At 60.3% G+C, this 68,398-nt stretch overlaps 3 protein-coding genes across 3 annotated transcripts; all 3 read left to right on the top strand.

Annotated features, from left to right (window-relative positions):
- Positions 1-1,094: 1,094 nt before the first annotated feature.
- Positions 1,095-2,903, top strand: LOC131822462 (testis-specific Y-encoded protein 3-like; the record flags this gene model as incomplete). The annotated part of the gene is made up of 3 exons (XM_059158780.1): positions 1,095-1,172; positions 2,564-2,641; positions 2,802-2,903. Coding segments are annotated over exons 1-3 (258 nt in total), but the record flags the coding sequence as incomplete, so codon positions are not given.
- An 8,019-nt stretch (positions 2,904-10,922) lies between these two features.
- LOC131822472 (testis-specific Y-encoded protein 3-like) lies at positions 10,923-12,770 on the top strand (the record flags this gene model as incomplete). Its single annotated transcript, XM_059158788.1, has 3 exons — positions 10,923-11,039; positions 12,431-12,508; positions 12,669-12,770. Coding segments are annotated over 3 exons (297 nt in total), but the record flags the coding sequence as incomplete, so codon positions are not given.
- An 8,029-nt stretch (positions 12,771-20,799) lies between these two features.
- On the top strand, positions 20,800-22,647 carry LOC131822473 (testis-specific Y-encoded protein 3-like; the record flags this gene model as incomplete). The annotated part of the gene is made up of 3 exons (XM_059158789.1): positions 20,800-20,916; positions 22,308-22,385; positions 22,546-22,647. Coding segments are annotated over 3 exons (297 nt in total), but the record flags the coding sequence as incomplete, so codon positions are not given.
- Positions 22,648-68,398: the final 45,751 nt, after the last annotated feature.

The following is a 68,398-nucleotide window of genomic DNA, read 5'->3' on the forward strand; positions in this document are numbered from 1 at the left end:
GCTGGGGAGCGTCGCGGGCGGCCTTCCTGGCTAGCTCTGGCGCCTGCAAGGGCCCAGGAGGGTGGTGGCCACGCCCACGGCCCTATCCTGGGCGAGACCCCGGAGCACCCCCATCCTCTTGGGATCCGAGTCTCTATCGCTCCCAGGACGCATGTGTGACTCCTCCCGGCACGCCGCGCCGCTCGCCGCTTGGTGGCGTCAGCCACCGCCCCCGGTCCCTGTGCGCATGCGTGCCCAGGCCCGCGCACTCAGACAGGCGGCTGCTGCCCACCGCCGACGCCGGGCGCGGACCTGAGCCTGCGGTTCCCGCCTCTATCGCCTGCCCTCCGCAGCTGCCTGGTTGAGGGGCAGGGCCACATGGAGAGGGAGTCTGGGTCCGGGGAAGGCGGAGCTGCCCCAGAATCCGGGACCACCTTGGTCCCACACGGGGGCGGTGAGGAGGCGGCTGCCCTCAGGGAGACCGGCTCCTGCGGGCACGCGGGGGCGCTTCTGGCCCTTGAGGCTGCCGGTTTGGTGGCAGCGGCTGTGCGGGAAGCTGAGGCCCCGCGTGGCCCAGAGGAGGCCGGCGCTGGGCAGGTGTTGGTGCTTGTGGTGCTGGATATCGTGGGGGAGGTGGAGGTGGTGGCAGTGGAAGACGAGGAGGTGCTGGCCTTGGAAGACGAGGAGGGGGTGGAGGTGGAATGCGAGGAGGTGGAGCTGGAATGCGAGGAGGTGCGGGCGGTGGAAGACGTGGAGGTGCTGGCAGTTGAAGACGAGCAGGTGCTGGCCGTGGAAGACGAGGAGGTGCTGGATGTGGAATGCGAGGAGCTGGTGGTGGTGGAAGACGAGGAGGTGCTGGCCGTGGAAACGAGGAGGTGGTGGCGGCGGAAGACGAGGAGGTGCTGGCGGCGGAAGACGAGGAGGTGGTGGCGGTGGAAGACGAGGAGGTGGCGCAAGCAGAGCGGGTCGAGAAGCCGAAGGAGCTGTCGCAGGCAGAGCCGGTGCCGCGGCCCGACACAGCCGGGGCCGCCCTTGCCGCGCTGCAGGTGGTTCAGGAAGCGCTCCGCTCTGTGGATGTCCAAGCCACCAGGGCCTACCTGCGGCTCAAGCGCAGGATGAATCAGAAGCGGAGTGGTCACCTGGCTCGAAGGAGGGCCATCATCCAGGGCATCCCTGGCTTCTGGGCACGCGCCGTATCCTTCCTTCATCGCGCCCGCTCAGTTTTGGCCCCTGGGGAGGACAGTGGGAGCAGGGCAGCAGGGAGCAGAGCCTGAGCCTGAGCCAGGGGCTAGAGAAGTGCGAAGCTGGGCCGGGCTCCCCCAACCATGGCACCCACCCCTCCAGCAATGGGCACCTGCCAGCAGTAGGCTGCTGGGCCAGCAGGGAGCGCAAAGCCCTGAGCCCTGGGTCTACCCTTCTACTGCACTGCCTAGGGGGCCGGGGTCCAGCAGTGGGTGGTCCGGGAGGAGGTGGGTGCGGGTGTGCGCGTTGGCGGGAAAGCCAGAGCCTGAGACCTGTGGAGTCCTCTGTGAGTGGAAGCTCCGCGCCAGTGCTTTGGGGCTGCAGCACCCCCACACGCCTCTGCGGTCCCGGAACCCGTGTCAACACTCTGGACCCCTAGTGAAGCCCAGCCCACTTGGCTCAGAGCACATGTTGGAAGGAAAGGATTTGGGGTAAATGGGGCAGATGGAGAGGCTGCCCGCCTCGTTCCGTGTCCTTCAAACCGTGTATCGTTGCCGAGTTCCCGGAGACCTCCGGTTCTGTGGTGCGCTTGCACTCATTGAGAGTCAGTCAGCAGGCTGCCTGATTTCAGCGGGCCCCGGGACCCTGGACACGGTGCCCCGGGTGCTACCAACTCTGTCTCCACAGGCCCTCCTGAAGCCGGCCGAGGCCCCTGGCCCAGGTGTTCCCAGACACGTTTCCTCCCTCCCTGCCTCTCCCTCTCCATGTCCCCCACCCGCGCTCGCTCGCTGGCTCGCTCTCTCTCTGTCTCTCTCTCTCAACCCTCCCAGCCCTCCGTCTACGTCTGTCGTCAGGGTTTGGGTGTCTCTGTCTCTCTGTCTCCTTCCTCCCGCCGTACCCCTTTCCTCCCTTTGTGGCTGACTCTGCCAGGCCCTTGCTCGAGACCCTGGGTGTGCAGCCATGCTGCAAGCGAGCGGAGCAGCCCCCTTGTGGGCACAGAAGGTCCCTCAAGGGCCCAGGGCCTCGGGTGAGCACACAAGCAAACGGGGCCGTGAGGGGGACCGAGACCATCCAAACATCCAGAGTGGTGACTGACTGCCTCCTGGCCCAGCCGAGCACGGGCACAGGCCAGAGAGGACGTAGGCAGGGAGAGCGGACGGGCTCTTGACCTTGCCCTCCTGGGCCCCGGGAGCCTCAGCCCTGTTGATCCTCCAAGCCCTGCGATGCCCCAGGGCAGAGCATGGGTGACGAAAGGGCAAGCGCTGGGGAGGTTGGGACGGGGAAGTGCCTGCTGTTTCTGCACAGGCCGCCTTCCGTCCCTGGCTCTCAGTCGGGAAGGGCCGGGGCGTTCCTGGTTCTCTTCCCGGCGCCCTTGACGTCGAGGCTCCTTGACCCAAGGCAGATCCTGAATCACCCCCAGTTATCAGCTGTGATAGGTGACCAGGACACAGACATGCTCAGCTACATGACCAATTTAGAGGTTAGCCCTGGAGCCTGAGGCCAGCGGTGGTGCCTTGGGAGTGGGGGTGGAGCTGGAGTGGGTGCGTTTGAGTTGCTGAGAGTTGCGGTCAGTCAGTCACGCAGAACACCTAGGGTCAACGACCCCTCCCCCTCCCCCTTCTCTTGCTTTCCTGCGGCAGGTGGAGGAACTGGGTCGTCCCAAGTACCGCTGCAGGTTGATGTTTTACTTTGGGAGCAACCCCTACTTCCAGAACGACGTGATCGTTAAGGAGTATCACCTTAGCATCGGCGGTAGGTGTGGGCTTGAGGTGCAGAGGAGCTGGCGGAGGGCTTCCCGGCATGAGGGCCCGGGGGTGGAAAGGGAAGAGTGTGGGGTCCTCGGGCAGTGCAGGGATTTGGCACAGGAAGGGGGACAGGTCGTCGGTTGAGAGCGAGAGCTGGCGTGGGTCCTAGGCCTCGGAGAGCCTCCCTTAAGTTTCCTCGTCCCGCAGGATATCGGGAGACTCGTTGCACTCCAGTCCAGTGGTTCTGGGATTATGAACGTGGTGCTGCCAGCCGCAGGCGAGACCCCAGCGGCCTGAACTTCTTCAACTGGTTGTGTGACCCCAGCTGCCCAGGGTCCAACAGGATCGCCGGGGTGAGGCCCCTGCGCCTTCGTCAGCAGCGCAGATGCTGGAGTCCCGACTGCTGGGCAACGGGGTCGGGGGCCCCGTGCTCAGCTCACCTTTTGTCCCCTACCAGATCATCATCGAGGACCTGTGGCCCAATCCGTTGCAGTACTACCCGAGGCTGGAAGGCGGCGCCTGGGAATGAGCTGAGAGGACGACCTGTCGGTGAGGAGCCAGGAGGGCTGGGTCCAGAGCCCTGTGGGCAGGGGTGCCAGGGGACAGTCAATTTAGTGGCGGGGAAACTGAGGCTCAGAGGAGCTTGGACCCATGGAGCAGGGGGCAGGGTGGGAAGTGAGCCTGCGGGAACTCAGAGCGCACACACAGGGCCGAGGATGGGTCTAGTCCGGCAGGTTCATGCCTGCCATGCTGTCCTTCGGAAAACCCCTGGCCAATCCGGACAAGCAAGGCTCCCCCAGCCCATTTTCCTGAAGTGTCTCCCATGGCTGTCGGCCTCTCTCTCGGTCCTCCTGCCGCTCGTTCGGTTGGCGATGGCCTGCCTGTCTTTGGGAGTCGGGCTCCTTGTCCCAGCCCACTCTTGGACCACGACTCCCTGACGGCCGTCCACATGCCTGAGCACCGCGTGTCCTCCCACATCGTTCACATGTCCTTGGGAATGGTCCCAGGCCATCCCAAGCAGGGTCACGGTGCCCTGGCTGTGGAGGAACTGGGATCCCACGAGTACAAGGCATGCTCACAACATCACGTTCACTATCCCTGGCATCATACATTTTCACAAATAGCTAAGACTTTTGTGTGTATTTTCATGTTTCTCTGTGTGTGTGTGTGTGTGTCTGTGTGTCTGTGTGTGTGTGTCAAGGCATGGCAGCCGTGTGGATGTGGACATCACAGAGCATCCGCGTTGCACCACCAAGAAGAATCTGATGAGGCCTCCACCGTTGAGAGACCTGCATGGGCTCTTCTCCGTGGTGCTCAGCCTGCACGGGACAGCAAAAGGGACAAGGAGCAGCAGGGGCAGCGCTAGAGAGGATCCTGCCCCTAGCTGCAGGGTCAGGGAGAAGGGCCATAAACAAGTTACAAAGCACCTTGTGTCCATGTGTGGTTTTATATTGGGGGCACAGGAAATGGCAAGGAGGCAAGAAGCCTGGTGGGACCCTCCAACCCCCATCCTGTTGGATTCCATGGGTGGGGTGATGGAGAGCAAGGGGCCAGGGCACAGCCGTTCTTGGCCTGCGGACAGAACCCCACCCTTCCAAGCAGGATCTGGCAGAGGAAGGGAAGAGGCGGGGCTCTCTTGGGAAGTCTTGTTCTGTAGAGCGGGGCACACAGGAGGGGTAAGGTGCTCCCGAGTGGGGCCCTGGGGTCCCCTGGGCTCCTCGTACCACCGTATTCACATGGCTCGGAGAGCTTTTTCTGTTGCCCTTCAACCTGGAACTGTGCCCTGCATTGCTGAGTTGCAATGCCATGCATCTTCTTGGTCAGCACCAGCGCAAAACCAAGTGTCGTGGGAGGAGCAAAGATGAGGCGGTCGCTCACGGTCCCTCCCTGTGGCAACAGATCCTCCTGCAGTGCAGGGGACAGTTCCACGGATGTGTGAGGGAACGCAGGTGTGCTCCATGGGATGGCGGACATCCTGAGTGTTTATGTGTGAGGGAGCCGCTGAGGGCAGGTCCGCGCCTGCACACGGACGTGTGTGTGTGTGTGTGTGTGTGTGTGTGTGTGTGTGAGTGTGTGTGTGAAGGGGCAATGGGGAATGGCCCTATGCCCTCGACCATGTGTATGCATTGTGTGCCTCCCCTCAGTAAACAATCTGTAGTGCATGTGTGTGTGTCTGTGTCTCTCTGGGGCCTCCTTTGTACAAGGGCTGGACAGCTATGCTGTGTGTTTTGGGTGTATGTTTCCATGCGCAGTTCTGTGTCCAGTGTTTGGGCTGAGGGTACATGAGTCCGTGACAGAGATAGGATGTGTGCTGGGAATGAGTGTGGGTTTGCATGGGCTTTTGTGTGCGTGCGTGCACGTGTGGGTGTGCTTGAGCGGTTGAGTGTGCATTTCTATGTCAGGGAGGTCGTGTGTTTTCCTCGCATGTGTCTGCATCCTCAGGGAGTGTGCGTTGGAGTATGTGTTTTAGACAGGTGAGAATGTCTGTGTGTCCACTTCTGTGGATGTTTATGGATTGCAGGGCACCAGGGGCAGACTTCTTTTTTGAGCAGGGTCAACTGTGTACGCCTATGCCGGAGACCTTGGATGTGTTGTCGTGTGTGCGTGTGCTTGCAAGCATAGCTGTGTGTGGGGGAGGGCAGGGATGCATGCCTGCGTGTGCTCCGTGTGTGTGTTTTGTGTATGAGCGTAGAGCTCGTTGTGATTGTATAATTGTGTCAGTGTGTGTGTGTGTGTGTGTGTGTGTGTATGAGAGATTGAGAGAGTGGCTACGTGTGTGTTCTTTATGACACAGATGATGGGTTTTGTTTACATGCTTCTGTACCCTTAGGGCTATGAGCGTTTGTGCATGCGCCGATGTGTCACGTTATTATGCCTGTGGGCTCGAGGCCATAGAGGTGGTGGGGAATGCATGTTAGTGTTTTTGGGCACACACGTGTATGATTTTTATGGTGAGGCCAAATGCGTATGCCTGTGCCAGAGACCTTGTGGCAACTGGGTGTGTCCCGAGTGTTTTTGCAAGCGCCTATGTGTCTCCATGCAAGGGATGGTGTGCAGGCCTCAGATCCATATGCACGAGTGTGTATGTAGTGTGTACAGTGGGTTCGCAAACCGCTCGCCTGTCTGCGTGTGTGTGTGTGTGTGTGTGTGTGTGTGTGTGCAGGCTTGTATACACGTGCGTTCTTTGAGGATGCAGAACAAGGGATTTGCTTACATTCTGCCCTTTCCTCAAGGGTAAGTTTGTGTGAGTGTGCATGCTCCGATGTGCTGGGGTCAGTTGTGTATGCCTGTCTGCCAGAGGCTTTGGATGTGGTCTCTTGTGTGTGTGTGACTACGAGTGTCCCAGGTCACACCTGGGAACGTCCTTTTGAGTTGGGAACAAATGTCTATGCCTGTGCCAGAGACGTTCTGTGAGAGCTCTATGGTGTGTGTGTGTGTGTGTGTGTGTGTGTGCTTACGAGCACCTCTGTGCCTGCATGCATGTCTGGTGTACATGCCAGAGTTGCAGAGATACATGTGTGTATTTAGTGTGTTCGGTGTTTTTGCGTGAGCACGTGTGTATGTGTGTGTCTGTGTATTTGAAAGGAGCCCGATGGGGTGTGTTTGTATTTTCACTCCGTGTGTGTGTGTGTGTGTGTGTGTGTGTGCGCGCGCGTATGTGTGCAGCCGTGTGTGTGTCTGTGTGTACATGTGCCATCTGCTTTCTTTTGTTTCAGGGGCCAGGTGTGGGAATGCAGAGCCCCCTTCTGAGTGCCTGAGTGCCCGTGTGTCCGTGTGTGTGTGTCTGCATATCTGTCCCACCCAGGGAGGTTCACGCTGCTGAGATGCATATGAGGAAGCATCGCCCTTGACCAGAAGCCGTGAAAACTTCCCACGGAGCCTGGTGCCGGGGTGAAAGACAAGGTCGACTGAGGCCCCCGAGGAAAACCACTGAAATGTAGAAGACCGATGTCACCCGTGTTCCTGTATGTTCCTGTGTGGAGGCTCACGAATGAGCTCCTTCTCAGAAAGGAGCAGGTGGTGTGCCTGAGCTCCTGGTGTAAGGTTGGTGCTTACGATGCTGCCTTGGAATCCCCATTCCGAGGAAGGGATGGGCCCTCATGCTTGCCCAGAGGTCTAGGACACATAAGCTCTGGGACGGCATCCCAGCGGGGGGAGGTCCTTCCCGTGCCGATGGTGGTGCTGGGCAGCGGGAGTTGATGAACAAAGGCCAGCTATCAGGTCTCATGTCTTCCCTGGGGTAAAGACAGAGTGCAAGGCTAGGAAAGGATGAGCCAGCGCCAAACATGGTCAGTGTCTGGGTTTGGGGGATGGCGATGCCAGTCCTCCAGAGGGCTCCCTGGGGATGTCCTCAAGCACATCCACTGCACACAGCAGGGCTGGGCCTGTAGTTCATTGTCCCTTGGACCCCAGTGCCCGTGCTCTCTACCAGTCTGGCAAGGGGCCTGCCTCTTGCTGACATGGTCATCCTCTCCGGCACAGAAACAATGCTGTGGAGGGAGTGGAGGCCAGGCCTGTGCCGTCACGTCTCTGATGTCGCATCCCTGCCTGGCCCATATCAGCGTAGCTGGGGCTGCATAATGACCTTTGGCCCTGGTGAGTCTCTGCTTTGCCACAGATGCGGGGCCGTTGGCCCGACTTGGATTTGTATGAATTTCTATCGCGGAGACAATCTGCCTGGGCCCTGGGCCCCGTGTTCTTCAACGTGGAGTGAGATGAGGCCGGGGCTGTCTCAGTAGTCTTCGAGGAGTCCTTGGCTGCCTGCGCCGTAAGCCATGTGTTGACGCATCCTTGGGAACAGAGGAACAGCCCCGCTCTTACAGCCGGCCAGCGAGGGGGAGGGATCTCCGGGGCCACGCCTAGGTCTTCAGGTCACTCATCACTCTCACTCGTCCCACTTTCAAATGCTCTGTGGCTACGGGACGAAAAGGTCAGTCTCTCGCACGGAGCGTAGCCAGGGGAAGCTTTTTAAAAGCTGCCCGTTGTGCCGTCGTCTACATGTCCTAGATGGCTGTGAAGACTCCTTACTGACCGGGGCCGCCTCGCGCCCACGATTGCTAGACCCGGTTCCTGTGTAAGCCCCTGTCTGTTTCCACCCTCTCCTCCGCCGCCGTGACTTCCTCTGTGGCTGTCTGACCGGTGTTTTCAGGGAACACGATTGCTGACCTCTTTGACACCACTGGATGGAGCTCTGCTCAGCGGACCGTTGGCTTCCGCAATCGGGTGTGTGTTGGGGGGGTCCCTTCTGCATAGGCGGTATGTCTTTCGGGCCAGTACGCCTTGCACCCTCTGTACGACCAAAGCCTCCCTCTGTGCCTCCGGCCTTCCTCGCTCCGTCGCTGTGTTTCCATCCCCACACCTGCACACTCGTGTCTGTCCTGAACTCTGTCCGTCAATCCCATCGCCCCCCTCGCTCCCCAGCTCTTCTTCTCCCCCTGGGCTATGGTGCTCTCCTCCCAGGCTCCCTGGCTTCCCCCTCTCTCTGTCACCACCGCAGCCTCCCCCATCTGCAAGGCTGTGCTGTTTCGAGGGCACTTCTGCCTCTGGACCCTCAGGACCCTCCTCTAGGTCAGTTTGGATTGCACCAGTCACACCAACGCCGGGACCTTTTCAGGGACAGTCTCAGATAATTTGCCTGCTCGCCACAGGCGGCCATGCCTTTTGCTCACTGCAGGCGTCCCTCTCTGCACTGAGAGCTAACGTGGGCAACGGAGACACTTGGGCCCACCAAGCAGCCTGCCCTTCATCTCAAGGAAGCTCCTCCTGCTTCTTTCGGCTCCAAAACACCCAGGACACACCCACCCATCCTTGGTATGTGAGGCCCTCCCATGAGACAAGGGCAAGGCTGGCAGCCTTGCCATGCCCCGCGGGGACTTCCTCACACCTCCGGTGGCCGGCGTCCTATGTGGCCCATGATCCCCCCCTGGCGTGCACCTGCATGAGGGGTGGTTCGGACACGAAGGACGTGCTGAGAAAGGACACATGTGCTGTCAATGCGCACCTGGTGGGTGCGCCATGCCCTCCCCGGCTGGTACTCCACTCAGCGACGGACCCAGACAAAGGGAGCACTCGGAGCAAAGTTGCAAGGAAGACCCCGAGTGCCCTTGGATGAAGGTCTGGCGGCGACGGAAGAGAACGCAAAGAGGAAAAGAGACACAGACGGGAAAGGGAAAGAGGTCGGGCAGAGGAAAGTCCAGCGGGAAAGGGTTTTCGAAGCGGCAGGCTCCCAGAAAGATGCAGTTGGTCCTCGGACTTAAAGTCTGGCCCGTTAGCATGCCTCCCAGTGCCAGTGGGGGATCTGGCTGGGGCCGGCTTAGAAGCTCTGTGTGCACCCTGGTGGCCAGGGACTGTGGCTCTTGGGGCCAGGGTCCTCCTGGCCCTCTTGATCCCAGCGTCCTGGGATGGAGTCCCACATCGGGCTCCTTGCTCAGCAGGGAGCCTGCTTCTCCCTCTGCCTCTGCCTGCCTCTCTGCCTGCCTGTGCTCTCTCCCCCCCTCTCTCTCTGATAAATAAATAAAATCTTAAAAAAAAAAATTAAGGGCCAGGACATTGTGTGCAGATTCCTTCTCTGAAGGAAAGCTGGGTGGAACGGGGTGGTGCTGGGGTGTGGAGGGGGGTGGTCCCTGCACGCAGCAGCTTGGTGGTAGGCTCCTGGCTCCCTCCACCGCTGGATTGTTCCAGGGCAAAAGCCCGACAACAGTGACGCGGCACCGTTGGAGCACCAGCCGATGCCCCCAGGGCTTTCCCCGGGTTCCGCTAAGAAGCAGCGTGGGAGGCTTTCGGGCTGCGGGGAGACACTGGATTCAGCCGCTGGATTTCAAATGCTAGCGAGAGGCGAGGGGTCCCAGAGGGACGGATGTGAAAGGGACGAGCGGGACTGTGACACGAGGGCACCGCGGGAAGGCCTACGAGGTGTCTGTGTAGAAACGTTAGGGGTTGGGAGGCACGGAGGGCACCGCTGGGGAGCGTCGCGGGCGGCCTTCCTGGCTAGCTCTGGCGCCTGCAAGGGCCCAGGAGGGTGGTGGCCACGCCCACGGCCCTATCCTGGGCGAGACCCCGGAGCACCCCCATCCTCTTGGGGCTCCGAGTCTCTATCGCTCCCAGGACGCATGTGTGACTCCTCCCGGCACGCCGCGCCGCGCGCCGCTTGGTGGCGTCAGCCACCGCCCCGGGTCCCTGTGCGCATGCGTGCCCCAGGCCCGCGCACTCAGACAGGCGGCTGCTGCCCACCGCCGACGCCGGGCGCGGACCTGAGCCTGCGGTTACCGCCTCTATCGCCTGCCCTCCGCAGCTGCCTGGTTGAGGGGCAGGGCCACATGGAGAGGGAGTCTGGGTCCGGGGAAGGCGGAGCTGCCCCAGAATCCGGGACCACCTTGGTCCCACACGGGGGCGGTGAGGAGGCGGCTGCCCTCAGGGAGACCGGCTCCTGCGGGCACGCGGGGGCGCTTCTGGCCCTGGAGGCTGCCGGTTTGGTGGCAGCGGCTGTTCGGGAAGCTGAGGCCCCGGCGTGGCCCAGAGGAGGCCGGCGCTGGGCAGGTGTTGGTGCTTGTGGTGCTGGATATCGTGGGGGAGGTGGAGGTGGTGGCAGTGGAAGACGAGGAGGTGCTGGCCGTGGAAGACGAGGAGGGGGTGGAGGTGGAATGCGAGGAGGTGGAGCTGGAATGCGAGGAGGTGCGGGCGGTGGAAGACGTGGAGGTGCTGGCAGTTGAAGACGAGCAGGTGCTGGCCGTGGAAGACGAGGAGGTGCTGGATGTGGAATGCGAGGAGCTGGTGGTGGTGGAAGAGGAGGAGGTGCTGGCGGTGGAAGACGAGGAGGTGGTGGCGGCGGAAGACGAGGAGGTGCTGGCGGCGGAAGACGAGGAGGTGGTGGCGGTGGAAGACGAGGAGGTGGCGCAAGCAGAGCGGGTCGAGAAGCCGAAGGAGCTGTCGCAGGCAGAGCCGGTGCCGCGGCCCGACACAGCCGGGGCCGCCCTTGCCGCGCTGCAGGTGGTTCAGGAAGCGCTCCGCTCTGTGGATGTCCAAGCCACCAGGGCCTACCTGCGGCTCAAGCGCAGGATGAATCAGAAGCGGAGTGGTCACCTGGCTCGAAGGAGGGCCATCATCCAGGGCATCCCTGGCTTCTGGGCACGCGCCGTATCCTTCCTTCATCGCGCCCGCTCGGTTTTGGCCCCTGGGGAGGACAGTGGGAGCAGGGCAGCAGGGAGCAGAGCCTGAGCCTGAGCCAGGGGCTAGAGAAGTGCGAAGCTGGGCCGGGCTCCCCCAACCATGGCACCCACCCCTCCAGCAATGGGCACCTGCCAGCAGTAGGCTGCTGGGCCAGCAGGGAGCGCAAAGCCCTGAGCCCTGGGTCTACCCTTCTACTGCACTGCCTAGGGGGCCGGGGTCCAGCAGTGGGTGGTCCGGGAGGAGGTGGGTGCGGGTGTGCGCGTTGGCGGGAAAGCCAGAGCCTGAGACCTGTGGAGTCCTCTGTGAGTGGAAGCTCCGCGCCAGTGCTTTGGGGCTGCAGCACCCCCACACGCCTCTGCGGTCCCGGAACCCGTGTCAACACTCTGGACCCCTAGTGAAGCCCAGCCCACTTGGCTCAGAGCACATGTTGGAAGGAAAGGATTTGGGGTAAATGGGGCAGATGGAGAGGCTGCCCGCCTCATTCCGTGTCCTTCAAACCGTGTATCGTTGCCGAGTTCCCGGAGACCTCCGGTTCTGTGGTGCGCTTGCACTCATTGAGAGTCAGTCAGCAGGCTGCCTGATTTCAGCGGGCCCCGGGACCCTGGACACGGTGCCCCGGGTGCTACCAACTCTGTCTCCACAGGCCCTCCTGAAGCCGGCCGAGGCCCCTGGCCCAGGTGTTCCCAGACACGTTTCCTCCCTCCCTGCCTCTCCCTCTCCATGTCCCCCACCCGCGCTCGCTCGCTCGCTCGCTCTCTCTCTGTCTCTCTCTCTCAACCCTCCCAGCCCTCCGTCTACGTCTGTCGTCAGGGTTTGGGTGTCTCTGTCTCTCTGTCTCCTTCCTCCCGCCGTACCCCTTTCCTCCCTTTGTGGCTGACTCTGCCAGGCCCTTGCTCGAGACCCTGGGTGTGCAGCCATGCTGCAAGCGAGCGGAGCAGCCCCCTTGTGGGCACAGAAGGTCCCTCAAGGGCCCAGGGCCTCGGGTGAGCACACAAGCAAACGGGGCCGTGAGGGGGACCGAGACCATCCAAACATCCAGAGTGGTGACTGACTGCCTCCTGGCCCAGCCGAGCACGGGCACAGGCCAGAGAGGACGTAGGCAGGGAGAGCGGACGGGCTCTTGACCTTGCCCTCCTGGGCCCCGGGAGCCTCAGCCCTGTTGATCCTCCAAGCCCTGCGATGCCCCAGGGCAGAGCATGGGTGACGAAAGGGCAAGCGCTGGGGAGGTTGGGACGGGGAAGTGCCTGCTGTTTCTGCACAGGCCGCCTTCCGTCCCTGGCTCTCAGTCGGGAAGGGCCGGGGCGTTCCTGGTTCTCTTCCCGGCGCCCTTGACGTCGAGGCTCCTTGACCCAAGGCAGATCCTGAATCACCCCCAGTTATCAGCTGTGATAGGTGACCAGGACACAGACATGCTCAGCTACATGACCAATTTAGAGGTTAGCCCTGGAGCCTGAGGCCAGCGGTGGTGCCTTGGGAGTGGGGGTGGAGCTGGAGTGGGTGCGTTTGAGTTGCTGAGAGTTGCGGTCAGTCAGTCACGCAGAACACCTAGGGTCAACGACCCCTCCCCCTCCCCCTTCTCTTGCTTTCCTGCGGCAGGTGGAGGAACTGGGTCGTCCCAAGTACCGCTGCAGGTTGATGTTTTACTTTGGGAGCAACCCCTACTTCCAGAACGACGTGATCGTTAAGGAGTATCACCTTAGCATCGGCGGTAGGTGTGGGCTTGAGGTGCAGAGGAGCTGGCGGAGGGCTTCCCGGCATGAGGGCCCGGGGGTGGAAAGGGAAGAGTGTGGGGTCCTCGGGCAGTGCAGGGATTTGGCACAGGAAGGGGGACAGGTCGTCGGTTGAGAGCGAGAGCTGGCGTGGGTCCTAGGCCTCGGAGAGCCTCCCTTAAGTTTCCTCGTCCCGCAGGATATCGGGAGACTCGTTGCACTCCAGTCCAGTGGTTCTGGGATTATGAACGTGGTGCTGCCAGCCGCAGGCGAGACCCCAGCGGCCTGAACTTCTTCAACTGGTTGTGTGACCCCAGCTGCCCAGGGTCCAACAGGATCGCCGGGGTGAGGCCCCTGCGCCTTCGTCAGCAGCGCAGATGCTGGAGTCCCGACTGCTGGGCAACGGGGTCGGGGGCCCCGTGCTCAGCTCACCTTTTGTCCCCTACCAGATCATCATCGAGGACCTGTGGCCCAATCCGTTGCAGTACTACCCGAGGCTGGAAGGCGGCGCCTGGGAATGAGCTGAGAGGACGACCTGTCGGTGAGGAGCCAGGAGGGCTGGGTCCAGAGCCCTGTGGGCAGGGGTGCCAGGGGACAGTCAATTTAGTGGCGGGGAAACTGAGGCTCAGAGGAGCTTGGACCCATGGAGCAGGGGGCAGGGTGGGAAGTGAGCGTGCGGGAACTCAGAGCGCACACACAGGGCCGAGGATGGGTCTAGTCCGGCAGGTTCATGCCTGCCATGCTGTCCTTCGGAAAACCCCTGGCCAATCCGGACAAGCAAGGCTCCCCCAGCCCATTTTCCTGAAGTGTCTCCCATGGCTGTCGGCCTCTCTCTCGGTCCTCCTGCCGCTCGTTCGGTTGGCGATGGCCTGCCTGTGTTTGGGAGTCGGGCTCCTTGTCCCAGCCCACTCTTGGACCACGACTCCCTGACGGCCGTCCACATGCCTGAGCACCGCGTGTCCTCCCACATCGTTCACATGTCCTTGGGAATGGTCCCAGGCCATCCCAAGCAGGGTCACGGTGCCCTGGCTGTGGAGGAACTGGGATCCCACGAGTACAAGGCATGCTCACAACATCACGTTCACTATCCCTGGCATCATACATTTTCACAAATAGCTAAGACTTTTGTGTGTATTTTCATGTTTCTCTGTGTGTGTGTGTATGTGTCTGTGTGTGCGTGCGTGTGTGTCTGTGTGTCTGTGTGTGTGTGTTCAGGCATGGCAGCCGTGAGGAAGTGGACATCACAGAGCATCCGCGTTGCACCACCAAGAAGAATCTGATGAGGCCTCCACCGTTGAGAGACCTGCATGGGCTCTTCTCCGTGGTGCTCAGCCTGCACGGGACAGCAAAAGGGACAAGGAGCAGCAGGGGCAGCGCTAGAGAGGATCCTGCCCCTAGCTGCAGGGTCAGGGAGAAGGGCCATAAACAAGTTACAAAGCACCTTGTGTCCATGTGTGGTTTTATATTGGGGGCACAGGAAATGGCAAGGAGGCAAGAAGCCTGGTGGGACCCTCCAACCCCCATCCTGTTGGATTCCATGGGTGGGGTGATGGAGAGCAAGGGGCCAGGGCACAGCCGTTCTTGGCCTGCGGACAGAACCCCACCCTTCCAAGCAGGATCTGGCAGAGGAAGGGAAGAGGCGGGGCTCTCTTGGGAAGTCTTGCTCTGTAGAGCGGGGCACACAGGAGGGGTAAGGTGCTACCGAGTGGGGCCCTGGGGTCCCCTGGTCTCCTCGTACCACCGTATTCACATGGCTCGGAGAGCTTATTCTGTTGCCCTTCAACCTGGAACTGTGCCCTGCATTGCTGAGTTGCAATGCCATGCATCTTCTTGGTCAGCTCCAGCGCAAAACCAAGGGTCGTGGGAGGAGCAAAGATGAGGCGGTCGCTCACGGTCCCTCCCTGTGGCAACAGATCCTCCTGCAGTGCAGGGGACAGTTCCACGGATGTGTGAGGGAACGCAGGTGTGCTCCATGGGATGGCGGACATCCTGAGTGTTTATGTGTGAGGGAGCCGCTGAGGGCAGGTCCGCGCCTGCACACGGACGTGTGTGTGTGTGTGTGTGTGTGTGTGTGTGTGAGTGTGTGTGTGAAGGGGCAATGGGGAATGGCCCTATGCCCTCGACCATGTGTATGCATTGTGTGCCTCCCCTCAGTAAACAATCTGTAGTGCATGTGTGTGTGTCTGTGTCTCTCTGGGGCCTCCTTTGTACAAGGGCTGGACAGCTATGGTGTGTGTTTTGGGTGTATGTTTCCATGCGCAGTTCTGTGTCCAGTGTTTGGGCTGAGGGTACATGAGTCCGTGACAGAGATAGGATGTGTGCTGGGAATGAGTGTGGGTTTGCATGGGCTTTTGTGTGCGTGCGTGCACGTGTGGGTGTGCTTGAGCGGTTGAGTGTGCATTTCTATGTCAGGGAGGTCGTGTGTTTTCCTCGCATGTGTCTGCATCCTCAGGGAGTGTGCGTTGGAGTATGTGTTTTAGACAGGTGAGAATGTCTGTGTGTCCAATTCTGTGGATGTTTATGGATTGCAGGGCACCAGGGGCAGACTTCTTTTTTGAGCAGGGTCAACTGTGTACGCCTATGCCGGAGACCTTGGATGTGTTGTCGTGTGTGCGTGGGCTTGCAAGCATAGCTGTGTGTGGGGGAGGGCAGGGATGCATGCCTGCGTGTGCTCCGTGTGTGTGTTTTGTGTATGAGCGTAGAGCTCGTTGTGATTGTATAATTGTGTCAGTGTGTGTGTGTGTGTGTGTGTGTATGAGAGATTGAGAGAGTGGCTACGTGTGTGTTCTTTACGACACAGATGATGGGTTTTGTTTACATGCTTCTGTACCCTTAGGGCTATGAGCGTTTGTGCATGCGCCGATGTGTCACGTTATTATGCCTGTGGGCTCGAGGCCATAGAGGTGGTGGGGAATGCATGTTAGTGTTTTTGGGCACACACGTGTATGATTTTTATGGTGAGGCCAAATGCGTATGCCTGTGCCAGAGATCTTGTGGCAACTGGGTGTGTCCCGAGTGTTTTTGCAAGCGCCTATGTGTCTCCATGCAAGGGATGGTGTGCAGGCCTCAGATCCATATGCACCAGTGTGTATGTAGTGTGTACAGTGGGTTCGCAAACCGCTCGCCTGTCTGCGTGTGTGTGTGTGTGTGTGTGTGTGTGTGTGCAGGCTTGTATACACGTGCGTTCTTTGAGGATGCAGAACAAGGGATTTGCTTACATTCTGCCCTTTCCTCAAGGGTAAGTTTGTGTGAGTGTGCATGCTCCGATGTGCTGGGGTCAGTTGTGTATGCCTGTCTGCCAGAGGCTTTGGATGTGGTCTCTTGTGTGTGTGTGACTACGAGTGTCCCAGGTCACACCTGGGAACGTCCTTTTGAGTTGGGAACAAATGTCTATGCCTGTGCCAGAGACGTTCTGTGAGAGCTCTATGGTGTGTGTGTGTGTGTGTGTGTGTGTGTGCTTACGAGCACCTCTGTGCCTGCATGCATGTCTGGTGTACGTGCCAGAGTTGCAGAGATACATGTGTGTATTTAGTGTGTTCGGTGTTTTTGCGTGAGCACGTGTGTATGTGTGTGTCTGTGTGTTTGAAAGGAGCCCGATGGGGTGTGTTTGTATTTTCACTCCGTGTGTGTGTGTGTGTGTGTGTGTGTGTGCGCGCGTATGTGTGCAGCCGTGTGTGTGTCTGTGTGTACATGTGCCATCTCCTTTCTTTTGTTTCAGGGGCCAGGTGTGGGAATGCAGAGCCCCCTTCTGAGTGCCTGAGTGCCCGTGTGTCCGTGTCTGTGTGTCTGCATATCTGTCCCACCCAGGGAGGTTCACGCTGCTGAGATGCATATGAGGAAGCATCGCCCTTGACCAGAAGCCGTGAAAACTTCCCACGGAGCCTGGTGCCGGGGTGAAAGACAAGGTCGACTGAGGCCCCCGAGGAAAACCACTGAAATGTAGAAGACCGATGTCACCCGTGTTCCTGTATGTTCCTGTGTGGAGGCTCACGAATGAGCTCCTTCTCAGAAAGGAGCAGGTGGTGTGCCTGAGCTCCTGGTGTAAGGTTGGTGATTACGATGCTGCCTTGGAATCCCCATTGCGAGGAAGGGATGGGCCCTCATGCTTGCCCAGAGGTCTAGGACACATAAGCTCTGGGACGGCATCCCAGCGGGGGGAGGTCCTTCCCGTGCCGATGGTGGTGCTGGGCAGCGGGAGTTAATGAACAAAAGGCCAGCTATCAGGTCTCATGTCTTCCCTGGGGTAAAGACAGAGTGCAAGGCTAGGGAAGGATGAGCCAGCGCCAAACATGGCCAGTGTCTGGGTTTGGGGGATGGCGATGCCAGTCCTCCAGAGGGCTCCCTGGGGATGTCCTCAAGCACATCCACTGCACACAGCAGGGCTGGGCCTGTAGTTCATTTTCCCTTGGACCCCAGTGCCCGTGCTCGCTACCAGTCTGGCAAGGGGCCTGCCTCTTGCTGACGTGGTCATCCTCTCCGGCACAGAAACAATGCTGTGGAGGGAGTGGACGCCATGCCTGTGCCGTCACGTCTCTGATGTCGCATCCCTGCCTGGCCCATATCAGCGTAGCTGGGGCTGCATAATGACCTTTGGCCCTGGTGAGTCTCTGCTTTGCCACAGATGCGGGGCCCTTGGCCCGACTTGGATTTGTATGAATTTCTATCGCGGAGACAATCTGCCTGGGCCCTGGGCCCCGTGTTCTTCAACGTGGAGTGAGATGAGGCCGGGGCTGTCTCAGTAGTCTTCGAGGAGTCCTTGGCTGCCTGCGCCGTAAGCCATGTGTTGACGCATCCTTGGGAACAGAGGAACAGCCCCGCTCTTACAGCCGGCCAGCGAGGGGGAGGGATCTCCGGGGCCACGCCTAGGTCTTCAGGTCACTCATCACTCTCACTCGTCCCACTTTCAAATGCTCTGTGGCTACGGGACGAAAAGGTCAGTCTCTCGCACGGAGCGTAGGCAGGGGAAGCTTTTTAAAAGCTGCCCGTTGTGCCGTCGTCTACATGTCCTAGATGGCTGTGAAGACTCCTTACTGACCGGGGCCGCCTCGCGCCCACGATTGCTAGACCCGGTTCCTGTGTAAGCCCCTGTCTGTTTCCACCCTCTCCTCCGCCGCCGTGACTTCCTCTGTGGCTGTCTGACCGGTGTTTTCAGGGAACACGATTGCTGACCTCTTTGACACCACTGGATGGAGCTCTGCTCAGCGGACCGTTGGCTTCCGCAATCGGGTGTGTGTTGGGGGGGTCCCTTCTGCATAGGCGGTATGTCTTTCGGGCCAGTACGCCTTGCACCCTCTGTACGACCAAAGCCTCCCTCTGTGCCTCCGGCCTTCCTCGCTCCGTCGCTGTGTTTCCGTCCCCACACCTGCACACTCGTGTCTGTCCTGAACTCTGCCCGTCAATCCCATCGCCCCCCTCGCTCCCCAGCTCTTCTTCTCCCCCTGGGCTATGGTGCTCTCCTCCCAGGCTCCCTGGCTTCCCCCTCTCTCTGTCACCACCGCAGCCTCCCCCATCTGCAAGGCTGTGCTGTTTCGAGGGCACTTCTGCCTCTGGACCCTCAGGACCCTCCTCTAGGTCAGTTTGGATTGCACCAGTCACACCAACGCCGGGACCTTTTCAGGGACAGTCTCAGATAATTTGCCTGCTCGCCACAGGCGGCCATGCCTTTTGATCACTGCAGGCGTCCCTCTCTGCACTGACAGCTAACGTGGGCAACGGAGACACTTGGGCCCACCAAGCAGCCTGCCCTTCATCTCAAGGAAGCTCCTCCTGCTTCTTTCGGCTCCAAAACACCCAGGACACACCCACCCATCCTTGGTATGTGAGGCCCTCCCATGAGACAAGGGCAAGGCTGGCAGCCTTGCCATGCCCCGCGGGGACTTCCTCACACCTCCGGTGGCCGGCGTCCTATGTGGCCCATGATTCCCCCTTGGCGTGCACCTGCATGAGGGGTGGTTCGGACACGAAGGACGTGCTGAGAAAGGACACATGTGCTGTCAATGCGCCCCTGGTGGGTGCGCCATGCCCTCCCCGGCTGGTACTCCACTCAGCGACGGACCCAGACAAAGGGAGCACTCGGAGCAAAGTTGCAAGGAAGACCCCGAGTGCCCTTGGATGAAGGTCTGGCGGCGACGGAAGAGAACGCAAAGAGGAAAAGAGACACAGACGGGAAAGGGAAAGAGGTCGGGCAGAGGAAAGTCCAGCGGGAAAGGGTTTTCGAAGCGGCAGGCTCCCAGAAAGATGCAGTTGGTCCTCGGACTTAAAGTCTGGCCCGTTAGCATGCCTCCCAGTGCCAGTGGGGGATCTGGCTGGGGCCGGCTTAGAAGCTCTGTGTGCACCCTGGTGGCCAGGGACTGTGGCTCTTGGGGCCAGGGTCTTCCTGGCCCTCTTGATCCCAGCGTCCTGGGATCGAGTCCCACATCGGGCTCCTTGCTCAGCAGGGAGCCTGCTTCTCCCTCTGCCTCTGCCTGCCTCTCTGCCTGCCTGTGCTCTCTCCCCCCCTCTCTCTCTGATAAATAAATAAAATCTTAAAAAAAAAATTAAGGGCCAGGACATTGTGTGCAGATTCCTTCTCTGAAGGAAAGCTGGGTGGAACGGGGTGGTGCTGGGGTGTGGAGGGGGGTGGTCCCTGCACGCAGCAGCTTGGTGGTAGGCTCCTTGCTCCCTCCACCGCTGGATTGTTCCAGGGCAAAAGCCCGACAACAGTGACGCGGCACCGTTGGAGCACCAGCCGATGCCCCCAGGGCTTTCCCCGGGTTCCGCTAAGAAGCAGCGTGGGAGGCTTTCGGGCTGCGGGGAGACACTGGATTCAGCCGCTGGATTTCAAATGCTAGCGAGAGGCGAGGGGTCCCAGAGGGACGGATGTGAAAGGGACGAGCGGGACTGTGACACGAGGGCACCGCGGGAAGGCCTACGAGGTGTCTGTGTAGAAACGTTAGGGGTTGGGAGGCACGGAGGGCACCGCTGGGGAGCGTCGCGGGCGGCCTTCCTGGCTAGCTCTGGCGCCTGCAATGGCCCAGGAGGGTGGTGGCCACGCCCACGGCCCTATCCTGGGCGAGACCCCGGAGCACCCGCATCCTCTTGGGGCTCCGAGTCTCTATCGCTCCCAGGACGCATGTGTGACTCCTCCCGGCACGCCGCGCCGCGCGCCGCTTGGTGGCGTCAGCCACCGCCCCGGGTCCCTGTGCGCATGCGTGCCCCAGGCCCGCGCACTCAGACAGGCGGCTGCTGCCCACCGCCGACGCCGGGCGCGGACCTGAGCCTGCGGTTACCGCCTCTATCGCCTGCCCTCCGCAGCTGCCTGGTTGAGGGGCAGGGCCACATGGAGAGGGAGTCTGGGTCCGGGGAAGGCGGAGCTGCCCCAGAATCCGGGACCACCTTGGTCCCACACGGGGGCGGTGAGGAGGCGGCTGCCCTCAGGGAGACCGGCTCCTGCGGGCACGCGGGGGCGCTTCTGGCCCTGGAGGCTGCCGGTTTGGTGGCAGCGGCTGTTCGGGAAGCTGAGGCCCCGGCGTGGCCCAGAGGAGGCCGGCGCTGGGCAGGTGTTGGTGCTTGTGGTGCTGGATATCGTGGGGGAGGTGGAGGTGGTGGCAGTGGAAGACGAGGAGGTGCTGGCCGTGGAAGACGAGGAGGGGGTGGAGGTGGAATGCGAGGAGGTGGAGCTGGAATGCGAGGAGGTGCGGGCGGTGGAAGACGTGGAGGTGCTGGCAGTTGAAGACGAGCAGGTGCTGGCCGTGGAAGACGAGGAGGTGCTGGATGTGGAATGCGAGGAGCTGGTGGTGGTGGAAGACGAGGAGGTGCTGGCGGTGGAAGACGAGGAGGTGGTGGCGGCGGAAGACGAGGAGGTGCTGGCGGCGGAAGACGAGGAGGTGGTGGCGGTGGAAGACGAGGAGGTGGCGCAAGCAGAGCGGGTCGAGAAGCCGAAGGAGCTGTCGCAGGCAGAGCCGGTGCCGCGGCCCGACACAGCCGGGGCCGCCCTTGCCGCGCTGCAGGTGGTTCAGGAAGCGCTCCGCTCTGTGGATGTCCAAGCCACCAGGGCCTACCTGCGGCTCAAGCGCAGGATGAATCAGAAGCGGAGTGGTCACCTGGCTCGAAGGAGGGCCATCATCCAGGGCATCCCTGGCTTCTGGGCACGCGCCGTATCCTTCCTTCATCGCGCCCGCTCGGTTTTGGCCCCTGGGGAGGACAGTGGGAGCAGGGCAGCAGGGAGCAGAGCCTGAGCCTGAGCCAGGGGCTAGAGAAGTGCGAAGCTGGGCCGGGCTCCCCCAACCATGGCACCCACCCCTCCAGCAATGGGCACCTGCCAGCAGTAGGCTGCTGGGCCAGCAGGGAGCGCAAAGCCCTGAGCCCTGGGTCTACCCTTCTACTGCACTGCCTAGGGGGCCGGGGTCCAGCAGTGGCTGGTCCGGGAGGAGGTGGGTGCGGGTGTGCGCGTTGGCGGGAAAGCCAGAGCCTGAGACCTGTGGAGTCCTCTGTGAGTGGAAGCTCCGCGCCAGTGCTTTGGGGCTGCAGCACCCCCACACGCCTCTGCGGTCCCGGAACCCGTGTCAACACTCTGGACCCCTAGTGAAGCCCAGCCCACTTGGCTCAGAGCACATGTTGGAAGGAAAGGATTTGGGGTAAATGGGGCAGATGGAGAGGCTGCCCGCCTCATTCCGTGTCCTTCAAACCGTGTATCGTTGCCGAGTTCCCGGAGACCTCCGGTTCTGTGGTGCGCTTGCACTCATTGAGAGTCAGTCAGCAGGCTGCCTGATTTCAGCGGGCCCCGGGACCCTGGACACGGTGCCCCGGGTGCTACCAACTCTGTCTCCACAGGCCCTCCTGAAGCCGGCCGAGGCCCCTGGCCCAGGTGTTCCCAGACACGTTTCCTCCCTCCCTGCCTCTCCCTCTCCATGTCCCCCACCCGCGCTCGCTCGCTCGCTCGCTCTCTCTCTGTCTCTCTCTCTCAACCCTCCCAGCCCTCCGTCTACGTCTGTCGTCAGGGTTTGGGTGTCTCTGTCTCTCTGTCTCCTTCCTCCCGCCGTACCCCTTTCCTCCCTTTGTGGCTGACTCTGCCAGGCCCTTGCTCGAGACCCTGGGTGTGCAGCCATGCTGCAAGCGAGCGGAGCAGCCCCCTTGTGGGCACAGAAGGTCCCTCAAGGGCCCAGGGCCTCGGGTGAGCACACAAGCAAACGGGGCCGTGAGGGGGACCGAGACCATCCAAACATCCAGAGTGGTGACTGACTGCCTCCTGGCCCAGCCGAGCACGGGCACAGGCCAGAGAGGACGTAGGCAGGGAGAGCGGACGGGCTCTTGACCTTGCCCTCCTGGGCCCCGGGAGCCTCAGCCCTGTTGATCCTCCAAGCCCTGCGATGCCCCAGGGCAGAGCATGGGTGACGAAAGGGCAAGCGCTGGGGAGGTTGGGACGGGGAAGTGCCTGCTGTTTCTGCACAGGCCGCCTTCCGTCCCTGGCTCTCAGTCGGGAAGGGCCGGGGCGTTCCTGGTTCTCTTCCCGGCGCCCTTGACGTCGAGGCTCCTTGACCCAAGGCAGATCCTGAATCACCCCCAGTTATCAGCTGTGATAGGTGACCAGGACACAGACATGCTCAGCTACATGACCAATTTAGAGGTTAGCCCTGGAGCCTGAGGCCAGCGGTGGTGCCTTGGGAGTGGGGGTGGAGCTGGAGTGGGTGCGTTTGAGTTGCTGAGAGTTGCGGTCAGTCAGTCACGCAGAACACCTAGGGTCAACGACCCCTCCCCCTCCCCCTTCTCTTGCTTTCCTGCGGCAGGTGGAGGAACTGGGTCGTCCCAAGTACCGCTGCAGGTTGATGTTTTACTTTGGGAGCAACCCCTACTTCCAGAACGACGTGATCGTTAAGGAGTATCACCTTAGCATCGGCGGTAGGTGTGGGCTTGAGGTGCAGAGGAGCTGGCGGAGGGCTTCCCGGCATGAGGGCCCGGGGGTGGAAAGGGAAGAGTGTGGGGTCCTCGGGCAGTGCAGGGATTTGGCACAGGAAGGGGGACAGGTCGTCGGTTGAGAGCGAGAGCTGGCGTGGGTCCTAGGCCTCGGAGAGCCTCCCTTAAGTTTCCTCGTCCCGCAGGATATCGGGAGACTCGTTGCACTCCAGTCCAGTGGTTCTGGGATTATGAACGTGGTGCTGCCAGCCGCAGGCGAGACCCCAGCGGCCTGAACTTCTTCAACTGGTTGTGTGACCCCAGCTGCCCAGGGTCCAACAGGATCGCCGGGGTGAGGCCCCTGCGCCTTCGTCAGCAGCGCAGATGCTGGAGTCCCGACTGCTGGGCAACGGGGTCGGGGGCCCCGTGCTCAGCTCACCTTTTGTCCCCTACCAGATCATCATCGAGGACCTGTGGCCCAATCCGTTGCAGTACTACCCGAGGCTGGAAGGCGGCGCCTGGGAATGAGCTGAGAGGACGACCTGTCGGTGAGGAGCCAGGAGGGCTGGGTCCAGAGCCCTGTGGGCAGGGGTGCCAGGGGACAGTCAATTTAGTGGCGGGGAAACTGAGGCTCAGAGGAGCTTGGACCCATGGAGCAGGGGGCAGGGTGGGAAGTGAGCCTGCGGGAACTCAGAGCGCACACACAGGGCCGAGGATGGGTCTAGTCCGGCAGGTTCATGCCTGCCATGCTGTCCTTCGGAAAACCCCTGGCCAATCCGGACAAGCAAGGCTCCCCCAGCCCATTTTCCTGAAGTGTCTCCCATGGCTGTCGGCCTCTCTCTCGGTCCTCCTGCCGCTCGTTCGGTTGGCGATGGCCTGCCTGTGTTTGGGAGTCGGGCTCCTTGTCCCAGCCCACTCTTGGACCACGACTCCCTGACGGCCGTCCACATGCCTGAGCACCGCGTGTCCTCCCACATCGTTCACATGTCCTTGGGAATGGTCCCAGGCCATCCCAAGCAGGGTCACGGTGCCCTGGCTGTGGAGGAACTGGGATCCCACGAGTACAAGGCATGCTCACAACATCACGTTCACTATCCCTGGCATCATACATTTTCACAAATAGCTAAGACTTTTGTGTGTATTTTCATGTTTCTCTGTGTGTGTGTGTATGTGTCTGTGTGTGCGTGCGTGTGTGTCTGTGTGTCTGTGTGTGTGTGTTCAGGCATGGCAGCCGTGAGGAAGTGGACATCACAGAGCATCCGCGTTGCACCACCAAGAAGAATCTGATGAGGCCTCCACCGTTGAGAGACCTGCATGGGCTCTTCTCCGTGGTGCTCAGCCTGCACGGGACAGCAAAAGGGACAAGGAGCAGCAGGGGCAGCGCTAGAGAGGATCCTGCCCCTAGCTGCAGGGTCAGGGAGAAGGGCCATAAACAAGTTACAAAGCACCTTGTGTCCATGTGTGGTTTTATATTGGGGGCACAGGAAATGGCAAGGAGGCAAGAAGCCTGGTGGGACCCTCCAACCCCCATCCTGTTGGATTCCATGGGTGGGGTGATGGAGAGCAAGGGGCCAGGGCACAGCCGTTCTTGGCCTGCGGACAGAACCCCACCCTTCCAAGCAGGATCTGGCAGAGGAAGGGAAGAGGCGGGGCTCTCTTGGGAAGTCTTGCTCTGTAGAGCGGGGCACACAGGAGGGGTAAGGTGCTACCGAGTGGGGCCCTGGGGTCCCCTGGTCTCCTCGTACCACCGTATTCACATGGCTCGGAGAGCTTATTCTGTTGCCCTTCAACCTGGAACTGTGCCCTGCATTGCTGAGTTGCAATGCCATGCATCTTCTTGGTCAGCTCCAGCGCAAAACCAAGGGTCGTGGGAGGAGCAAAGATGAGGCGGTCGCTCACGGTCCCTCCCTGTGGCAACAGATCCTCCTGCAGTGCAGGGGACAGTTCCACGGATGTGTGAGGGAACGCAGGTGTGCTCCATGGGATGGCGGACATCCTGAGTGTTTATGTGTGAGGGAGCCGCTGAGGGCAGGTCCGCGCCTGCACACGGACGTGTGTGTGTGTGTGTGTGTGTGTGTGTGTGTGAGTGTGTGTGTGAAGGGGCAATGGGGAATGGCCCTATGCCCTCGACCATGTGTATGCATTGTGTGCCTCCCCTCAGTAAACAATCTGTAGTGCATGTGTGTGTGTCTGTGTCTCTCTGGGGCCTCCTTTGTACAAGGGCTGGACAGCTATGGTGTGTGTTTTGGGTGTATGTTTCCATGCGCAGTTCTGTGTCCAGTGTTTGGGCTGAGGGTACATGAGTCCGTGACAGAGATAGGATGTGTGCTGGGAATGAGTGTGGGTTTGCATGGGCTTTTGTGTGCGTGCGTGCACGTGTGGGTGTGCTTGAGCGGTTGAGTGTGCATTTCTATGTCAGGGAGGTCGTGTGTTTTCCTCGCATGTGTCTGCATCCTCAGGGAGTGTGCGTTGGAGTATGTGTTTTAGACAGGTGAGAATGTCTGTGTGTCCAATTCTGTGGATGTTTATGGATTGCAGGGCACCAGGGGCAGACTTCTTTTTTGAGCAGGGTCAACTGTGTACGCCTATGCCGGAGACCTTGGATGTGTTGTCGTGTGTGCGTGGGCTTGCAAGCATAGCTGTGTGTGGGGGAGGGCAGGGATGCATGCCTGCGTGTGCTCCGTGTGTGTGTTTTGTGTATGAGCGTAGAGCTCGTTGTGATTGTATAATTGTGTCAGTGTGTGTGTGTGTGTGTGTGTGTATGAGAGATTGAGAGAGTGGCTACGTGTGTGTTCTTTACGACACAGATGATGGGTTTTGTTTACATGCTTCTGTACCCTTAGGGCTATGAGCGTTTGTGCATGCGCCGATGTGTCACGTTATTATGCCTGTGGGCTCGAGGCCATAGAGGTGGTGGGGAATGCATGTTAGTGTTTTTGGGCACACACGTGTATGATTTTTATGGTGAGGCCAAATGCGTATGCCTGTGCCAGAGATCTTGTGGCAACTGGGTGTGTCCCGAGTGTTTTTGCAAGCGCCTATGTGTCTCCATGCAAGGGATGGTGTGCAGGCCTCAGATCCATATGCACCAGTGTGTATGTAGTGTGTACAGTGGGTTCGCAAACCGCTCGCCTGTCTGCGTGTGTGTGTGTGTGTGTGTGTGTGTGTGTGTGCAGGCTTGTATACACGTGCGTTCTTTGAGGATGCAGAACAAGGGATTTGCTTACATTCTGCCCTTTCCTCAAGGGTAAGTTTGTGTGAGTGTGCATGCTCCGATGTGCTGGGGTCAGTTGTGTATGCCTGTCTGCCAGAGGCTTTGGATGTGGTCTCTTGTGTGTGTGTGACTACGAGTGTCCCAGGTCACACCTGGGAACGTCCTTTTGAGTTGGGAACAAATGTCTATGCCTGTGCCAGAGACGTTCTGTGAGAGCTCTATGGTGTGTGTGTGTGTGTGTGTGTGTGTGTGCTTACGAGCACCTCTGTGCCTGCATGCATGTCTGGTGTACGTGCCAGAGTTGCAGAGATACATGTGTGTATTTAGTGTGTTCGGTGTTTTTGCGTGAGCACGTGTGTATGTGTGTGTCTGTGTGTTTGAAAGGAGCCCGATGGGGTGTGTTTGTATTTTCACTCCGTGTGTGTGTGTGTGTGTGTGTGTGTGTGCGCGCGTATGTGTGCAGCCGTGTGTGTGTCTGTGTGTACATGTGCCATCTCCTTTCTTTTGTTTCAGGGGCCAGGTGTGGGAATGCAGAGCCCCCTTCTGAGTGCCTGAGTGCCCGTGTGTCCGTGTCTGTGTGTCTGCATATCTGTCCCACCCAGGGAGGTTCACGCTGCTGAGATGCATATGAGGAAGCATCGCCCTTGACCAGAAGCCGTGAAAACTTCCCACGGAGCCTGGTGCCGGGGTGAAAGACAAGGTCGACTGAGGCCCCCGAGGAAAACCACTGAAATGTAGAAGACCGATGTCACCCGTGTTCCTGTATGTTCCTGTGTGGAGGCTCACGAATGAGCTCCTTCTCAGAAAGGAGCAGGTGGTGTGCCTGAGCTCCTGGTGTAAGGTTGGTGATTACGATGCTGCCTTGGAATCCCCATTGCGAGGAAGGGATGGGCCCTCATGCTTGCCCAGAGGTCTAGGACACATAAGCTCTGGGACGGCATCCCAGCGGGGGGAGGTCCTTCCCGTGCCGATGGTGGTGCTGGGCAGCGGGAGTTAATGAACAAAAGGCCAGCTATCAGGTCTCATGTCTTCCCTGGGGTAAAGACAGAGTGCAAGGCTAGGGAAGGATGAGCCAGCGCCAAACATGGCCAGTGTCTGGGTTTGGGGGATGGCGATGCCAGTCCTCCAGAGGGCTCCCTGGGGATGTCCTCAAGCACATCCACTGCACACAGCAGGGCTGGGCCTGTAGTTCATTTTCCCTTGGACCCCAGTGCCCGTGCTCGCTACCAGTCTGGCAAGGGGCCTGCCTCTTGCTGACGTGGTCATCCTCTCCGGCACAGAAACAATGCTGTGGAGGGAGTGGACGCCATTCCTGTGCCGTCACGTCTCTGATGTCGCATCCCTGCCTGGCCCATATCAGCGTAGCTGGGGCTGCATAATGACCTTTGGCCCTGGTGAGTCTCTGCTTTGCCACAGATGCGGGGCCCTTGGCCCGACTTGGATTTGTATGAATTTCTATCGCGGAGACAATCTGCCTGGGCCCTGGGCCCCGTGTTCTTCAACGTGGAGTGAGATGAGGCCGGGGCTGTCTCAGTAGTCTTCGAGGAGTCCTTGGCTGCCTGCGCCGTAAGCCATGTGTTGACGCATCCTTGGGAACAGAGGAACAGCCCCGCTCTTACAGCCGGCCAGCGAGGGGGAGGGATCTCCGGGGCCACGCCTAGGTCTTCAGGTCACTCATCACTCTCACTCGTCCCACTTTCAAATGCTCTGTGGCTACGGGACGAAAAGGTCAGTCTCTCGCACGGAGCGTAGGCAGGGGAAGCTTTTTAAAAGCTGCCCGTTGTGCCGTCGTCTACATGTCCTAGATGGCTGTGAAGACTCCTTACTGACCGGGGCCGCCTCGCGCCCACGATTGCTAGACCCGGTTCCTGTGTAAGCCCCTGTCTGTTTCCACCCTCTCCTCCGCCGCCGTGACTTCCTCTGTGGCTGTCTGACCGGTGTTTTCAGGGAACACGATTGCTGACCTCTTTGACACCACTGGATGGAGCTCTGCTCAGCGGACCGTTGGCTTCCGCAATCGGGTGTGTGTTGGGGGGGTCCCTTCTGCATAGGCGGTATGTCTTTCGGGCCAGTACGCCTTGCACCCTCTGTACGACCAAAGCCTCCCTCTGTGCCTCCGGCCTTCCTCGCTCCGTCGCTGTGTTTCCATCCCCACACCTGCACACTCGTGTCTGTCCTGAACTCTGTCCGTCAATCCCATCGCCCCCCTCGCTCCCCAGCTCTTCTTCTCCCCCTGGGCTATGGTGCTCTCCTCCCAGGCTCCCTGGCTTCCCCCTCTCTCTGTCACCACCGCAGCCTCCCCCATCTGCAAGGCTGTGCTGTTTCGAGGGCACTTCTGCCTCTGGACCCTCAGGACCCTCCTCTAGGTCAGTTTGGATTGCACCAGTCACACCAACGCCGGGACCTTTTCAGGGACAGTCTCAGATAATTTGCCTGCTCGCCACAGGCGGCCATGCCTTTTGATCACTGCAGGCGTCCCTCTCTGCACTGACAGCTAACGTGGGCAACGGAGACACTTGGGCCCACCAAGCAGCCTGCCCTTCATCTCAAGGAAGCTCCTCCTGCTTCTTTCGGCTCCAAAACACCCAGGACACACCCACCCATCCTTGGTATGTGAGGCCCTCCCATGAGACAAGGGCAAGGCTGGCAGCCTTGCCATGCCCCGCGGGGACTTCCTCACACCTCCGGTGGCCGGCGTCCTATGTGGCCCATGATTCCCCCTTGGCGTGCACCTGCATGAGGGGTGGTTCGGACACGAAGGACGTGCTGAGAAAGGACACATGTGCTGTCAATGCGCCCCTGGTGGGTGCGCCATGCCCTCCCCGGCTGGTACTCCACTCAGCGACGGACCCAGACAAAGGGAGCACTCGGAGCAAAGTTGCAAGGAAGACCCCGAGTGCCCTTGGATGAAGGTCTGGCGGCGACGGAAGAGAACGCAAAGAGGAAAAGAGACACAGACGGGAAAGGGAAAGAGGTCGGGCAGAGGAAAGTCCAGCGGGAAAGGGTTTTCGAAGCGGCAGGCTCCCAGAAAGATGCAGTTGGTCCTCGGACTTAAAGTCTGGCCCGTTAGCATGCCTCCCAGTGCCAGTGGGGGATCTGGCTGGGGCCGGCTTAGAAGCTCTGTGTGCACCCTGGTGGCCAGGGACTGTGGCTCTTGGGGCCAGGGTCCTCCTGGCCCTCTTGATCCCAGCGTCCTGGGATCGAGTCCCACATCGGGCTCCTTGCTCAGCAGGGAGCCTGCTTCTCCCTCTGCCTCTGCCTGCCTCTCTGCCTGCCTGTGCTCTCTCCCCGCCCCTCTCTCTGATAAATAAATAAAATCTTAAAAAAAAAATTGCAGAGAAAAAAAAAATTAAGGGCCAGGACATTGTGTGCAGATTCCTTATCTGAAGGAAAGCTGCGTGGAACGGGGTGGTGCTGGGGTGTGGAGGGGGGTGGTCCCTGCATGCAGCAGCTTGGTGGAAGGCTCCTGGCTCCCTCCACCGCTGGATTGTTCCAGGGCAAAAGCCCGACAACAGTGACGCGGCACCGTTGGAGCACCAGCCGATGCCCCCAGGGCTTTCCCAGGGTTCCGCTAAGAAGCAGCGTGGGAGGCTTTCGGGCTGCGGGGAGACACTGGATTCAGCCGCTGGATTTCAAATGCTAGCGAGAGGCGAGGGGTCCCAGAGGGACGGATGTGAAAGGGACGAGCGGGACTGTGACACGAGGGCACCGTCGGGAAGGCCTACGAGGTGTCTGTGTAGAAACGTTAGGGGTTGGGAGGCACGGAGGGCACCGCGGGGGAGCGTCGCGGGCGGCCTTCCTGGCTAGCTCTGGCGCCTGCAAGGGCCCAGTAGGGTGGTGGCCACGCCCACGGCCCTATCCCGGGCGAGACCCCGGAGCACCCCCATCCTCTTGGGGCTCCGAGTCTCTATCGCTCCCAGGACGCATGTGTGACTCCTCCCGGCACGCCACGCCGCGCGCCGCTTGGTGGCGTCAGCCACCGCCCCGGGTCCCTGTGCGCATGCGTGCCCCAGGCCCGCGCACTCAGGCGGCTGCTGCCCACCGCCGACGCCGGGCGCGGACCTGAGCCTGCGGTTCCCGCCTCTATCGCCTGCCCTCCGCAGCTGCCTGGGTTGAGGGGCAGGGCCACATGGACAGGGAGTCTGGTTCCGGGGAAGGCGGAGCTGCCCTAGAATCCGGGACCACCTTGGTACCACACGGGGGCGGTGAGGAGGCGGCTGCCCTCAGGGAGACCGGCTGCTGCGGGCACGCGGGGGCGCTTCTGGCCCTGGAGGCTGCCGGTTTGGTGGCAGCGGCTGTGCGGGAAGCTGAGGCCCCGCGTGGCCCAGAGGAGGCCGGCGCGGGGCAGGTGTTGGTGCTTGTGGTGCTGGATATCGTGGGGGAGGTGGAGGTGGTGGCGGTGGAAGACGAGGAGGTGCTGGCCGTGGAAGACGAGGAGGGGGTGGAGGTGGAATGCGAGGAGGTGGAGGTGGAATGCGAGGAGGTGCTGCTGGTGGAAGACGTGGAGGTGCTGGCAGTTGAAGACGAGCAGGTGCTGGCCGTGGAAGACGAGGAGGTGCTGGATGTGGAATGCGAGGTGCTGGTGGTGGTGGAAGACGAGGAGGTGCTGGCGGTGGAAGACGAGGAGGTGGTGGCGGCGGAAGACGAGGAGGTGCTGGCGGAGGAAGACGAGGAGGTGGTGGCGGTGGAAGACGAGGAGGTGGCGCAAGCAGAGCGGGTCGAGAAGCCGAAGGAGCTGTCGCAGGCAGAGCCGGTGCCGCGGCCCGACACAGCCGGGGCCGCCCTTGCCGCGCTGCAGGTGGTTCAGGAAGCGCTCCGCTCTGTGGATGTCCAAGCCACCAGGGCCTACCTGCGGCTCAAGCGCAGGATGAATCAGAAGCGGAGTGGTCACCTGGCTCGAAGGAGGGCCATCATCCAGGGCATCCCTGGCTTCTGGGCACGCGCCGTATCCTTCCTTCATCGCGCCCGCTCGGTTTTGGCCCCTGGGGAGGACAGTGGGAGCAGGGCAGCAGGGAGCAGAGCCTGAGCCTGAGCCAGGGGCTAGAGAAGTGCGAAGCTGGGCCGGGCTCCCCCAACCACGGCACCCACCCCTCCAGCAATGGGCACCTGCCAGCAGTAGGCTGCTGGGCCAGCAGGGAGCGCAAAGCCCTGAGCCCTGGGTCTACCCTTCTACTGCACTGCCTAGGGGGCCGGGGTCCAGCAGTGGGTGGTCCGGGAGGAGGTGGGTGCGGGTGTGCGCGTTGGCGGGAAAGCCAGAGCCTGAGACCTGTGGAGTCCTCTGTGAGTGGAAGCTCCGCGCCAGTGCTTTGGGGCTGCAGCACCCCCACACGCCTCTGCGGTCCCGGAACCCGTGTCAACACTCTGGACCCCTAGTGAAGCCCAGCCCACTTGGCTCAGAGCACATGTTGGAAGGAAAGGATTTGGGGTAAATGGGGCAGATGGAGAGGCTGCCCGCCTCATTCCGTGTCCTTCAAACCGTGTATCGTTGCCGAGTTCCCGGAGACCTCCGGTTCTGTGGTGCGCTTGCACTCATTGAGAGTCAGTCAGCAGGCTGCCTGATTTCAGCGGGCCCCGGGACCCTGGACACGGTGCCCCGGGTGCTACCAACTCTGTCTCCACAGGCCCTCCTGAAGCCGGCCGAGGCCCCTGGCCCAGGTGTTCCCAGACACGTTTCCTCCCTCCCTGCCTCTCCCTCTCCATGTCCCCCACCCGCGCTCGCTCGCTCGCTCGCTCTCTCTCTGTCTCTCTCTCTCAACCCTCCCAGCCCTCCGTCTACGTCTGTCGTCAGGGTTTGGGTGTCTCTGTCTCTCTGTCTCCTTCCTCCCGCCGTACCCCTTTCCTCCCTTTGTGGCTGACTCTGCCAGGCCCTTGCTCGAGACCCTGGGTGTGCAGCCATGCTGCAAGCGAGCGGAGCAGCCCCCTTGTGGGCACAGAAGGTCCCTCAAGGGCCCAGGGCCTCGGGTGAGCACACAAGCAAACGGGGCCGTGAGGGGGACCGAGACCATCCAAACATCCAGAGTGGTGACTGACTGCCTCCTGGCCCAGCCGAGCACGGGCACAGGCCAGAGAGGACGTAGGCAGGGAGAGCGGACGGGCTCTTGACCTTGCCCTCCTGGGCCCCGGGAGCCTCAGCCCTGTTGATCCTCCAAGCCCTGCGATGCCCCAGGGCAGAGCATGGGTGACGAAAGGGCAAGCGCTGGGGAGGTTGGGACGGGGAAGTGCCTGCTGTTTCTGCACAGGCCGCCTTCCGTCCCTGGCTCTCAGTCGGGAAGGGCCGGGGCGTTCCTGGTTCTCTTCCCGGCGCCCTTGACGTCGAGGCTCCTTGACCCAAGGCAGATCCTGAATCACCCCCAGTTATCAGCTGTGATAGGTGACCAGGACACAGACATGCTCAGCTACATGACCAATTTAGAGGTTAGCCCTGGAGCCTGAGGCCAGCGGTGGTGCCTTGGGAGTGGGGGTGGAGCTGGAGTGGGTGCGTTTGAGTTGCTGAGAGTTGCGGTCAGTCAGTCACGCAGAACACCTAGGGTCAACGACCCCTCCCCCTCCCCCTTCTCTTGCTTTCCTGCGGCAGGTGGAGGAACTGGGTCGTCCCAAGTACCGCTGCAGGTTGATGTTTTACTTTGGGAGCAACCCCTACTTCCAGAACGACGTGATCGTTAAGGAGTATCACCTTAGCATCGGCGGTAGGTGTGGGCTTGAGGTGCAGAGGAGCTGGCGGAGGGCTTCCCGGCATGAGGGCCCGGGGGTGGAAAGGGAAGAGTGTGGGGTCCTCGGGCAGTGCAGGGATTTGGCACAGGAAGGGGGACAGGTCGTCGGTTGAGAGCGAGAGCTGGCGTGGGTCCTAGGCCTCGGAGAGCCTCCCTTAAGTTTCCTCGTCCCGCAGGATATCGGGAGACTCGTTGCACTCCAGTCCAGTGGTTCTGGGATTATGAACGTGGTGCTGCCAGCCGCAGGCGAGACCCCAGCGGCCTGAACTTCTTCAACTGGTTGTGTGACCCCAGCTGCCCAGGGTCCAACAGGATCGCCGGGGTGAGGCCCCTGCGCCTTCGTCAGCAGCGCAGATGCTGGAGTCCCGACTGCTGGGCAACGGGGTCGGGGGCCCCGTGCTCAGCTCACCTTTTGTCCCCTACCAGATCATCATCGAGGACCTGTGGCCCAATCCGTTGCAGTACTACCCGAGGCTGGAAGGCGGCGCCTGGGAATGAGCTGAGAGGACGACCTGTCGGTGAGGAGCCAGGAGGGCTGGGTCCAGAGCCCTGTGGGCAGGGGTGCCAGGGGACAGTCAATTTAGTGGCGGGGAAACTGAGGCTCAGAGGAGCTTGGACCCATGGAGCAGGGGGCAGGGTGGGAAGTGAGCCTGCGGGAACTCAGAGCGCACACACAGGGCCGAGGATGGGTCTAGTCCGGCAGGTTCATGCCTGCCATGCTGTCCTTCGGAAAACCCCTGGCCAATCCGGACAAGCAAGGCTCCCCCAGCCCATTTTCCTGAAGTGTCTCCCATGGCTGTCGGCCTCTCTCTCGGTCCTCCTGCCGCTCGTTCGGTTGGCGATGGCCTGCCTGTGTTTGGGAGTCGGGCTCCTTGTCCCAGCCCACTCTTGGACCACGACTCCCTGACGGCCGTCCACATGCCTGAGCACCGCGTGTCCTCCCACATCGTTCACATGTCCTTGGGAATGGTCCCAGGCCATCCCAAGCAGGGTCACGGTGCCCTGGCTGTGGAGGAACTGGGATCCCACGAGTACAAGGCATGCTCACAACATCACGTTCACTATCCCTGGCATCATACATTTTCACAAATAGCTAAGACTTTTGTGTGTATTTTCATGTTTCTCTGTGTGTGTGTGTATGTGTCTGTGTGTGCGTGCGTGTGTGTCTGTGTGTCTGTGTGTGTGTGTTCAGGCATGGCAGCCGTGAGGAAGTGGACATCACAGAGCATCCGCGTTGCACCACCAAGAAGAATCTGATGAGGCCTCCACCGTTGAGAGACCTGCATGGGCTCTTCTCCGTGGTGCTCAGCCTGCACGGGACAGCAAAAGGGACAAGGAGCAGCAGGGGCAGCGCTAGAGAGGATCCTGCCCCTAGCTGCAGGGTCAGGGAGAAGGGCCATAAACAAGTTACAAAGCACCTTGTGTCCATGTGTGGTTTTATATTGGGGGCACAGGAAATGGCAAGGAGGCAAGAAGCCTGGTGGGACCCTCCAACCCCCATCCTGTTGGATTCCATGGGTGGGGTGATGGAGAGCAAGGGGCCAGGGCACAGCCGTTCTTGGCCTGCGGACAGAACCCCACCCTTCCAAGCAGGATCTGGCAGAGGAAGGGAAGAGGCGGGGCTCTCTTGGGAAGTCTTGCTCTGTAGAGCGGGGCACACAGGAGGGGTAAGGTGCTACCGAGTGGGGCCCTGGGGTCCCCTGGTCTCCTCGTACCACCGTATTCACATGGCTCGGAGAGCTTATTCTGTTGCCCTTCAACCTGGAACTGTGCCCTGCATTGCTGAGTTGCAATGCCATGCATCTTCTTGGTCAGCTCCAGCGCAAAACCAAGGGTCGTGGGAGGAGCAAAGATGAGGCGGTCGCTCACGGTCCCTCCCTGTGGCAACAGATCCTCCTGCAGTGCAGGGGACAGTTCCACGGATGTGTGAGGGAACGCAGGTGTGCTCCATGGGATGGCGGACATCCTGAGTGTTTATGTGTGAGGGAGCCGCTGAGGGCAGGTCCGCGCCTGCACACGGACGTGTGTGTGTGTGTGTGTGTGTGTGTGTGTGTGAGTGTGTGTGTGAAGGGGCAATGGGGAATGGCCCTATGCCCTCGACCATGTGTATGCATTGTGTGCCTCCCCTCAGTAAACAATCTGTAGTGCATGTGTGTGTGTCTGTGTCTCTCTGGGGCCTCCTTTGTACAAGGGCTGGACAGCTATGGTGTGTGTTTTGGGTGTATGTTTCCATGCGCAGTTCTGTGTCCAGTGTTTGGGCTGAGGGTACATGAGTCCGTGACAGAGATAGGATGTGTGCTGGGAATGAGTGTGGGTTTGCATGGGCTTTTGTGTGCGTGCGTGCACGTGTGGGTGTGCTTGAGCGGTTGAGTGTGCATTTCTATGTCAGGGAGGTCGTGTGTTTTCCTCGCATGTGTCTGCATCCTCAGGGAGTGTGCGTTGGAGTATGTGTTTTAGACAGGTGAGAATGTCTGTGTGTCCAATTCTGTGGATGTTTATGGATTGCAGGGCACCAGGGGCAGACTTCTTTTTTGAGCAGGGTCAACTGTGTACGCCTATGCCGGAGACCTTGGATGTGTTGTCGTGTGTGCGTGTGCTTGCAAGCATAGCTGTGTGTGGGGGAGGGCAGGGATGCATGCCTGCGTGTGCTCCGTGTGTGTGTTTTGTGTATGAGCGTAGAGCTCGTTGTGATTGTATAATTGTGTCAGTGTGTGTGTGTGTGTGTGTGTGTGTGTTTATGAGAGATTGAGAGAGTGGCTACGTGTGTGTTCTTTATGACACAGATGATGGGTTTTGTTTACATGCTTCTGTACCCTTAGGGCTATGAGCGTTTGTGCATGCGCCGATGTGTCACGTTATTATGCCTGTGGGCTCGAGGCCATAGAGGTGGTGGGGAATGCATGTTAGTGTTTTTGGGCACACACGTGTATGATTTTTATGGTGAGGCCAAATGCGTATGCCTGTGCCAGAGACCTTGTGGCAACTGGGTGTGTCCCGAGTGTTTTTGCAGGGGCCTATGTGTCTCCATGCAAGGGATGGTGTGCAGGCCTCAGATCCATATGCACGAGTGTGTATGCAGTGTGTACAGTGGGTTCGCAAACCGCTCGCCTGTCTGCGTGTGTGTGTGTGTGTGTGTGTGTGCAGGCTTGTATACACGTGCGTTCTTTGAGGATGCAGAACAAGGGATTTGCTTACATTCTGCCCTTTCCTCAAGGGTAAGTTTGTGTGAGCGTGCATGCTCCGATGTGCTGGGGTCAGTTGTGTATGCCTGTCTGCCAGAGGCTTTGGATGTGGTCTCTTGTGTGTGTGTGACTACGAGTGTCCCAGGTCACACCTGGGAACGTCCTTTTGAGTTGGGAACAAATGTCTATGCCTGTGCCAGAGACGTTCTGTGAGAGCTCTATGGTGTGTGTGTGTGTGTGTGTGTGTGTGTGTGCTTACGAGCACCTCTGTGCCTGCATGCATGTCTGGTGTACATGCCAGAGTTGCAGAGATACATGTGTGTATTTAGTGTGTTCGGTGTTTTTGCGTGATCACGTGTGTATGTGTGTGTCTGTGTGTTTGAAAGGAGCCCGATGGGGTGTGTTTGTATTTTCACTCCGTGTGTGTGTGTGTGTGTGTGTGCGTGCGTATGTGTGCAGCCGTGTGTGTGTCTGTGTGTACATGTGCCATCTGCTTTCTTTTGTTTCAGGGGCCAGGTGTGGGAATGCAGAGCCCCCTTCTGAGTGCCTGAGTGCCCGTGTGTCCGTGTGTGTGTGTCTGCATATCTGTCCCACCCAGGGAGGTTCACGCTGCTGAGATGCATATGAGGAAGCATCGCCCTTGACCAGAAGCCGTGAAAACTTCCCACGGAGCCTGGTGCCGGGGTGAAAGACTGAGGCCCCCGAGGAAAACCACTGAAATGTAGAAGACCGATGTCACCCGTGTTCCTGTATGTTCCTGTGTGGAGGCTCACGAATGAGCTCCTTCTCAGAAAGGAGCAGGTGGTGTGCCTGAGCTCCTGGTGTAAGGTTGGTGCTTACGATGCTGCCTTGGAATCCCCATTCCGAGGAAGGGATGGGCCCTCATGCTTGCCCAGAGGTCTAGGACACATAAGCTCTGGGACGGCATCCCAGCGGGGGGAGGTCCTTCCCGTGCGGATGGTGGTGCTGGGCAGCGGGAGTTGATGAACAAAGGCCAGCTATCAGGTCTCATGTCTTCCCTGGGGTAAAGACAGAGTGCAAGGCTAGGAAAGGATGAGCCAGCGCCAAACATGGTCAGTGTCTGGGTTTGGGGGATGGCGATGCCAGTCCTCCAGAGGGCTCCCTGGGGATGTCCTCAAGCACATCCACTGCACACAGCAGGGCTGGGCCTGTAGTTCATTGTCCCTTGGACCCCAGTGCCCGTGCTCTCTACCAGTCTGGCAAGGGGCCTGCCTCTTGCTGACATGGTCATCCTCTCCGGCACAGAAACAATGCTGTGGAGGGAGTGGAGGCCAGGCCTGTGCTGTCACGTCTCTGATGTCGCATCCCAGCCTGGCCCATATCAGCGTAGCTGGGGCTGCATAATGACCTTTGGCCCTGGTGAGTCTCTGCTTTGCCACAGATGCGGGGCCGTTGGCCCGACTTGGATTTGTATGAATTTCTATCGCGGAGACAATCTGCCTGGGCCCTGGGCCCCGTGTTCTTCAACGTGGAGTGAGATGAGGCCGGGGCTGTCTCAGTAGTCTTCGAGGAGTCCTTGGCTGCCTGCGCCGTAAGCCATGTGTTGACGCATCCTTGGGAACAGAGGAACAGCCCCGCTCTTACAGCCGGCCAGCGAGGGGGAGGGATCTCTGGGGCCACGCCTAGGTCTTCAGGTCACTCATCACTCTCACTCGTCCCACTTTCAAATGCTCTGTGGCTACGGGACGAAAAGGTCAGTCTCTCGCACGGAGCGTAGGCAGGGGAAGCTTTTTAAAAGCTGCCCGTTGTGCCGTCGTCTACATGTCCTAGATGGCTGTGAAGACTCCTTACTGACCGGGGCCGCCTCGCGCCCACGATTGCTAGACCCGGTTCCTGTGTAAGCCCCTGTCTGTTTCCACCCTCTCCTCCGCCGCCGTGACTTCCTCTGTGGCTGTCTGACCGGTGTTTTCAGGGAACACGATTGCTGACCTCTTTGACACCACTGGATGGAGCTCTGCTCAGCGGACCGTTGGCTTCCGCAATCGGGTGTGTGTTGGGGGGGTCCCTTCTGCATAGGCGGTATGTCTTTCGGGCCAGTACGCCTTGCACCCTCTGTACGACCAAAGCCTCCCTCTGTGCCTCCGGCCTTCCTCGCTCCGTCGCTGTGTTTCCATCCCCACACCTGCACACTCGTGTCTGTCCTGAACTCTGTCCGTCAATCCCATCGCCCCCCTCGCTCCCCAGCTCTTCTTCTCCCCCTGGGCTATGGTGCTCTCCTCCCAGGCTCCCTGGCTTCCCCCTCTCTCTGTCACCACCGCAGCCTCCCCCATCTGCAAGGCTGTGCTGTTTCGAGGGCACTTCTGCCTCTGGACCCTCAGGACCCTCCTCTAGGTCAGTTTGGATTGCATCAGTCACACCAACGCCGGGACCTTTTCAGGGACAGTCTCAGATAATTTGCCTGCTCGCCACAGGCGGCCATGCCTTTTGCTCACTGCAGGCGTCCCTCTCTGCACTGACAGCTAACGTGGGCAACGGAGACACTTGGGCCCACCAAGCAGCCTGCCATTCATCTCAAGGAAGCTCCTCCTGCTTCTTTCGGCTCCAAAACCCCCAGGACACACCCACCCATCCTTGGTATGTGAGGCCCTCCCATGAGGCAAGGGCCAGGCTGGCAGCCTTGCCATGCCCCGCGGGGACTTCCTCACACCTCCGGTGGCCGGTGTCCTATGTGGCCCATGATCCCCCCCTGGCGTGCACCTGCATGAGGGGTGGTTCGGACACGAAGGACGTGCTGAGAAAGGACACATGTGCTGTCAATGCGCCCCTGGTGGGTGCGCCATGCCCTCCCCGGCTGGTACTCCACTCAGCGACGGACCCAGACAAAGGGAGCACTCGGAGCAAAGTTGCAAGGAAGACCCCGAGTGCCCTTGGATGAAGGTCTGGCGGCGACGGAAGAGAACGCAAAGAGGCAAAGAGACACAGACGGGAAAGGGAAAGAGGTCGGGCAGAGGAAAGTCCAGCGGGAAAGGGTTTTCGAAGCGGCAGGCTCCCAGAAAGATGCAGTTGGTCCTCGGACTTAAAGTCTGGCCCGTTAGCATGCCTCCCAGTGCCAGTGGGGGATCTGGCTGGGGCCGGCTTAGAAGCTCTGTGTGCACCCTGGTGGCCAGGGACTGTGGCTCTTGGGGCCAGGGTCCTCCTGGCCCTCTTGATCCCAGCGTCCTGGGATCGAGTCCCACATCGGGCTCCTTGCTCAGCAGGGAGCCTGCTTCTCCCTCTGTCTCTGCCTGCCTCTCTGCCTGCCTGTGCTCTCTCCCCCCCTCTCTCTCTGATAAATAAATAAAATCTTAAAAAAAAAATTAAGGGCCAGGACATTGTGTGCAGATTCCTTCTCTGAAGGAAAGCTGGGTGGAACGGGGTGGTGCTGGGGTGTGGAGGGGGGTGGTCCCTGCACGCAGCAGCTTGGTGGTAGGCTCCTGGCTCCCTCCACCGCTGGATTGTTCCAGGGCAAAAGCCCGACAACAGTGACGCGGCACCGTTGGAGCACCAGCCGATGCCCCCAGGGCTTTCCCCGGGTTCCGCTAAGAAGCAGCGTGGGAGGCTTTCGGGCTGCGGGGAGACACTGGATTCAGCCGCTGGATTTCAAATGCTAGCGAGAGGCGAGGGGTCCCAGAGGGACGGATGTGAAAGGGACGAGCGGGACTGTGACACGAGGGCACCGGCGGGAAGGCCTTCGAGGTGTCTGTGTAGAAACGTTAGCGGTTGGGAGGCACGGAAGGCACCGCGGGGGAGCGTCGCGGGCGGCCTTCCTGGCTAGCTCTGGCGCCTGCAAGGGCCCAGGAGGGTGGTGGCCACGCCCACGGCCCTATCCCGGGCGAGACCCCGGAGCACCCCCATCCTCTTGGGGCTCGGAGTCTCTATCGCTCCCAGGACGCATGTGTGACTCCTCCCGGCACGCCACGCCGCGCGCCGCTTGGTGGCGTCAGCCACCGCCCCGGGTCCCTGTGCGCATGCGTGCCCCAGGCCCGCGCACTCAGACAGGCGGCTGCTGCCCACCGCCGACGCCGGGCGCGGACCTGAGCCTGCGGTTCCCGCCTCTATCGTCTGCCCTCCGCAGCTGCCTGGTTGAGGGGCAGGGCCACATGGAGAGGGAGTCTGGGTCCGGGGAAGGCGGAGCTGCCCCAGAATCCGGGACCACCTTGGTCCCACACAGGGGCGGTGAGGAGGCGGCTTCCCTCAGGGAGACCGGCTCCTGCGGGCACGCGGGGGCGCTTCTGGCCCTGGAGGCCGCCGGTTTGGTGGCAGCGGCTGTGCGGGAAGCTGAGGCCCCGCGTGGCCCAGAGGAGGCCGGCGCTGGGCAGGTGTTGGTGCTTGTGGTGCTGGATATCGTGGGGGAGGTGGAGGTGGTGGCGGTGGAAGACGAGGAGGTGCTGGCCGTGGAAGTCGAGGAGGGGGTGGAGGTGGAATGCGAGGAGGTGGAGGTGGAATGCGAGGAGGTGCTGGCGGTGGAAGACGTGGAGGTGCTGGCAGTTGAAGACGAGCAGGTGCTGGCCGTGGAAGACGAGGAGGTGCTGGATGTGGAATGCGAGGAGCTGGTGGTGGTGGAAGACGAGGAGGTGCTGGCGGTGGAAGACGAGGAGGTGGTGGCGGCGGAAGACGAGGAGGTGCTGGCGGAGGAAGACGAGGAGGTGGTGGCGGTGGAAGACGAGGAGGTGGCGCAAGCAGAGCGGGTCGAGAAGCCGAAGGAGCTGTCGCAGGCAGAGCCGGTGCCGCGGCCCGACACAGCCGGGGCCGCCCTTGCCGCGCTGCAGGTGGTTCAGGAAGCGCTCCGCTCTGTGGATGTCCAAGCCACCAGGGCCTACCTGCGGCTCAAGCGCAGGATGAATCAGAAGCGGAGTGGTCACCTGGCTCGAAGGAGGGCCATCATCCAGGGCATCCCTGGCTTCTGGACACGCGCCGTATCCTTCGTTCATCGCGCCCGTTCGGTTTTGGCCCCTGGGGAGGACAGTGGGAGCAGGGCAGCAGGGAGCAGAGCCTGAGCCTGAGCCAGGGGCTAGAGAAGTGCGAAGCTGGGCCGGGCTCCCCCAACCATGGCACCCACCCCTCCAGCAATGGGCACCTGCCAGCAGTAGGCTGCTGGGCCAGCAGGGAGCGCAAAGCCCTGAGCCCTGGGTCTACCCTTCTACTGCACTGCCTAGGGGGCCGGGGTCCAGCAGTGGGTGGTCCGGGAGGAGGTGGGTGCGGGTGTGCGCGTTGGCGGGAAAGCCAGAGCCTGAGACCTGTGGAGTCCTCTGTGAGTGGAAGCTCCGCGCCAGTGCTTTGGGGCTGCAGCACCCCCACACGCCTCTGCGGTCCCGGAACCCGTGTCAACACTCTGGACCCCTAGTGAAGCCCAGCCCACTTGGCTCAGAGCACATGTTGGAAGGAAAGGATTTGGGGTAAATGGGGCAGATGGAGAGGCTGCCCGCCTCGTTCCGTGTCCTTCAAACCGTGTATCGTTGCCGAGTTCCCGGAGACCTCCGGTTCTGTGGTGCGCTTGCACTCATTGAGAGTCAGTCAGCAGGCTGCCTGATTTCAGCGGGCCCCGGGACCCTGGACACGGTGCCCCGGGTGCTACCAACTCTGTCTCCACAGGCCCTCCTGAAGCCGGCCGAGGCCCCTGGCCCAGGTGTTCCCAGACACGTTTCCTCCCTCCCTGCCTCTCCCTCTCCATGTCCCCCACCCGCGCTCGCTCGCTCGCTCGCTCTCTCTCTGTCTCTCTCTCTCAACCCTCCCAGCCCTCCGTCTATGTCTGTCGTCAGGGTTTGGGTGTCTCTGTCTCTCTGTCTCCTTCCTCCCGCCGTACCCCTTTCCTCCCTTTGTGGCTGACTCTGCCAGGCCCTTGCTCGAGACCCTGGGTGTGCAGCCATGCTGCAAGCGAGCGGAGCAGCCCCCTTGTGGGCACAGAAGGTCCCTCAAGGGCCCAGGGCCTCGGGTGAGCACACAAGCAAACGGGGCCGTGAGGGGGACCGAGACCATCCAAACATCCAGAGTGGTGACTGACTGCCTCCTGGCCCAGCCGAGCACGGGCACAGGCCAGAGAGGACGTAGGCAGGGAGAGCGGACGGGCTCTTGACCTTGCCCTCCTGGGCCCCGGGAGCCTCAGCCCTGTTGATCCTCCAAGCCCTGCGATGCCCCAGGGCAGAGCATGGGTGACGAAAGGGCAAGCGCTGGGGAGGTTGGGTCGGGGAAGTGCCTGCTGTTTCTGCACAGGCCGCCTTCCGTCCCTGGCTCTCAGTCGGGAAGGGCCGGGGCGTTCCTGGTTCTCTTCCCGGCGCCCTTGACGTCGAGGCTCCTTGACCCAAGGCAGATCCTGAATCACCCCCAGTTATCAGCTGTGATAGGTGACCAGGACACAGACATGCTCAGCTACATGACCAATTTAGAGGTTAGCCCTGGAGCCTGAGGCCAGCGGTGGTGCCTTGGGAGTGGGGGTGGAGCTGGAGTGGGTGCGTTTGAGTTGCTGAGAGTTGCGGTCAGTCAGTCACGCAGAACACCTAGGGTCAACGACCCCTCCCCCTCCCCCTTCTCTTGCTTTCCTGCGGCAGGTGGAGGAACTGGGTCGTCCCAAGTACCGCTGCAGGTTGATGTTTTACTTTGGGAGCAACCCCTACTTCCAGAACGACGTGATCGTTAAGGAGTATCACCTTAGCATCGGCGGTAGGTGTGGGCTTGAGGTGCAGAGGAGCTGGCGGAGGGCTTCCCGGCATGAGGGCCCGGGGGTGGAAAGGGAAGAGTGTGGGGTCCTCGGGCAGTGCAGGGATTTGGCACAGGAAGGGGGACAGGTCGTCGGTTGAGAGCGAGAGCTGGCGTGGGTCCTAGGCCTCGGAGAGCCTCCCTTAAGTTTCCTCGTCCCGCAGGATATCGGGAGACTCGTTGCACTCCAGTCCAGTGGTTCTGGGATTATGAACGTGGTGCTGCCAGCCGCAGGCGAGACCCCAGCGGCCTGAACTTCTTCAACTGGTTGTGTGACCCCAGCTGCCCAGGGTCCAACAGGATCGCCGGGGTGAGGCCCCTGCGCCTTCGTCAGCAGCGCAGATGCTGGAGTCCCGACTGCTGGGCAACGGGGTCGGGGGCCCCGTGCTCAGCTCACCTTTTGTCCCCTACCAGATCATCATCGAGGACCTGTGGCCCAATCCGTTGCAGTACTACCCGAGGCTGGAAGGCGGCGCCTGGGAATGAGCTGAGAGGACGACCTGTCGGTGAGGAGCCAGGAGGGCTGGGTCCAGAGCCCTGTGGGCAGGGGTGCCAGGGGACAGTCAATTTAGTGGCGGGGAAACTGAGGCTCAGAGGAGCTTGGACCCATGGAGCAGGGGGCAGGGTGGGAAGTGAGCCTGCGGGAACTCAGAGCGCACACACAGGGCCGAGGATGGGTCTAGTCCGGCAGGTTCATGCCTGCCATGCTGTCCTTCGGAAAACCCCTGGCCAATCCGGACAAGCAAGGCTCCCCCAGCCCATTTTCCTGAAGTGTCTCCCATGGCTGTCGGCCTCTCTCTCGGTCCTCCTGCCGCTCGTTCGGTTGGCGATGGCCTGCCTGTCTTTGGGAGTCGGGCTCCTTGTCCCAGCCCACTCTTGGACCACGACTCCCTGACGGCCGTCCACATGCCTGAGCACCGCGTGTCCTCCCACATCGTTCACATGTCCTTGGGAATGGTCCCAGGCCATCCCAAGCAGGGTCACGGTGCCCTGGCTGTGGAGGAACTGGGATCCCACGAGTACAAGGCATGCTCACAACATCACGTTCACTATCCCTGGCATCATACATTTTCACAAATAGCTAAGACTTTTGTGTGTATTTTCATGTTTCTCTGTGTGTGTGTGTGTGTGTGTGTGTGTGCGTGCGTGTGTGTCTGTGTGTCTCTGTGTTTGTGTTCAGGCATGGCAGCCGTGAGGAAGTGGACATCACAGAGCATCCGCGTTGCACCACCAAGAAGAATCTGATGAGGCCTCCACCGTTGAGAGACCTGCATGGGCTCTTCTCCGTGGTGCTCAGCCTGCACGGGACAGCAAAAGGGACAAGGAGCAGCAGGGGCAGCGCTAGAGAGGATCCTGCCCCTAGCTGCAGGGTCAGGGAGAAGGGCCATAAACAAGTTACAAAGCACCTTGTGTCCATGTGTGGTTTTATATTGGGGGCACAGGAAATGGCAAGGAGGCAAGAAGCCTGGTGGGACCCTCCAACCCCCATCCTGTTGGATTCCATGGGTGGGGTGATGGAGAGCAAGGGGCCAGGGCACAGCCGTTCTTGGCCTGCGGACAGAACCCCACCCTTCCAAGCAGGATCTGGCAGAGGAAGGGAAGAGGCGGGGCTCTCTTGGGAAGTCTTGCTCTGTAGAGCGGGGCACACAGGAGGGGTAAGGTGCTACCGAGTGGGGCCCTGGGGTCCCCTGGTCTCCTCGTACCACCGTATTCACATGGCTCGGAGAGCTTATTCTGTTGCCCTTCAACCTGGAACTGTGCCCTGCATTGCTGAGTTGCAATGCCATGCATCTTCTTGGTCAGCTCCAGCGCAAAACCAAGGGTCGTGGGAGGAGCAAAGATGAGGCGGTCGCTCACGGTCCCTCCCTGTGGCAACAGATCCTCCTGCAGTGCAGGGGACAGTTCCACGGATGTGTGAGGGAACGCAGGTGTGCTCCATGGGATGGTGGACATCCTGAGTGTTTATGTGTGAGGGAGCCGCTGAGGGCAGGTCCGCGCCTGCACACGGACGTGTGTGTGTGTGTGTGTGTGTGTGTGTGTGAGTGTGTGTGTGAAGGGGCAATGGGGAATGGCCCTATGCCCTCGACCATGTGTATGCATTGTGTGCCTCCCCTCAGTAAACAATCTGTAGTGCATGTGTGTGTGTCTGTGTCTCTCTGGGGCCTCCTTTGTACAAGGGCTGGACAGCTATGCTGTGTGTTTTGGGTGTATGTTTCCATGCGCAGTTCTGTGTCCAGTGTTTGGGCTGAGGGTACATGAGTCCGTGACAGAGATAGGATGTGTGCTGGGAATGAGTGTGGGTTTGCATGGGCTTTTGTGTGCGTGCGTGCACGTGTGGGTGTGCTTGAGCGGTTGAGTGTGCATTTCTATGTCAGGGAGGTCGTGTGTTTTCCTCGCATGTGTCTGCATCCTCAGGGAGTGTGCGTTGGAGTATGTGTTTTAGACAGGTGAGAATGTCTGTGTGTCCAATTCTGTGGATGTTTATGGATTGCAGGGCACCAGGGGCAGACTTCTTTTTTGAGCAGGGTCAACTGTGTACGCCTATGCCGGAGACCTTGGATGTGTTGTCGTGTGTGCGTGGGCTTGCAAGCATAGCTGTGTGTGGGGGAGGGCAGGGATGCATGCCTGCGTGTGCTCCGTGTGTGTGTTTTGTGTATGAGCGTAGAGCTCGTTGTGATTGTATAATTGTGTCAGTGTGTGTGTGTGTGTGTGTGTGTATGAGAGATTGAGAGAGTGGCTACGTGTGTGTTCTTTACGACACAGATGATGGGTTTTGTTTACATGCTTCTGTACCCTTAGGGCTATGAGCGTTTGTGCATGCGCCGATGTGTCACGTTATTATGCCTGTGGGCTTGAGGCCATAGAGGTGGTGGGGAATGCATGTTAGTGTTTTTGGGCACACACGTGTATGATTTTTATGGTGAGGCCAAATGCGTATGCCTGTGCCAGAGATCTTGTGGCAACTGGGTGTGTCCCGAGTGTTTTTGCAAGCGCCTATGTGTCTCCATGCAAGGGATGGTGTGCAGGCCTCAGATCCATATGCACCAGTGTGTATGTAGTGTGTACAGTGGGTTCGCAAACCGCTCGCCTGTCTGCGTGTGTGTGTGTGTGTGTGTGTGTGTGTGTGTGCAGGCTTGTATACACGTGCGTTCTTTGAGGATGCAGAACAAGGGATTTGCTTACATTCTGCCCTTTCCTCAAGGGTAAGTTTGTGTGAGTGTGCATGCTCCGATGTGCTGGGGTCAGTTGTGTATGCCTGTCTGCCAGAGGCTTTGGATGTGGTCTCTTGTGTGTGTGTGACTACGAGTGTCCCAGGTCACACCTGGGAACGTCCTTTTGAGTTGGGGACAAATGTCTATGCCTGTGCCAGAGACGTTCTGTGAGAGCTCTATGGTGTGTGTGTGTGTGTGTGTGTGTGTGTGCTTACGAGCACCTCTGTGCCTGCATGCATGTCTGGTGTACGTGCCAGAGTTGCAGAGATACATGTGTGTATTTAGTGTGTTCGGTGTTTTTGCGTGAGCACGTGTGTATGTGTGTGTCTGTGTGTTTGAAAGGAGCCCGATGGGGTGTGTTTGTATTTTCACTCCGTGTGTGTGTGTGTGTGTGTGTGTGTGTGCGCGCGTATGTGTGCAGCCGTGTGTGTGTCTGTGTGTACATGTGCCATCTCCTTTCTTTTGTTTCAGGGGCCAGGTGTGGGAATGCAGAGCCCCCTTCTGAGTGCCTGAGTGCCCGTGTGTCCGTGTCTGTGTGTCTGCATATCTGTCCCACCCAGGGAGGTTCACGCTGCTGAGATGCATATGAGGAAGCATCGCCCTTGACCAGAAGCCGTGAATACTTCCCACGGAGCCTGGTGCCGGGGTGAAAGACAAGGTCGACTGAGGCCCCCGAGGAAAACCACTGAAATGTAGAAGACCGATGTCACCCGTGTTCCTGTATGTTCCTGTGTGGAGGCTCACGAATGAGCTCCTTCTCAGAAAGGAGCAGGTGGTGTGCCTGAGCTCCTGGTGTAAGGTTGGTGATTACGATGCTGCCTTGGAATCCCCATTGCGAGGAAGGGATGGGCCCTCATGCTTGCCCAGAGGTCTAGGACACATAAGCTCTGGGACGGCATCCCAGCGGGGGGAGGTCCTTCCCGTGCCGATGGTGGTGCTGGGCAGCGGGAGTTAATGAACAAAAGGCCAGCTATCAGGTCTCATGTCTTCCCTGGGGTAAAGACAGAGTGCAAGGCTAGGGAAGGATGAGCCAGCGCCAAACATGGCCAGTGTCTGGGTTTGGGGGATGGCGATGCCAGTCCTCCAGAGGGCTCCCTGGGGATGTCCTCAAGCACATCCACTGCACACAGCAGGGCTGGGCCTGTAGTTCATTTTCCCTTGGACCCCAGTGCCCGTGCTCGCTACCAGTCTGGCAAGGGGCCTGCCTCTTGCTGACGTGGTCATCCTCTCCGGCACAGAAACAATGCTGTGGAGGGAGTGGACGCCATTCCTGTGCCGTCACGTCTCTGATGTCGCATCCCTGCCTGGCCCATATCAGCGTAGCTGGGGCTGCATAATGACCTTTGGCCCTGGTGAGTCTCTGCTTTGCCACAGATGCGGGGCCCTTGGCCCGACTTGGATTTGTATGAATTTCTATCGCGGAGACAATCTGCCTGGGCCCTGGGCCCCGTGTTCTTCAACGTGGAGTGAGATGAGGCCGGGGCTGTCTCAGTAGTCTTCGAGGAGTCCTTGGCTGCCTGCGCCGTAAGCCATGTGTTGACGCATCCTTGGGAACAGAGGAACAGCCCCGCTCTTACAGCCGGCCAGCGAGGGGGAGGGATCTCCGGGGCCACGCCTAGGTCTTCAGGTCACTCATCACTCTCACTCGTCCCACTTTCAAATGCTCTGTGGCTACGGGACGAAAAGGTCAGTCTCTCGCACGGAGCGTAGGCAGGGGAAGCTTTTTAAAAGCTGCCCGTTGTGCCGTCGTCTACATGTCCTAGATGGCTGTGAAGACTCCTTACTGACCGGGGCCGCCTCGCGCCCACGATTGCTAGACCCGGTTCCTGTGTAAGCCCCTGTCTGTTTCCACCCTCTCCTCCGCCGCCGTGACTTCCTCTGTGGCTGTCTGACCGGTGTTTTCAGGGAACACGATTGCTGACCTCTTTGACACCACTGGATGGAGCTCTGCTCAGCGGACCGTTGGCTTCCGCAATCGGGTGTGTGTTGGGGGGTCCCTTCTGCATAGGCGGTATGTCTTTCGGGCCAGTACGCCTTGCACCCTCTGTACGACCAAAGCCTCCCTCTGTGCCTCCGGCCTTCCTCGCTCCGTCGCAGTGTTTCCATCCCCACACCTGCACACTCGTGTCTGTCCTGAACTCTGTCCGTCAATCCCATCGCCCCCCTCGCTCCCCAGCTCTTCTTCTCCCCCTGGGCTATGGTGCTCTCCTCCCAGGCTCCCTGGCTTCCCCCTCTCTCTGTCACCACCGCAGCCTCCCCCATCTGCAAGGCTGTGCTGTTTCGAGGGCACTTCTGCCTCTGGACCCTCAGGACCCTCCTCTAGGTCAGTTTGGATTGCACCAGTCACACCACGCCGGGACCTTTTCAGGGACAGTCTCAGATAATTTGCCTGCTCGCCACAGGCGGCCATGCCTTTTGATCACTGCAGGCGTCCCTCTCTGCACTGAGAGCTAACGTGGGCAACGGAGACACTTGGGCCCACCAAGCAGCCTGCCCTTCATCTCAAGGAAGCTCCTCCTGCTTCTTTCGGCTCCAAAACACCCAGGACACACCCACCCATCCTTGGTATGTGAGGCCCTCCCATGAGACAAGGGCAAGGCTGGCAGCCTTGCCATGCCCCGCGGGGACTTCCTCACACCTCCGGTGGCCGGCGTCCTATGTGGCCCATGATTCCCCCTTGGCGTGCACCTGCATGAGGGGTGGTTCGGACACGAAGGACGTGCTGAGAAAGGACACATGTGCTGTCAATGCGCCCCTGGTGGGTGCGCCATGCCCTCCCCGGCTGGTACTCCACTCAGCGACGGACCCAGACAAAGGGAGCACTCGGAGCAAAGTTGCAAGGAAGACCCCGAGTGCCCTTGGATGAAGGTCTGGCGGCGACGGAAGAGAACGCAAAGAGGAAAAGAGACACAGACGGGAAAGGGAAAGAGGTCGGGCAGAGGAAAGTCCAGCGGGAAAGGGTTTTCGAAGCGGCAGGCTCCCAGAAAGATGCAGTTGGTCCTCGGACTTAAAGTCTGGCCCGTTAGCATGCCTCCCAGTGCCAGTGGGGGATCTGGCTGGGGCCGGCTTAGAAGCTCTGTGTGCACCCTGTTGGCCAGGGACTGTGGCTCTTGGGGCCAGGGTCCTCCTGGCCCTCTTGATCCCAGCGTCCTGGGATCGAGTCCCACATCGGGCTCCTTGCTCAGCAGGGAGCCTGCTTCTCCCTCTGCCTCTGCCTGCCTCTCTGCCTGCCTGTGCTCTCTCCCCCCCTCTCTCTCTGATAAATAAATAAAATCTTAAAAAAAAAATTAAGGGCCAGGACATTGTGTGCAGATTCCTTCTCTGAAGGAAAGCTGGGTGGAACGGGGTGGTGCTGGGGTGTGGAGGGGGGTGGTCCCTGCACGCAGCAGCTTGGTGGTAGGCTCCTTGCTCCCTCCACCGCTGGATTGTTCCAGGGCAAAAGCCCGACAACAGTGACGCGGCACCGTTGGAGCACCAGCCGATGCCCCCAGGGCTTTCCCCGGGTTCCGCTAAGAAGCAGCGTGGGAGGCTTTCGGGCTGCGGGGAGACACTGGATTCAGCCGCTGGATTTCAAATGCTAGCGAGAGGCGAGGGGTCCCAGAGGGACGGATGTGAAAGGGACGAGCGGGACTGTGACACGAGGGCACCGCGGGAAGGCCTACGAGGTGTCTGTGTAGAAACGTTAGGGGTTGGGAGGCACGGAGGGCACCGCTGGGGAGCGTCGCGGGCGGCCTTCCTGGCTAGCTCTGGCGCCTGCAATGGCCCAGGAGGGTGGTGGCCACGCCCACGGCCCTATCCTGGGCGAGACCCCGGAGCACCCGCATCCTCTTGGGGCTCCGAGTCTCTATCGCTCCCAGGACGCATGTGTGACTCCTCCCGGCACGCCGCGCCGCGCGCCGCTTGGTGGCGTCAGCCACCGCCCCGGGTCCCTGTGCGCATGCGTGCCCCAGGCCCGCGCACTCAGACAGGCGGCTGCTGCCCACCGCCGACGCCGGGCGCGGACCTGAGCCTGCGGTTCCCGCCTCTATCGCCTGCCCTCCGCAGCTGCCTGGTTGAGGGGCAGGGCCACATGGAGAGGGAGTCTGGGTCCGGGGAAGGCGGAGCTGCCCCAGAATCCGGGACCACCTTGGTCCCACACGGGGGCGGTGAGGAGGCGGCTGCCCTCAGGGAGACCGGCTCCTGCGGGCACGCGGGGGCGCTTCTGGCCCTGGAGGCTGCCGGTTTGGTGGCAGCGGCTGTGCGGGAAGCTGAGGCCCCGCGTGGCCCAGAGGAGGCCGGCGCTGGGCAGGTGTTGGTGCTTGTGGTGCTGGATATCGTGGGGGAGGTGGAGGTGGTGGCAGTGGAAGACGAGGAGGTGCTGGCCGTGGAAGACGAGGAGGGGGTGGAGGTGGAATGCGAGGAGGTGGAGCTGGAATGCGAGGAGGTGCGGGCGGTGGAAGACGTGGAGGTGCTGGCAGTTGAAGACGAGCAGGTGCTGGCCGTGGAAGACGAGGAGGTGCTGGATGTGGAATGCGAGGAGCTGGTGGTGGTGGAAGACGAGGAGGTGCTGGCGGTGGAAGACGAGGAGGTGGTGGCGGCGGAAGACGAGGAGGTGCTGGCGGCGGAAGACGAGGAGGTGGTGGCGGTGGAAGACGAGGAGGTGGCGCAAGCAGAGCGGGTCGAGAAGCCGAAGGAGCTGTCGCAGGCAGAGCCGGTGCCGCGGCCCGACACAGCCGGGGCCGCCCTTGCCGCGCTGCAGGTGGTTCAGGAAGCGCTCCGCTCTGTGGATGTCCAAGCCACCAGGGCCTACCTGCGGCTCAAGCGCAGGATGAATCAGAAGCGGAGTGGTCACCTGGCTCGAAGGAGGGCCATCATCCAGGGCATCCCTGGCTTCTGGGCACGCGCCGTATCCTTCCTTCATCGCGCCCGCTCGGTTTTGGCCCCTGGGGAGGACAGTGGGAGCAGGGCAGCAGGGAGCAGAGCCTGAGCCTGAGCCAGGGGCTAGAGAAGTGCGAAGCTGGGCCGGGCTCCCCCAACCATGGCACCCACCCCTCCAGCAATGGGCACCTGCCAGCAGTAGGCTGCTGGGCCAGCAGGGAGCGCAAAGCCCTGAGCCCTGGGTCTACCCTTCTACTGCACTGCCTAGGGGGCCGGGGTCCAGCAGTGGCTGGTCCGGGAGGAGGTGGGTGCGGGTGTGCGCGTTGGCGGGAAAGCCAGAGCCTGAGACCTGTGGAGTCCTCTGTGAGTGGAAGCTCCGCGCCAGTGCTTTGGGGCTGCAGCACCCCCACACGCCTCTGCGGTCCCGGAACCCGTGTCAACACTCTGGACCCCTAGTGAAGCCCAGCCCACTTGGCTCAGAGCACATGTTGGAAGGAAAGGATTTGGGGTAAATGGGGCAGATGGAGAGGCTGCCCGCCTCGTTCCGTGTCCTTCAAACCGTGTATCGTTGCCGAGTTCCCGGAGACCTCCGGTTCTGTGGTGCGCTTGCACTCATTGAGAGTCAGTCAGCAGGCTGCCTGATTTCAGCGGGCCCCGGGACCCTGGACACGGTGCCCCGGGTGCTACCAACTCTGTCTCCACAGGCCCTCCTGAAGCCGGCCGAGGCCCCTGGCCCAGGTGTTCCCAGACACGTTTCCTCCCTCCCTGCCTCTCCCTCTCCATGTCCCCCACCCGCGCTCGCTCGCTCGCTCGCTCTCTCTCTGTCTCTCTCTCTCAACCCTCCCAGCCCTCCGTCTATGTCTGTCGTCAGGGTTTGGGTGTCTCTGTCTCTCTGTCTCCTTCCTCCCGCCGTACCCCTTTCCTCCCTTTGTGGCTGACTCTGCCAGGCCCTTGCTCGAGACCCTGGGTGTGCAGCCATGCTGCAAGCGAGCGGAGCAGCCCCCTTGTGGGCACAGAAGGTCCCTCAAGGGCCCAGGGCCTCGGGTGAGCACACAAGCAAACGGGGCCGTGAGGGGGACCGAGACCATCCAAACATCCAGAGTGGTGACTGACTGCCTCCTGGCCCAGCCGAGCACGGGCACAGGCCAGAGAGGACGTAGGCAGGGAGAGCGGACGGGCTCTTGACCTTGCCCTCCTGGGCCCCGGGAGCCTCAGCCCTGTTGATCCTCCAAGCCCTGCGATGCCCCAGGGCAGAGCATGGGTGACGAAAGGGCAAGCGCTGGGGAGGTTGGGACGGGGAAGTGCCTGCTGTTTCTGCACAGGCCGCCTTCCGTCCCTGGCTCTCAGTCGGGAAGGGCCGGGGCGTTCCTGGTTCTCTTCCCGGCGCCCTTGACGTCGAGGCTCCTTGACCCAAGGCAGATCCTGAATCACCCCCAGTTATCAGCTGTGATAGGTGACCAGGACACAGACATGCTCAGCTACATGACCAATTTAGAGGTTAGCCCTGGAGCCAGAGGCCAGCGGTGGTGCCTTGGGAGTGGGGGTGGAGCTGGAGTGGGTGCGTTTGAGTTGCTGAGAGTTGCGGTCAGTCATTCACGCAGAACACCTAGGGTCAACGACCCCTCCCCCTCCCCCTTCTCTTGCTTCGGCAGGTGGAGGAACTGGGTCGTCCCAAGTACCGCTGCAGGTTGATGTTTTACTTTGGGAGCAACCCCTACTTCCAGAACGACGTGATCGTTAAGGAGTATCACCTTAGCATCGGCGGTAGGTGTGGGCTTGAGGTGCAGAGGAGCTGGCGGAGGGCTTCCCGGCATGAGGGCCCGGGGGTGGAAAGGGAAGAGTGTGGGGTCCTCGGGCAGTGCAGGGATTTGGCACAGGAAGGGGGACAGGTCGTCGGTTGAGAGCGAGAGCTGGCGTGGGTCCTAGGCCTCGGAGAGCCTCCCTTAAGTTTCCTCGTCCCGCAGGATATCGGGAGACTCGTTGCACTCCAGTCCAGTGGTTCTGGGATTATGAACGTGGTGCTGCCAGCCGCAGGCGAGACCCCAGCGGCCTGAACTTCTTCAACTGGTTGTGTGACCCCAGCTGCCCAGGGTCCAACAGGATCGCCGGGGTGAGGCCCCTGCGCCTTCGTCAGCAGCGCAGATGCTGGAGTCCCGACTGCTGGGCAACGGGGTCGGGGGCCCCGTGCTCAGCTCACCTTTTGTCCCCTACCAGATCATCATCGAGGACCTGTGGCCCAATCCGTTGCAGTACTACCCGAGGCTGGAAGGCGGCGCCTGGGAATGAGCTGAGAGGACGACCTGTCGGTGAGGAGCCAGGAGGGCTGGGTCCAGAGCCCTGTGGGCAGGGGTGCCAGGGGACAGTCAATTTAGTGGCGGGGAAACTGAGGCTCAGAGGAGCTTGGACCCATGGAGCAGGGGGCAGGGTGGGAAGTGAGCCTGCGGGAACTCAGAGCGCACACACAGGGCCGAGGATGGGTCTAGTCCGGCAGGTTCATGCCTGCCATGCTGTCCTTCGGAAAACCCCTGGCCAATCCGGACAAGCAAGGCTCCCCCAGCCCATTTTCCTGAAGTGTCTCCCATGGCTGTCGGCCTCTCTCTCGGTCCTCCTGCCGCTCGTTCGGTTGGCGATGGCCTGCCTGTCTTTGGGAGTCGGGCTCCTTGTCCCAGCCCACTCTTGGACCACGACTCCCTGACGGCCGTCCACATGCCTGAGCACCGCGTGTCCTCCCACATCGTTCACATGTCCTTGGGAATGGTCCCAGGCCATCCCAAGCAGGGTCACGGTGCCCTGGCTGTGGAGGAACTGGGATCCCACGAGTACAAGGCATGCTCACAACATCACGTTCACTATCCCTGGCATCATACATTTTCACAAATAGCTAAGACTTTTGTGTGTATTTTCATGTTTCTCTGTGTGTGTGTGTATGTGTCTGTGTGTGCGTGCGTGTGTGTCTGTGTGTCTGTGTGTGTGTGTTCAGGCATGGCAGCCGTGAGGAAGTGGACATCACAGAGCATCCGCGTTGCACCACCAAGAAGAATCTGATGAGGCCTCCACCGTTGAGAGACCTGCATGGGCTCTTCTCCGTGGTGCTCAGCCTGCACGGGACAGCAAAAGGGACAAGGAGCAGCAGGGGCAGCGCTAGAGAGGATCCTGCCCCTAGCTGCAGGGTCAGGGAGAAGGGCCATAAACAAGTTACAAAGCACCTTGTGTCCATGTGTGGTTTTATATTGGGGGCACAGGAAATGGCAAGGAGGCAAGAAGCCTGGTGGGACCCTCCAACCCCCATCCTGTTGGATTCCATGGGAGGGGTGATGGAGAGCAAGGGGCCAGGGCACAGCCGTTCTTGGCCTGCGGACAGAACCCCACCCTTCCAAGCAGGATCTGGCAGAGGAAGGGAAGAGGCGGGGCTCTCTTGGGAAGTCTTGCTCTGTAGAGCGGGGCACACAGGAGGGGTAAGGTGCTACCGAGTGGGGCCCTGGGGTCCCCTGGTCTCCTCGTACCACCGTATTCACATGGCTCGGAGAGCTTATTCTGTTGCCCTTCAACCTGGAACTGTGCCCTGCATTGCTGAGTTGCAATGCCATGCATCTTCTTGGTCAGCTCCAGCGCAAAACCAAGGGTCGTGGGAGGAGCAAAGATGAGGCGGTCGCTCACGGTCCCTCCCTGTGGCAACAGATCCTCCTGCAGTGCAGGGGACAGTTCCACGGATGTGTGAGGGAACGCAGGTGTGCTCCATGGGATGGCGGACATCCTGAGTGTTTATGTGTGAGGGAGCCGCTGAGGGCAGGTCCGCGCCTGCACACGGACGTGTGTGTGTGTGTGTGTGTGTGTGTGTGTGTGTGTGAGTGTGTGTGTGAAGGGGCAATGGGGAATGGCCCTATGCCCTCGACCATGTGTATGCATTGTGTGCCTCCCCTCAGTAAACAATCTGTAGTGCATGTGTGTGTGTCTGTGTCTCTCTGGGGCCTCCTTTGTACAAGGGCTGGACAGCTATGGTGTGTGTTTTGGGTGTATGTTTCCATGCGCAGTTCTGTGTCCAGTGTTTGGGCTGAGGGTACATGAGTCCGTGACAGAGATAGGATGTGTGCTGGGAATGAGTGTGGGTTTGCATGGGCTTTTGTGTGCGTGCGTGCACGTGTGGGTGTGCTTGAGCGGTTGAGTGTGCATTTCTATGTCAGGGAGGTCGTGTGTTTTCCTCGCATGTGTCTGCATCCTCAGGGAGTGTGCGTTGGAGTATGTGTTTTAGACAGGTGAGAATGTCTGTGTGTCCAATTCTGTGGATGTTTATGGATTGCAGGGCACCAGGGGCAGACTTCTTTTTTGAGCAGGGTCAACTGTGTACGCCTATGCCGGAGACCTTGGATGTGTTGTCGTGTGTGCGTGTGCTTGCAAGCATAGCTGTGTGTGGGGGAGGGCAGGGATGCATGCCTGCGTGTGCTCCGTGTGTGTGTTTTGTGTATGAGCGTAGAGCTCGTTGTGATTGTATAATTGTGTCAGTGTGTGTGTGTGTGTGTGTGTGTGTGTATGAGAGATTGAGAGAGTGGCTACGTGTGTGTTCTTTACGACACAGATGATGGGTTTTGTTTACATGCTTCTGTACCCTTAGGGCTATGAGCGTTTGTGCATGCGCCGATGTGTCACGTTATTATGCCTGTGGGCTCGAGGCCATAGAGGTGGTGGGGAATGCATGTTAGTGTTTTTGGGCACACACGTGTATGATTTTTATGGTGAGGCCAAATGCGTATGCCTGTGCCAGAGACCTTGTGGCAACTGGGTGTGTCCCGAGTGTTTTTGCAAGCGCCTATGTGTCTCCATGCAAGGGATGGTGTGCAGGCCTCAGATCCATATGCACCAGTGTGTATGTAGTGTGTACAGTGGGTTCGCAAACCGCTCGCCTGTCTGCGTGTGTGTGTGTGTGTGTGTGTGTGTGTGTGTGCAGGCTTGTATACACGTGCGTTCTTTGAGGATGCAGAACACGGGATTTGCTTACATTCTGCCCTTTCCTCAAGGGTAAGTTTGTGTGAGTGTGCATGCTCCGATGTGCTGGGGTCAGTTGTGTATGCCTGTCTGCCAGAGGCTTTGGATGTGGTCTCTTGTGTGTGTGTGACTACGAGTGTCCCAGGTCACACCTGGGAACGTCCTTTTGAGTTGGGAACAAATGTCTATGCCTGTGCCAGAGACGTTCTGTGAGAGCTCTATGGTGTGTGTGTGTGTGTGTGTGTGTGTGTGTGTGTGCTTACGAGCACCTCTGTGCCTGCATGCATGTCTGGTGTACGTGCCAGAGTTGCAGAGATACATGTGTGTATTTAGTGTGTTCGGTGTTTTTGCGTGATCACGTGTGTATGTGTGTGTCTGTGTGTTTGAAAGGAGCCCGATGGGGTGTGTTTGTATTTTCACTCCGTGTGTGTGTGTGTGTGTGTGTGCGTGCGTATGTGTGCAGCCGTGTGTGTGTCTGTGTGTACATGTGCCATCTCCTTTCTTTTGTTTCAGGGGCCAGGTGTGGGAATGCAGAGCCCCCTTCTGAGTGCCTGAGTGCCCGTGAGTTCGTGTGTGTGTGTCTGCATATCTGTCCCACCCAGGGAGGTTCACGCTGCTGAGATGTATATGAGGAAGCATCGCCCTTGACCAGAAGCCGTGAAAACTTCCCACGGAGCCTGGTGCCGGGGTGAAAGACAAGGTCGACTGAGGCCCCCGAGGAAAACCACTGAAATGTAGAAGACCGATGTCACCCGTGTTCCTGTATGTTCCTGTGTGGAGGCTCACGAATGAGCTCCTTCTCAGAAAGGAGCAGGTGGTGTGCCTGAGCTCCTGGTGTAAGGTTGGTGCTTACGATGCTGCCTTGGAATCCCCATTCCGAGGAAGGGATGGGCCCTCATGCTTGCCCAGAGGTCTAGGACACATAAGCTCTGGGACGGCATCCCAGCGGGGGGAGGTCCTTCCCGTGCCGATGGTGGTGCTGGGCAGCGGGAGTTGATGAACAAAAGGCCAGCTATCAGGTCTCATGTCTTCCCTGGGGTAAAGACAGAGTGCAAGGCTAGGGAAGGATGAGCCAGCGCCAAACATGGCCAGTGTCTGGGTTTGGGGGATGGCGATGCCAGTCCTCCAGAGGGCTCCCTGGGGATGTCCTCAAGCACATCCACTGCACACAGCAGGGCTGGGCCTGTAGTTCATTGTCCCTTGGACCCCAGTGCCCGTGCTCGCTACCAGTCTGGCAAGGGGCCTGCCTCTTGCTGACGTGGTCATCCTCTCCGGCACAGAAACTATGCTGTGGAGGGAGTGGAGGCCAGGCCTGTGCCGTCACGTCTCTGATGTCGCATCCCTGCCTGGCCCATATCAGCGTAGCTGGGGCTGCATAATGACCTTTGGCCCTGGTGAGTCTCTGCTTTGCCACAGATGCGGGGCCGTTGGCCCGACTTGGATTTGTATGAATTTCTATCGCGGAGACAATCTGCCTGGGCCCTGGGCCCCGTGTTCTTCAACGTGGAGTGAGATGAGGCCGGGGCTGTCTCAGTAGTCTTCGAGGAGTCCTTGGCTGCCTGCTCCGTAAGCCATGTGTTGACGCATCCTTGGGAACAGAGGAACAGCCCCGCTCTTACAACCGGCCAGCGAGGGGGAGGGATCTCCGGGGCCACGCCTAGGTCTTCAGGTCACTCATCACTCTCACTCGTCCCACTTTCAAATGCTCTGTGGCTACGGGACGAAAAGGTCAGTCTCTCGCTCGGAGCGTAGGCAGGGGAAGCTTTTTAAAAGCTGCCCGTTGTGCCGTCATCTACATGTCCTAGATGGCTGTGAAGACTCCTTACTGACCGGGGCCGCCTCGCGCCCACGATTGCTAGACCCGGTTCCTGTGTAAGCCCCTGTCTGTTTCCACCCTCTCCTCCGCCGCCGTGACTTCCTCTGTGGCTGTCTGACCGGTGTTTTCAGGGAACACGATTGCTGACCTCTTTGACACCACTGGATGGAGCTCTGCTCAGCGGACCGTTGGCTTCCGCAATCGGGTGTGTGTTGGGGGGGTCCCTTCTGCATAGGCGGTATGTCTTTCGGGCCAGTACGCCTTGCACCCTCTGTACGACCAAAGCCTCCCTCTGTGCCTCCGGCCTTCCTCGCTCCGTCGCTGTGTTTCCATCCCCACACCTGCACACTCGTGTCTGTCCTGAACTCTGTCCGTCAATCCCATCGCCCCCCTCGCTCCCCAGCTCTTCTTCTCCCCCTGGGCTATGGTGCTCTCCTCCCAGGCTCCCTGGCTTCCCCCTCTCTCTGTCACCACCGCAGCCTCCCCCATCTGCAAGGCTGTGCTGTTTCGAGGGCACTTCTGCCTCTGGACCCTCAGGACCCTCCTCTAGGTCAGTTTGGATTGCACCAGTCACACCAACGCCGGGACCTTTTCAGGGACAGTCTCAGGTAATTTGCCTGCTCGCCACAGGCGGCCATGCCTTTTGCTCACTGCAGGCGTCCCTCTCTGCACTTAGAGCTAACGTGGGCAACGGAGACACTTGGGCCCACCAAGCAGCCTGCCCTTCATCTCAAGGAAGCTCCTCCTGCTTCTTTCGGCTCCAAAACCCCCAGGACACACCCACCCATCCTTGGTATGTGAGGCCCTCCCATGAGGCAAGGGCAAGGCTGGCAGCCTTGCCATGCCCCGCGGGGACTTCCTCACACCTCCGGTGGCCGGCGTCCTATGTGGCCCATGATCCCCCCCTGGCGTGCACCTGCATGAGGGGTGGTTCGGACACGAAGGACGTGCTGAGAAAGGACACATGTGCTGTCAATGCGCCCCTGGTGGGTGCGCCATGCCCTCCCTGGCTGGTACTCCACTCAGCGACGGACCCAGACAAAGGGAACACTCGGAGCAAGGTTGCAAGGAAGACCCCGAGTGCCCTTGGATGAAGGTCTGGCGGCGACGGAAGAGAACGCAAAGAGGAAAAGAGACACAGACGGGAAAGGGAAAGAGGTCGGGCAGAGGAAAGTCCAGCGCGAAAGGGTTTTCGAAGCGGCAGGCTCCCAGAAAGATGCAGTTGGTCCTCGGACTTAAAGTCTGGCCCGTTAGCATGCCTCCCAATGCCAGTGGGGGAGCTGGCTGGGGCCGGCTTAGAAGCTCTGTGTGCACCCTGGTGGCCAGGGACTGTGGCTCTTGGGGCCAGGGTCCTCCTGGCCCTCTTGATCCCAGCGTCCTGGGATCGAGTCCCACATCGGGCTCCTTGCTTAGCAGGGAGCCTGCTTCTCCCTCTGCCTCTGCCTGCCTCTCTGCCTGCCTGTGCTCTCTCCCCCCCTCTCTCTCTGATAAATAAATAAAATCTTAAAAAAAAAAAATTGCAGAGAAAAAAAAAAAATTAAGGGCCAGGACATTGTGTGCAGATTCCTTCTCTGAAGGAAAGCTGGGTGGAACGGGGTGGTGCTGGGGTGTGGAGGGGAGTGGTCCCTGCACGCAGCAGCTTGGTGGTAGGCTCCTGGCTCCCTCCACCGCTGGATTGTTCCAGGGCAAAAGCCCGACAACAGTGACGCGGCACCGTTGGAGCACCAGCCGATGCCCCCAGGGCTTTCCCCGGGTTCCGCTAAGAAGCAGCGTGGGAGGCTTTCGGGCTGCGGGGAGACACTGGATTCAGCCGCTGGATTTCAAATGCTAGCGAGAGGCGAGGGGTCCCAGAGGGACGGATGTGAAAGGGACGAGCGGGACTGTGACACGAGGGCACCGGCGGGAAGGCCTACGAGGTGTCTGTGTAGAAACGTTAGGGGTTGGGAGGCACGGAGGGCACCGCGGGGGAGCGTCGCGGGCGGCCTTCCTGGCTAGCTCTGGCGCCTGCAAGGGCCCAGTAGGGTGGTGGCCACGCCCACGGCCCTATCCCGGGCGAGACCCCGGAGCACCCCCATCCTCTTGGGGCTCCGAGTCTCTATCGCTCCCAGGACGCATGTGTGACTCCTCCCGGCACGCCACGCCGCGCGCCGCTTGGTGGCGTCAGCCACCGCCCCGGGTCCCTGTGCGCATGCGTGCCCCAGGCCCGCGCACTCAGACAGGCGGCTGCTGCCCACCGCCGACGCCGGGCGCGGACCTGAGCCTGCGGTTCCCGCCTCTATCGCCTGCCCTCCGCAGCTGCCTGGGTTGAGGGGCAGGGCCACATGGAGAGGGAGTCTGGGTCCGGGGAAGGCGGAGCTGCCCCAGAATCCGGGACCACCTTGGTCCCACACAGGGGCGGTGAGGAGGCGGCTGCCCTCAGGGAGACCGGCTCCTGCGGGCACGCGGGGGCGCTTCTGGCCCTGGAGGCTGCCGGTTTGGTGGCAGCGGCTGTGCGGGAAGCTGAGGCCCCGCGTGGCCCAGAGGAGGCCGGCGCTGGGCAGGTGTTGGTGCTTGTGGTGCTGGATATCTTGGGGGAGGTGGGGGAGGTGGAGGTGTTGGCGGTGGAAGACGAGGAGGTGCTGGCCGTGGAAGACGAGGAGGGGGTGGAGGTGGAATGCGAGGAGGTGGAGGTGGAATGCGAGGAGGTGCTGGCGGTGGAAGACGTGGAGGTGCTGGCAGTTGAAGACGAGCAGGTGCTGGCCGTGGAAGACGAGGAGGTGCTGGATGTGGAATGCGAGGAGCTGGTGGTGGTGGAAGACGAGGAGGTGCTGGCGGTGGAAGACGAGGAGGTGGTGGCGGCGGAAGACGAGGAGGTGCTGGCGGCGGAAGACGAGGAGGTGGTGGCGGTGGAAGACGAGGAGGTGGCGCAAGCAGAGCGGGTCGAGAAGCCGAAGGAGCTGTCGCAGGCAGAGCCGGTGCCGCGGCCCGACACAGCCGGGGCCGCCCTTGCCGCGCTGCAGGTGGTTCAGGAAGCGCTCCGCTCTGTGGATGTCCAAGCCACCAGGGCCTACATGCGGCTCAAGCGCAGGATGAATCAGAAGCGGAGTGGTCACCTGGCTCGAAGGAGGGCCATCATCCAGGGCATCCCTGGCTTCTGGGCACGCGCCGTATCCTTCCTTCATCGCGCCCGCTCGGTTTTGGCCCCTGGGGAGGACAGTGGGAGCAGGGCAGCAGGGAGCAGAGCCTGAGCCTGAGCCAGGGGCTAGAGAAGTGCGAAGCTGGGCCGGGCTCCCCCAACCATGGCACCCACCCCTCCAGCAATGGGCACCTGCCAGCAGTAGGCTGCTGGGCCAGCAGGGAGCGCAAAGCCCTGAGCCCTGGGTCTACCCTTCTACTGCACTGCCTAGGGGGCCGGGGTCCAGCAGTGGCTGGTCCGGGAGGAGGTGGGTGCGGGTGTGCGCGTTGACGGGAAAGCCAGAGCCTGAGACCTGTGGAGTCCTCTGTGAGTGGAAGCTCCGGGCCAGTGCTTTGGGGCTGCAGCACCCCCACACGCCTCTGCGGTCCCGGAACCCGTGTCAACACTCTGGACCCCTAGTGAAGCCCAGCCCACTTGGCTCAGAGCACATGTTGGAAGGAAAGGATTTGGGGTAAATGGGGCAGATGGAGAGGCTGCCCGCCTCATTCCGTGTCCTTCAAACCGTGTATCGTTGCCGAGTTCCCGGAGACCTCCGGTTCTGTGGTGCGCTTGCACTCATTGAGAGTCAGTCAGCAGGCTGCCTGATTTCAGCGGGCCCCGGGACCCTGGACACGGTGCCCCGGGTGCTACCAACTCTGTCTCCACAGGCCCTCCTGAAGCCGGCCGAGGCCCCTGGCCCAGGTGTTCCCAGACACGTTTCCTCCCTCCCTGCCTCTCCCTCTCCATGTCCCCCACCCGCGGTCGCTCGCTCGCTCGCTCTCTCTCTGTCTCTCTCTCTCAACCCTCCCAGCCCTCCGTCTACGTCTGTCGTCAGGGTTTGGGTGTCTCTGTCTCTCTGTCTCCTTCCTCCCGCCGTACCCCTTTCCTCCCTTTGTGGCTGACTCTGCCAGGCCCTTGCTCGAGACCCTGGGTGTGCAGCCATGCTGCAAGCGAGCGGAGCAGCCCCCTTGTGGGCACAGAAGGTCCCTCAAGGGCCCAGGGCCTCGGGTGAGCACACAAGCAAACGGGGCCGTGAGGGGGACCGAGACCATCCAAACATCCAGAGTGGTGACTGACTGCCTCCTGGCCCAGCCGAGCACGGGCACAGGCCAGAGAGGACGTAGGCAGGGAGAGCGGACGGGCTCTTGACCTTGCCCTCCTGGGCCCCGGGAGCCTCAGCCCTGTTGATCCTCCAAGCCCTGCGATGCCCCAGGGCAGAGCATGGGTGACGAAAGGGCAAGCGCTGGGGAGGTTGGGACGGGGAAGTGCCTGCTGTTTCTGCACAGGCCGCCTTCCGTCCCTGGCTCTCAGTCGGGAAGGGCCGGGGCGTTCCTGGTTCTCTTCCCGGCGCCCTTGACGTCGAGGCTCCTTGACCCAAGGCAGATCCTGAATCACCCCCAGTTATCAGCTGTGATAGGTGACCAGGACACAGACATGCTCAGCTACATGACCAATTTAGAGGTTAGCCCTGGAGCCAGAGGCCAGCGGTGGTGCCTTGGGAGTGGGGGTGGAGCTGGAGTGGGTGCGTTTGAGTTGCTGAGAGTTGCGGTCAGTCATTCACGCAGAACACCTAGGGTCAACGACCCCTCCCCCTCCCCCTTCTCTTGCTTTCCTTCGGCAGGTGGAGGAACTGGGTCGTCCCAAGTACCGCTGCAGGTTGATGTTTTACTTTGGGAGCAACCCCTACTTCCAGAACGACGTGATCGTTAAGGAGTATCACCTTAGCATCGGCGGTAGGTGTGGGCTTGAGGTGCAGAGGAGCTGGCGGAGGGCTTCCCGGCATGAGGGCCCGGGGGTGGAAAGGGAAGAGTGTGGGGTCCTCGGGCAGTGCAGGGATTTGGCAAAGGAAGGGGGACAGGTCGTCGGTTGAGAGCGAGAGCTGGCGTGGGTCCTAGGCCTCGGAGAGCCTCCCTTAAGTTTCCTCGTCCCGCAGGATATCGGGAGACTCGTTGCACTCCAGTCCAGTGGTTCTGGGATTATGAACGTGGTGCTGCCAGCCGCAGGCGAGACCCCAGCGGCCTGTACTTCTTCAACTGGTTGTGTCACCCCAGCTGCCCAGGGTCCAACAGGATCGCCGGGGTGAGGCCCCTGCGCCTTCGTCAGCAGCGCAGATGCTGGAGTCCCGACTGCTGGGCAACGGGGTCGGGGGCCCCGTGCTCAGCTCACCTTTTGTCCCCTACCAGATCATCATCGAGGACCTGTGGCCCAATCCCTTGCAGTACTACCCGAGGCTGGAAGGCGGCGTCTGGGAATGAGCTGAGAGGACGACCTGTCGGTGAGGAGCCAGGAGGGCTGGGTCCAGAGCCCTGTGGGCAGGGGTGCCAGGGGACAGTCAATTTGGTGGCGGGGAAACTGAGGCTCAGAGGAGCTTGGACCCATGGAGCAGGGGGCAGGGTGGGAAGTGAGCCTGCGGGAACTCAGAGCGCACACACAGGGCCGAGGATGGGTCTAGTCCGGCAGGTTCATGCCTGCCATGCTGTCCTTGGGAAAACCCCTGGCCAATCCGGACAAGCAAGGCTCCCCCAGCCCATTTTCCTGAAGTGTCTCCCATGGCTGTCGGCCTCTCTCTCGGTCCTCCTGCCGCTCGTTCGGTTGGCGATGGCCTGCCTGTCTTTGGGAGTCGGGCTCCTTGTCCCAACCCACTCTTGGACCACGACTCCCTGACGGCCGTCCACATGCCTGAGCACCGCGTGTCCTCCCACATCGTTCACATGTCCTTGGGAATGGTCCCAGGCCATCCCAAGCAGGGTCACGGTGCCCTGGCTGTGGAGGAACTGGGATCCCACGAGTACAAGGTATGCTCACAACATCACGTTCACTATCCCTGGCATCATACATTTTCACAAATAGCTAAGACCTTTGTGTGTATTTTCATGTTTCTCTGTGTGTGTGTGTGTGTGTGTGTGTGTGTGTGTTTGTCTGTGTGTGTGTTTGTCTGTGTGTGAGTGTGTGTGTCAAGGCATGGCAGCCGTGTGGAAGTGGACATCACAGAGCATCCGCGTTGCACCATCAAGAAGAATCTGATGAGGCCTCCACCGTTGAGAGACCTGCATGGGCTCTTCTCCGTGGTGCTCAGCCTGCACGGGACAGCAAAAGGGACAAGGAGCAGCAGGGGCAGCGCTAGAGAGGATCCTGCCCCTAGCTGCAGGGTCAGGGAGAAGGGCCATAAACAAGTTACAAAGCACCTTGTGTCCATGTGTGGTTTTATATTGGGGGCACAGGAAATGGCAAGGAGGCAAGAAGCCTGGTGGGACCCTCCAACCCCCATCCTGTTGGATTCCATGGGTGGGGTGATGGAGAGCAAGGGGCCAGGGCACAGCCGTTCTTGGCCTGCGGACAGAACCCCACCCTTCCAAGCAGGATCTGGCAGAGGAAGGGAAGAGGCGGGGCTCTCTTGGGAAGTCTTGTTTTGTAGAGCGGGGCACACAGGAGGGGTAAGGTGCTCCCGAGTGGGGCCCTGGGGTCCCCTGGGCTCCTCGTACCACCGTATTCACATGGCTCGGAGAGCTTATTCTGTTGCCCTTCAACCTGGAACTGTGCCCTGCATTGCTGAGTTGCAATGCCATGCATCTTCTTGGTCAGCTCCAGCGCAAAACCAAGGGTCGTGGGAGGAGCAAAGATGAGGCGGTCGCTCACGGTCCCTCCCTGTGGCAACAGATCCTCCTGCAGTGCAGGGGACAGTTCCACGGATGTGTGAGGGAACGCAGGTGTGCTCCATGGGATGGCGGACATCCTGAGTGTTTATGTGTGAGGGAGCCGCTGAGGGCAGGTCCGCGCCTGCAAACGGACGTGTGTGTGTGTGTGTGTGTGTGTGTGTGTGTGTGAGTGTGTGTGTGAAGGGGCAATGGGGAATGGCCCTATGCCCTCGACCATGTGTATGCATTGTGTGCCTCCCCTCAGTAAACAATCTGTAGTGCATGTGTGTGTGTCTGTGTCTCTCTGGGGCCTCCTTTGTACAAGGGCTGGACAGCTATGGTGTGTGTTTGGGGTGTATGTTTCCATGCGCAGTTCTGTGTCCAGTGTTTGGGCTGAGGGTACATGAGTCCGTGACAAGAGATAGGATGTGTGCTGGGAATGAGTGTGGGTTTGCATGGGCTTTTGTGTGCGTGCGTTTACGTGTGGGTGTGCTTGAGCGGTTGAGTGTGCATTTCTATGTCAGGGAGGTCGTGTGTTTTCCTCGCATGTGTCTGCATCCTCAGGGAGTGTGCGTTGGAGTATGTGTTTTAGACAGGTGAGAATGTCTGTGTGTCCAATTCTGTGGATGTTTATGGATTGCAGGGCACCAGGGGCAGACTTCTTTTTTGAGCAGGGTCAACTGTGTACGCCTATGCCGGAGACCTTGGATGTGTTGTCGTGTGTGCGTGTGCTTGCAAGCATAGCTGTGTGTGGGGGAGGGCAGGGATGCATGCCTGCGTGTGCTCCGTGTGTGTGTTTTGTGTATGAGCGTAGAGCTCGTTGTGATTGTATAATTGTGTCAGTGTGTGTGTGTGTGTGTGTGTGTGTATGAGAGATTGAGAGAGTGGCTACGTGTGTGTTCTTTATGACACAGATGATGGGTTTTGTTTACATGCTTCTGTACCCTTAGGGCTATGAGCGTTTGTGCATGCGCCGATGTGTCACGTTATTATGCCTGTGGGCTCGAGGCCATAGAGGTGGTGGGGAATGCATGTTAGTGTTTTTGGGCACACACGTGTATGATTTTTATGGTGAGGCCAAATGCGTATGCCTGTGCCAGAGACCTTGTGGCAACTGGGTGTGTCCCGAGTGTTTTTGCAAGCGCCTATGTGTCTCCATGCAAGGGATGGTGTGCAGGCCTCAGATCCATATGCACGAGTGTGTATGTAGTGTGTACAGTGGGTTCGCAAACCGCTCGCCTGTCTGCGTGTGTGTGTGTGTGTGTGTGTGTGTGTGTGTGCAGGCTTGTATACACGTGCGTTCTTTGAGGATGCAGAACAAGGGATTTGCTTACATTCTGCCCTTTCCTCAAGGGTAAGTTTGTGTGAGTGTGCATGCTCCGATGTGCTGGGGTCAGTTGTGTATGCCTGTCTGCCAGAGGCTTTGGATGTGGTCTCTTGTGTGTGTGTGACTACGAGTGTCCCAGGTCACACCTGGGAATGTCCTTTTGAGTTGGGACCAAATGTCTATGCCTGTGCCAGAGACGTTCTGTGAGAGCTCTATGGTGTGTGTGTGTGTGTGTGTGTGTGTGTGTGCTTACGAGCACCTCTGTGCCTGCATGCATGTCTGGTGTACATGCCAGAGTTGCAGAGATACATGTGTGTATTTAGTGTGTTCGGTGTTTTTGCGTGAGCACGTGTGTATGTGTGTGTCTGTGTGTTTGAAAGGAGCCCGATGGGGTGTGTTTGTATTTTCACTCCGTGTGTGTGTGTGTGTGTGTGTGCGCGCGTATGTGTGCAGCCGTGTGTGTGTCTGTGTGTACATGTGCCATCTCCTTTCTTTTGTTTCAGGGGCCAGGTGTGGGAATGCAGAGCCCCCTTCTGAGTGCCTGAGTGCCCGTGTGTTCGTGTGTGTGTGTCTGCATATCTGTCCCACCCAGGGAGGTTCACGCTGCTGAGATGTATATGAGGAAGCATCGCCCTTGACCAGAAGCCGTGAAAACTTCCCACGGAGCCTGGTGCCGGGGTGAAAGACAAGGTCGACTGAGGCCCCCGAGGAAAACCACTGAAATGTAGAAGACCGATGTCACCCGTGTTCCTGTATGTTCCTGTGTGGAGGCTCACGAATGAGCTCCTTCTCAGAAAGGAGCAGGTGGTGTGCCTGAGCTCCTGGTGTAAGGTTGGTGCTTACGATGCTGCCTTGGAATCCCCATTCCGAGGAAGGGATGGGCCCTCATGCTTGCCCAGAGGTCTAGGACACATAAGCTCTGGGACGGCATCCCAGCGGGGGGAGGTCCTTCCCGTGCCGATGGTGGTGCTGGGCAGCGGGAGTTGATGAACAAAAGGCCAGCTATCAGGTCTCATGTCTTCCCTGGGGTAAAGACAGAGTGCAAGGCTAGGGAAGGATGAGCCAGCGCCAAACATGGCCAGTGTCTGGGTTTGGGGGATGGCGATGCCAGTCCTCCAGAGGGCTCCCTGGGGATGTCCTCAAGCACATCCACTGCACACAGCAGGGCTGGGCCTGTAGTTCATTGTCCCTTGGACCCCAGTGCCCGTGCTCGCTACCAGTCTGGCAAGGGGCCTGCCTCTTGCTGACGTGGTCATCCTCTCCGGCACAGAAACTATGCTGTGGAGGGAGTGGAGGCCAGGCCTGTGCCGTCACGTCTCTGATGTCGCATCCCTGCCTGGCCCATATCAGCGTAGCTGGGGCTGCATAATGACCTTTGGCCCTGGTGAGTCTCTGCTTTGCCACAGATGCGGGGCCGTTGGCCCGACTTGGATTTGTATGAATTTCTATCGCGGAGACAATCTGCCTGGGCCCTGGGCCCCGTGTTCTTCAACGTGGAGTGAGATGAGGCCGGGGCTGTCTCAGTAGTCTTCGAGGAGTCCTTGGCTGCCTGCGCCGTAAGCCATGTGTTGACGCATCCTTGGGAACAGAGGAACAGCCCCGCTCTTACAGCCGGCCAGCGAGGGGGAGGGATCTCCGGGGCCACGCCTAGGTCTTCAGGTCACTCATCACTCTCACTCGTCCCACTTTCAAATGCTCTGTGGCTACGGGACGAAAAGGTCAGTCTCTCGCACGGAGCGTAGGCAGGGGAAGCTTTTTAAAAGCTGCCCGTTGTGCTGTCGTCTACATGTCCTAGATGGCTGTGAAGACTCCTTACTGACCGGGGCCGCCTCGCGCCCACGATTGCTAGACCCGGTTCCTGTGTAAGCCCCTGTCTGTTTCCACCCTCTCCTCCGCCGCCGTGACTTCCTCTGTGGCTGTCTGACCGGTGTTTTCAGGGAACACGATTGCTGACCTCTTTGACACCACTGGATGGAGCTCTGCTCAGCGGACCGTTGGCTTCCGCAATCGGGTGTGTGTTGGGGGGGTCCCTTCTGCATAGGCGGTATGTCTTTCGGGCCAGTACGCCTTGCACCCTCTGTACGACCAAAGCCTCCCTCTGTGCCTCCGGCCTTCCTCGCTCCGTCGCTGTGTTTCCATCCCCACACCTGCACACTCGTGTCTGTCCTGAACTCTGTCCGTCAATCCCATCGCCCCCCTCGCTCCCCAGCTCTTCTTCTCCCCCTGGGCTATGGTGCTCTCCTCCCAGGCTCCCTGGCTTCCCCCTCTCTCTGTCACCACCGCAGCCTCCCCCATCTGCAAGGCTGTGCTGTTTCGAGGGCACTTCTGCCTCTGGACCCTCAGGACCCTCCTCTAGGTCAGTTTGGATTGCACCAGTCACACCAACGCCGGGACCTTTTCAGGGACAGTCTCAGATAATTTGCCTGCTCGCCACAGGCGGCCATGCCTTTTGCTCACTGCAGGCGTCCCTCTCTGCACTGAGAGCTAACGTGGGCAACGTAGACACTTGGGCCCACCATGCAGCCTGCCCTTCATCTCAAGGAAGCTCCTCCTGCTTCTTTCGGCTCCAAAACCCCCAGGACACACCCACCCATCCTTGGTATGTGAGGCCCTCCCATGAGGCAAGGGCAAGGCTGGCAGCCTTGCCATGCCCCGCGGGGACTTCCTCACACCTCCGGTGGCCGGCGTCCTATGTGGCCCATGATCCCCCCCTGGCGTGCACCTGCATGAGGGGTGGTTCGGACACGAAGGACGTGCTGAGAAAGGACACATGTGCTGTCAATGCGCACCTGGTGGGTGCGCCATGCCCTCCCCGGCTGGTACTCCACTCAGCGACGGACCCAGACAAAGGGAGCACTCGGAGCAAAGTTGCAAGGAAGACCCCGAGTGCCCTTGGATGAAGGTCTGGCGGCGACGGAAGAGAACGCAAAGAGGAAAAGAGACACAGACGGGAAAGGGAAAGAGGTC

Source organism: Mustela lutreola, chromosome Y (assembly GCF_030435805.1).
Source record: "Mustela lutreola isolate mMusLut2 chromosome Y, mMusLut2.pri, whole genome shotgun sequence".
Taxonomy (NCBI): Eukaryota; Metazoa; Chordata; class Mammalia; order Carnivora; family Mustelidae; genus Mustela; species Mustela lutreola.